Genomic DNA, 64,953 nt, shown 5'->3' on the forward strand with positions numbered 1-64,953 from the left:
ATTATATATATATTAAATAAATGGAAATATGTTTTATTTTATTTTATTTTAAATTTTTTAAATTTAAAATGGAGGGAGTTATTATAACTCTCTCCCCTAAATCTCTAAAACTCTCTCATATGTGTGGAGAGTCGTTTTAGTTTCTCACTTTTTTTCTTCTTCAACATAGAAGGTTTGTGTAAGTGGAACAATTACAAAAGATCTATCATAATTCTTCACAGAAATTTTTTCTCTGAGAAATTTCTCCTTTCAAATTTTTTGAATTCCTCTTCCCAAAATTTTCAGAGCCCACACACTCCTGATATTCTCACCCTACTCTATGGAGAATATAGAGGAAATAATTGTGGTGGTGTCCTCTTTATCATTTGTTTGTTCGAGGGTTTGAGATTGTTTGTGACTGAAGAGAAGGAAATTCGTGAAGGCAGTAAATTCTTCAAGGGTGAGATTTTTTAACCCTAAATTTCTTTTTTCTTCTCTCAGCATGCTGTAAATTTTTGTGTTAATACATAATTTTTTTTTTGTTCTGTAAAATTCTTTATTTTGTGAAATCTAAAAAATTGAGATGATTTCTGCTTCCGCAATGGAACTTCGTCATTCCTTCACTATCAAATAGTTTTGGAATATAATATCTAAATACTCTCTACCTCGTTCAGATCAAAATGTTTTAATTGTTTTATTTAATGCATTTTCAACTTCAACCTTAAATTCTCTAAACTTTTTAAAAGCTTCAGACTCATGTTGCATTAAATAAAATATTCATACCTAGAATAATCATCAATAAAAGTGATGAAATATTCAAACTCTTCTCTTGTCTTAACATATATTAGACCACAAAGGTCTGAATGTACAAAATCTAAGGGTTCTTTGGCCTTGTGATATTTTTCAGTAAAAGATCATTTAGTCATTTTGCCTTCAATGCATGACTCACATACAGGTAAAAAATTCTTTTCTAACTCACTTAGAAGTTTATTCTTGACTAATCTCTCAATTCTATTGAGATTTATGTGTCTAGGTGCCAAAGATTGATATTGTCATTAGGATAAATTTTAAGTTTTTTATTCTAAGTTATCACAGTTTTAAACAATTTGATATTTATGAGGGCTTTAGTTGCTAACGATCTTAACATATAAAGATTATCTTCGAGATTTGTAGAACAAATATATACATCATTTTTGTAAACAATCACTTTATTTACATCAAAGATTCTAATAGACATTTTATAGAAATAAGGTTCATTTTTAAACTTGGAACCATATATACCTTATCTAGTATAATATATGATTTCTGTAAACGAAGTCGAAGACCTCCCATTGTCGTAGCTGAGACGACATGCCCAGTTTCTACACGCATTGTCATCTCCCCAGCCTTCAGTTGCCACTAGGAACTAATTCCCTGAAATGAAAAACAAACATGGTTAGTGACGGCCTGAATCTATTATCCAGGTTGAATCATCATTCTCCACTAAACAAATCTACAAAACAAGTAAATCATACTTACCTTGCTTGACATTCTTCTTTTCTGCCAAGTATTTGGGATAATTTATTTTCCAGTGTCCCTCCTGGTTGCAATGGAAACGAATTCCTTTTGAAGCCTTAGCCTTCTTGCCCTTCTGGGTAGCAGGTGGTGGGTTAGCTTTTCTCTTTTCACCTTTATTCTTCTTCTACTTTTTGGTGCCAAAAGAAGAAGGCACATACTTAGTTCCAGAGGACAATCCCCTATAGAACTTCTTAGAGGGCAAGGCAACATTTATCTCACCCTTATGTTCCTTAGATTTCATTAAGGATTGGAAAATTTGTAGCTCATTGAGTAAGGTAGTCATGTTATAGTCAATCATGTTCATAACAACATTGCTATGGAACTGCAAGAAACTTTCAGTAAAGATTCCAGGATGAAGTTAACCTGATTGACTTCATCAATGACAGACTCATTCATCCCCGCCAACCTGACTGAATTCATCGATGACAGACTCTTTCATCTCTGCCACGTTGAAGTGGACCATCATGTTGAGAACGTGTTTTTTAACAGATGCCCCCTCTTACATACGGGCATTAAAGATGTTTTTCAAGCATCATGTCTGAGTTGTATGAACGGTTGTCCGAACATCCCTCGTAGGGATTCCACGATCTCATGGGCAGTGATCATGGGCGCATGCTTCTTGGCTAAGACTTCAGAAAGGCTTGCCAAGATATACGTTTGGGCCTTTTCATTTACCCATACCCAATGCTCATATGCCTCTCGAACGTTTCAAGTGGTGTTTTGAGTTGGTACAGGAGGACAACATTCCATAGGATAAATCTCACATCATCAATGATTAATATTGTGTTAATTGTGTTTTCCCATGTAGCGTAGTTTTCGCCGGTAAGTTTATCGGTGGTAAGTAAATTTAGTGTTGCGGAAGTCATTATTGAATTTTGCTTAAACATACAATCTATTTATATTAGTATTCAAGCATTATCCATTAGAAAAAACCAATCAAATTTAGCAAAATAATTTAATGTACCCTATGTGACATATATTTTGCAATGATGTTTCAGTGAGGTAGGGTAAAAGCCATCGTGGGATGATCAAATACCTCTTCACTGAAATGAGACAATCTCAACCAATATAAAGAACAACTCCTTGTTATTGTAAATATCAGTCACCATTGTTCGTCTAGAAACTATTAACTAGCTTAACATTTTCTTGTAAGTGTAACACTCATTTTAGATTCTAGAGTTCCACCCTAATGAGCCAATCGTAGAAAAAAAACCAATTAAGGCAAAAACTAAAGTAATCCTATCCATTTATGGAGTTTGAGTAAAAAATCATGCAAATGTTATCCATGGGGGACACAAGCAAAGATGCCTTGAGGTCGAGTATGAAAATTTACTATAAACTAATGAGAAAAACCGTGGGATGTGTTGACACACGTCCCACTCCCACTTACTATAAGCACTCTCTCCATCCACATTGATATTGACCTATACAAACACCACCTATAGGGCAACACAAATAGATGTGCCTCGAGACCGAGTATAGATCTTACGGTGTGAACTTTGAAAAAGAAACGTGAAAAAGAAAAATGAAGTATCATATACCCTATTTTCCTCCCACCAAGTGTTTTACTTGAGGTTGTTTAACTTAAGAAAATATGACTACTTATTTTTACTAAGTGATTGTTTTAAATTTGCCCAAAAGTAACACTTACTTTGGATAGTTAAACAACTTTGATTAATATTTATTAAACACTTTAACAAACTTTAATCAACAATTGCATGCTTGTAACAAATCTATCTAATTCATTTTTCCAGGTTAGTTCCCAGGTAGAGATGTTCCATTTCCATCAACTTAAATATCTAAACCTAGACAGAATTAGTCTTAGGTAAAAGGTTCCTTATAGACATGTTTGCTACAAATTTAATCTTTTAATTAAAATCAATTTAATCCTATTAAATTGATTAAAAAATTGAACTTATTTCTAATCTCATTAGAAATATGATCTTAGGTCTATGTGAATCAAGTTTTAAAACTATTTAAAAAAATGATTTTAACCTAAGTTTGCATGTAATTTTGAATTATTGATTTTAATTTCTAATTTCATTTAATTATAATAATTATAAAACGAAATGAAATAAACTAAAACCAATCATTGCATGTGAAAGCATACTTAGGTAAATTATAACAATTATAAAATAATCTAAGGTAATTTCATGCTTCATGCAATCCCATTTCATTACTAAACATACATAACACTTATATGCTAAAGTAATAAAATAATTAATGGTATATATCCATCCATACATTCAAACTATATATTATAACGCTTATAATATAAATAATGTTTGGCTACGTTATTAATACATGCAAACATCTATTGTAACACTTATATTATATGATGCGAGCATGCTATAAAATTAAATCATGTAACTATATATTATAACATTTATAATATAAATGATGCATGAATAATGCATAACTTATGGTGGGATTTTGCTATATGGCATACATTATGACATATATAAATAAAATTAAACCATACATCAAATGAATTATTTAAATAACAATTATTGGACCGGGATTGGACTTCTAAGCAATTAATTAAATTAAGATAACACTTATATTATTTTAATCAATTAAAAATAACTAACTATTACATAAAAAAAAGAGCCAAATTGATTCAAAACAGGTGAACCGCGCCCTAAACAGCACGAATCGGACTGTCCAACACTCGAATCGCCCATGAACCGCTTGAACCAAGCGAACTGGGTTCGAACCAGATGAATCTCGAACCAAACCGCATATGAGCCGGAAAAAAATTTCCGTCTCAGAGCGTTGTAACGTTACATGAAATTTTTCCGTTCATCGTTCGCAGTGTTGCAACGCTACTGTACAGTAGCCACTGTACAGTTACGAATTTTGTCGATCCTTCTCCGAATTGAGCCTCGTTTTCTTCAGAAAATCACTGGAATGATCACGAATGACTCAAAATTTCAAATTATAGACTCTATCGTAATTTATGCCAAAAAAATAAATGACCCTTACAAACCAATTTGTAAAATAAAGCGATAAATCTAAAAGGTCTAATCCCCCAAATATCCAAAAATTGCCAACCATTCACATTCAATACAAATTCATCAATATGAACAATATTATAGAATGCAATCCACCAAATCTGTAAAAGCAATTCTGAAAAATTAAAAATTGGGACAAAAAACCACCATATGGTACCAATTGAAGGAATAGTAAAGTTCCACTACGGAAATAGGAATTGTTCCTAATTTCAATTTTTTACAGAATCAAGAATTTTATAGAACCAGAATATAATTATGCATTAACACAAAATTTTATAGCATGCATGAAAGAGGAGGAATAAAGGATTAGGAAAGGTTAGAAATTATATAAACCTTGAAGAATAATTTTTTGCATGATTCCTCTTCTCCAAATTGAACACGAACAAGAAATCACAGTAATTGTTAGTGAAAATTGAGTTTTAAAAAGAAAAATGGCTTATGAGAATCCCATATTGGTTAAGTTGAGAAGTGAATTTTCCTTCATATACTCCTATTTTAGACCTTAGGTTTGAGCTCCAGGGGTATCTATATCTTAGAGGAAGTGAGGAGATAGATCAATGTGAGTACGATAGAAATCCCATGTGTTGAGTTTTTCGTTGGTGATGGTGCATTTTCGATCAAGACCTTTTTTTTTTTTGTTGTTTTATCATGGGGACGACATGATAATACCGTTGACCTGCTTGCACATATGGGCAGAGCCACGAAACGTCTTAAAGAGAGTGAGATCCCTGACTCAACCTATAACGAGTTTTCTTTTTGCAGGTTCCGTATTTCTAACGACTGTCGATTCCTGACTGTTTACTGCTATCGAGTTTCATCGTCAGAGGGTAGCCGGTTCCAACAATTACCAAATCAATATTTGGTTGGACACCATCATAAAGGGGATGAGAAATACGTGATGTTTGGGCTATGTGATTTTGGAAGAGATAGAGATTTTGAGAGAAAAAGTTTTCTTTGAGTTTTTGTGGAATCCAGAGAGAGCATAATTCACTTTTGTGAATGTCTGTGAAGAAGATGATGACCACACAAAAACCACCCACCACATGATTAAAAAGTTGAAGAAAATAAGGGGAGAGAGTTATAATTTCTCCCAAATTAATATTTTAAAAAAATGATTTAACAAAACAAAAATAAAAATTTAATACATATTTTATATGATAACTAGCTTATCATATAATATACATTAAACCATATGTTATATCGTATATAACACAACCTATACTTTTAATATTGTATCAAATACAATATAATCTATAATTTTATTTCTCTCAATAATGCATGTTATTTAATATAAATCACATTTATACTAAACTCAATTATATGAATCTCATCCATATAATTAGTATTTGAATCATATTCAAATATTTAATTTCTTTCAAAATAAACTTTATATCATAATTTATCAAATACATTATATTAATTATTATATCACATATAATTAATTTTCTCAATTAATTTGAACAATTCAAATTAATCCAAAATTAATTCTCAATAATCCTAGTTGAGCTACAGAGGGGACCTTATGGATTTGTAGATTGAAGCTTCAATGGTAATTGAATAATTAGTTAAACTCATTTAATTAAATTAAATTAAATTATTCGATATCCATCAACTGCTGGTCACTCCACTGACAGTTGCACTTTCGCATTACAGATATATTTATGTGTTCATTGGATATAACCAGTTAACAATGTGACGACCCTTCACAAATCGTTCGTAAGTACAGTTGGTCCAAAATTACCGTTTTGCCACATTGTTCAAGCCCTAAAATCAACCCTTAATTGAGCAATTTATCTACTTACCTCGACATTATGGAATGAGTGAATTCTGTCTTGTGTAGTTGTGTTCTCAACTCCCCAATCAAATGAATCCTCAAAACAGTAGATTTTTTGAGTCGACGATTTGGTCACTCTCATTCATACAAATCAAATGACCACCTTCATAGGCAGGAATTCATATCTCTTTAGAATTAAGGTCACGTCACCTATGGTCATCTTGGTGAAATGTAAGTCTCTATTATCGACATTGTTATATAATAAGAATAATCATTTCGTGGTCCGGTCTTATACAAACTCTTTTATATAAAACACCACCGCTCATATATCTCTATATGAATGATCAACATCAGATCATTTGTAGCACTTTACAACAATTGTAACATCTACAAAATGGGTTGTGTTTGTAGTATCAAATCACCACAAGCACACCATTGTGGTCGTCCATTGAAGAAGCAACTACCAATTGTTTCTCAGTGAGGACCATATTGACAGGTTTTTAGATTTTGGGAATCGTTTCTAAGATTTTGACAATGCTATTTGTTTTTTAGTTTTTTGTTGAGAATATAATTATTTTTTTTATTATTATTATTTTTTTTTTTTTGCTTTTAGAAGTTTAGATAGAGTGTATTTGCACTTCTGAGTTGTTTTTGAAACATTGTCTATTTGTACTCAATTTGTTAGTCTTTGGGGTAGTTTGGTCATCTATCAATTTTTATTTTCTATTATCTAAATTCATTTTGCTATTTACAATTTTGAAACCTTCTTGTCATTTTTTTTAAAAGAAAATTTAAAATTTTCAACCTCTCTTGTCAACCCTAAAGTTTTTGTCATTATTTAGAATTCAAATCGAATAGATTAGTGGGTTAGGCTGTAACAATCCCTAAGGCAATTGGAAAACAAAACCAAAGTCCAAATAATTACAGTGCTAATCTCAGTTTCTTTTGAAACTTCTGCCATATTCAATCTTGGGTTTACATTTTTTTTTAATCAAAATGTTTACTTTCCCAAAAAGAAAATAAAACAAATAATGAGTAATTTTGCCAAATCTGGATGGAACAAGAGGATTAAAAATCTCACAACTATTTGACAATAATTTCACAACTATTTGTCAATAAAAATAGTAACCCGTGTAAGATCAAGAAAACAACTTTCCTAGCATGTTACCTACCCGCAACTATTTAGATATGTTTAGGTTAAGAAATGTTTATTTGTATTCTATAGACTTAAAAACTTTGTGTTAGTTAAATACGAGATTATCTCAAAATTAATTGACAATTGAGTTTTCAATGTGAGTAATAATTTTCATGAAAAGGTGGAAAAACAAGGAGATAAACTTAAAAATAGAAAAAAAATAGTCTTCAAATTTATTATTTTTTTGCTTTAAAACTCTCTTATTGGGAATGGCTTGAAATCATCTTCCACCTAACTCCATGAATGGGAAAGTTGATAAACTCCCAAAGATGCAGACAAGAACAATAATTCTTAACAAACAGCGAGAAGAAGAGGAAAGGAAAAAAAAAATAGAGAGAGAGAGAGAGAGCTTTGTTTCGAGTGTGATGGAGAATTAGGTCATTGAAAAAGTTTTTTTTTTTAATGAATATAATTTCTTGTTTGAATGATTAAATGGATATCAATTACTTAAGTTGAAATTTAATAAAGATATTTGGGTATATTCTTTAGGCTTAATCAACTTGTCGTCTTCACACAACCACCATTAAATTAGCTTTGTTTTACATAATGATATTAACCAGCAAATCTGGACAAATTAAACAGCTCAGATTTTGTAACAGTAACCTTTAAATTGCTTTCAACTTGGAAAAGTTCAATTAGAATTTCAAAGACCAACAAAACTGATCATTATACCATGTGGTATTGGTCTTATTGGTCTATATTATAATGTAAGTTAATTCTGTGGTATTTATCTACAAGATTATCCGCAACCACCGAGCCCATACAGGTCCAATATATTGGGCCGAATTTGGGTTACAATGACCCATCACAAACGTTATTTGGGTCCACCTCTAAAACCCAAATTTTAAGAGATAATTACAGAGCCTAGTTAAAAATATAGCAAAATTTACGTTAAGTTCTTCGATATTATAAAAAATAGATTATAAGGGTGTGTTTGGTGTGTGATAAAAGTAGAGAGTTGAGTTGAGTTGGTAATTATTATCTAGAGTTAAATTATCTTGGGAGTTAAATTGTCTGTATTTATTTGCAGAGTTGAGTTGAGTAAGTAATTATTTTTTGTGTTTGTTATGTAAAGTTGAGTTGGGAATCTGATACAGTTTTTTTTGTGAATGAGATTAGTTCTATTTTTTTCTGTTTGTTTTTTATTTCATTCTTTTATTTTTTTTAGTTTTATGTTTTGCTATTCTTGATTAATTTTCAAATATACACGTATTTTCTCAAATCATTTATGACATAAATTGGACAATCTCAATTTTTTTCTCAATTTGTAAAACATGATAGATTATTTTTCATATATTCGTTTAAAAACGGTAATAATTCTAATTATCTTCGATCTGTAAAACATACCAACAAAATACATTTCATATTGTTGCTCAATTAATTGGTATATTGTATATTATATGTATATATTGAAGGTAATTATCCCAATTACTAATTGGTATATTGTATGTATATATATTGAACTTGCTAACTTAATATTATTATTTCACATTATGGATAATATATTTGGAATTGAAATTGTACATAGCATAATTACTTTTCATTTGATTATGATGGTGAAAATGTGATGTAGTACAGTAATATTTTTCATAAGATTACAAAAATAATATGAAACGACCGAACATATGGCCGTTTCCAAAAAAAAAATCACAAAACATATGTCCGATACTTATAATATAACACAGTAAGGGCCTCAGATAGAACATAACATAAGATAAGATCGGTCTTTGAAAGAAATCCAACAAAAACAATAAACCAAATCATCATATTAAATTTTTGTAAAGTGGCGTTCCAAATATTTGACGATGAAAAAAAATAAAAATAAAAAATCAGATATGGGGAGAATTCAAATGGCTAAGATGAGGGAAGAGAGAAGAAAATGAAAATATGTTTTTAGGGTTAGTTTTGAGTGGGTTAAAAAGTAGCTTTAATAACCCACAGTTTATGGGCTTAACAAACATAGGTAATAAATACCCACCCAACCCAACAACTTATACTCACTTATCAAACACCCTCTAAGTATATCAACAATATAGTGATAGAATTTACTTTATTTTTAATTTTTTAAAATGTTGTTATACTTTTAATTATTGTCCCTAAAAATGCTACCAATTATAATTGGGATAACTCATATCAACACAAAACCTTTAAACAAAATATACACTTTTTAGGTAAATGTTTACATAGATAAAAATGTCAAACTCTTTACAAAAATAGCTAAAAAAACAGTGATAGACTTCTATCCGAAATTGATAGACGCTAATAGACTTTTATCAACCTCTATTAATGATAGACTTCTATCAACCTCTATTAATGATAGACTTCTATCAGCTTCTATCACCGATAGACACATAATAGACACGGATAGACTTCAATCTCTATCAGTCTCTATAAAAAAAAATTAAAATTTTGTTATTTTAGCTAAACATTTCTCTTATTTCACTATTTTTTTTAAATCCCTCTACTTTTTAAAAATATTACTAAAAGTCATTTAAATATATAGAGAGAAAATATACTGGAAGTTTTTCGAAAATTTACTTTAAAAAATGGAAAATATATTATATTATATCGAAAATATCTTTTTTTAAAACATCTTTTGAAAAAATATATATTTCTTGATTAAAGTTAATGGCTTTCACTCTATATATAAATAAAACGTTAATTTATATGTATGTATGTATGCATGCATGCATGCAGTATTTTATTAGAGGTATTTATTCTGTGAAAAGTTGTTACAGACCTTTAAAAAAATCTATATGTTCATCCACAGTCATTAAAAGCTTTTGAAAATGCATCATTTATAATAATAAAACCTAATTTTCACCAATATTAAGAATATTTAGAGAGATTAAATTAATTTGATTTTGTATTAGTTTAATTTTTTAGCACTCCCTTTGTGTCTATGTGTACCCCGTGGGAGTGTCACCGTCTCGTGATTTTAGCCATGGTGGATTGATACACATAACTCACCTAAAGATGAGTTGTAACTTATAACAATCTGGCATATAAAGATTATTCATTTATGCTATAGGTAACGATAATTCTACCACATCGACTTCATTTAAAATTTTACGTCAAAATGGATAAACATACATCATGCCAATACAAAAAGATTTAATTGTTAATGTATGATAATTAGAATGCATGTCAGATTACGCGACGCCCCTTAAGAATAGGTACATAATACGCACTTTTGTTCTGCTTGAATTATGTAAATAGTAAATTGCATTACTCACAAGGTCAAAATGTAAATGGAATATAGATTAATAGCCTAAAAAAGTTGTATAGATTTTGATGTCTCAATCTGATGACTTGTTTAGTTCAAAACTAGCTACGTATATACTTTTTTATGAGTTTAGGTCTTTAAAGTTAATTTATTGACATATAGGATATATTTACTATCAAGAAATATGTGGTTTGAATTCTCTCACTTTTATCTATACTAGAGTTGTTCAAAAAACCCAATGATCCGAAAAAATCGACCAACCCAACCCAATCCGCGCGGTTTGGGTTGGGTTATCAATTCATTGGATTCAAATAAATAAAATTCTATGGGTTGGGTTAGTTCATAGGTTTACCTAATATAACCAAAACTAACCCAAATTTATTATTAACTTTAAAATATATGTCTTTTGTTACTTATAATACAATTATTTATATATATTGATTTTAATTTTATCTAATTCCAATATTTTTTAAATAATTTATTATTTAACAACTTTTAAAAATAGTTTCTTTGCACCTTAGAAAGAAAATTTTTCACTGTATAAATTGAGTGGTTAATTTTAATTCAATATATAAAAATAATTAAATTTTGAGTTGGGTTGGGTACTCAAATAGTTCATTTTTTAATAAGAGTTATTTGGTTTGAAGAAATTTACAATTCGAACAATTGAGTTAGGTCTAAAAAGTCTACCAAACCCAACCCATGAACACAATGAGGAGAATCTTTAACTCCCCATTTTGCCCTTAATTTTTAGAAATATTTATATTTTACTCTCAACTCTTACTCAAGGGTAATTCTTAAATCAATCGAATTAAAACGCACCTTCTCACCCAAGCATCTCTTAAGAATAACTATCCGTGCATTCGAAATATGCCCTCAACTCCTATTTAAGTAGGCCAACAATCAAATTCACAAATCAATCTCTACATATTTGACAGAGAAAAAAGTAATTCACAAATCAATCTCTACACATTTGATAAACAAAGAAAAAAGTATCATCAAAGAAAACATCTCATGTATTTATATGAGATCTATATTTAAAGGGACGAGAGAATTGAAAGCTAAGAGGAATTCAAGAAGAGTTTCGAGACATACAACAATTAGAAGTTTATTTATAGAGTTGCATGACATGCAACAACGAGAGATTTGTTTATATTTTATATTGCCTTTCAAGTTTTTGTTTTAAAATTAATGCATTTAGACCCAAACAAAAATAGTTAATCAGCTGTGTGAAGAAAAGCAAAGATCGGAGAAAGAAAAGAATTGGCTGTTTTTTTTTTCCCCCTTTTTTTAGAAGTAAATGATGAACGATTCACTTTGATCATGCAAATTGAAAGACAGATTTTTAATCAGATTTTTTTTTCTAATTTAGATATTTTTTTATTATTTTTTTTAGAGAATCTTTAAAAAGATTTCATTATACAGATTATTAAATAAGGTATTTGTTTATTTTTTCTCTCCCTTTCTTTCTTTAATATTTATTTGTATAAAATCAAATTCAGGGAGATTTACTTGAATATGTTTGTTATGTTTTATATCTAAATACTTACATTTTATTTTGGTATACATTTATTTTTAATCCTTAAGTTTTTTTCATGATTGACGGTGACAAATATATTATTAATTATTAAATAAGGTATGTCATTTTTTCTGTCATCTATTTTTTCAGTATTGTTTGTCATCCACGTGTGATTAAATTTGTTTCTTAAGTCATTTTGAAATACCAAATAATAATTTTACAAATTCTTTTTATTTTGATATACATATTTGTTTGTGTTGGAAGTTGGAACACTGTTTTTCTAGGGATATTTTTCTAAGATTTGACAAATCAAATGTTTTATTTTTACTTTTAAATTCAGATTTGAAGAGATTAGTTGAATAGACAATATTCATCTTATTTTTATATACATTTTTTTTAATCATTATGTATTTATTTTCAAGATTTTGTTGTGAAAAAAATCATCACATAAGGTTTATTATTCTTTTCTATCTTTTTCTTTATAGTAAAAAAAATATTTTATTATCCCGTATGTTTACTACTTTTTTATAGTATTTTTCTCTCGAAAAAAACCGAGTATATATATAGATAGATAGACAGACAGACACACAATAGAAGGGGCTAGATGGATGATGGTGGATCTCTTGTCCACGACTATATAGTACTAAAACTAGGGTTAAAAATCTCATGCAGTTGATTCAATAACATGTCTATAGATATAGAAAATTAAGAAAATTTGATTTTGAATGAGTAGTTGGTATGATATGATTTTCATATATAATAAAAAGTGATTTTGAATTATTAATTATTGACATTAGAGAAAAAAATTTAAATGAATCATGAAAATTTGAGGAAAATTTATTTTAAGGTAAATTGATTTTGACAATGACAAAAATGATCCTAGTCTATTTCAAAAAGAACAAAAATACTTGTCAGGCCAAAATTACTCCCAAACATAGATTTAATTCATTGGGTTTGTAACATAGTTGGAGGTTGACACTCTCATCTTAATTCAGCATTTTATATTTCAAAAAGTTTGCTTAATGTCTTACTTCATTTTGCCTATTACATTACCTTCAAATTTCATGTCCAATATTTGTATTTTAAAATCGATGAGTTGAATCATTTACAAGCCATCACATTTCATATTCAATATAATCCAATAAATAATATCATTTTAGTTATTATTTCTTACATTACTTTATATTTTGCTTTTACTATAAAAATTAAATTAAAAATATTTTTATTTTATAGTTTATGTTATAAAAATTTTTAATCACGTGCATCACACGTGTTCTCTAACTAGTTATACTTAAAAGTAAAAATGTTTTGTTAGGTAATAATAAATCTACATCCAGCAAATTCTTTTTGGAAGTTGATCACAGATTTAGCACCTAATTTCAAACTCGGGTAGCTTGAGTTGGGTGATTCTGTAGGACCGATATGACAGCTTAGAGTGGGGTGAATAGAGTTTATTTAACTTAATGAAATTTTTTTACTAATGTTAGCCCAAATTAACAAACTTTTTACTAACAAGTAATTTAAGCCATAAATTCATGCAAATAAATTCAACCCAAAACAATTTAGAAGTTAATAATACTATAAAGCACCCAATTTGATTCTAATAACAAGATTGATAATGGATATAGAAATTCAAGAACAACCGATCAAAATAATCAAATATGAGAATTAATTTCAAGAATAAAAATTATAATTAATTTCAAGCAATAAAATATAATAATGAATTAATTGCAAAATTAAATAGGAAAGAGATAGAGAAATTGACGAGAAGAATTTTATAGTGGTTCGGTACAACTGACCTACATCCACTTCCCAAACTCTTCTTGGGTATGTCAATACGAACTTCTCTTTTCATGGCTTAGAGTTGAATCGTACAACGTTCTTTTTTTAGGCGCAAGAACAAACCTGATCCTTTCCACGATTGATGATCAAACCGTTACAACGACTCTTTTTCCAGGATCAATAGCAACTATTATAATAGTTTGGAGAAATAAATAGCACACTTGGCAAACTCTCTAAAATAGTGGATTTACAAACTTTGAGCTCACAACAAATCAATCTTCACCATACATAAATCTCTCTCGAAAATGAGCTGAAAAATAAGAAAATTGAAGCTCGAAGAGAACGACAGACTTAATGAATTATGGAGGATTGTAAAAAGATGTGAAATTGTTGTTTTAATTTTGGAGAAGATGAAAAGTTTAAAAAGAGATGGGATAGGTGAAAACCAAATTCAATTTGGGCCATTGGATGTTGTAAAAGAAAATTGAATGATTGAGATTTAAATTAAACTAGTCATTAGGCACAAACAAAAAATAATATAATAATATGTATATTTTAAAATCATTTCTTTTAAAACCCAACAAAAAGCAAATGCTCGCCATGGGTTCAAAACTAGCCGTTAAACACAAATATAAAATAATATTAAATTTATTTTTTTAAAACCAATAAAAAAAAAAATCAAAAGCTCATCATATATCCAAATGAGTAAAAAAATAAATAAATTATAAATTTAGTTCATGAACTTTTCTTATAGACTATTAAATCTTAATCATTTCTATTAGGTATTTAAATTTATTAAAAAAACATTTTTTTCATGATATTTTAATTCTATTAAATGGTAATTGATATAATTGTTTGATTCAAACTTGGGCTGATTATGTTAAGGATATTAAGGATGCCAACACATAAAGTCTTGCCTATCTACCAAAAGAATAGGACTTACCAAAGGAATAGGTTGGTTACAACCAAATCTCTAACCATTTGTATTTGTTGAGTTATTTTTGTATTCCCAAATTAGGGATTCCATATTATATAAATATCTCACCTATGTACATTTCAAATACAAGAAATCATAAAGGAAAACTTGGCTTGCCACTGTCGTTTGCTACCTATCGTCTACTTGATTGAGCTATCGCCATATCCTTCAACCTCTCTTTTCTAACTTGGTATCAGAGCATATAATGACCAACGTCAATTAAGGAAACCTGGGAGCCACCCTTGACACAGCCAATTTTAGCGGCCTACCTTTGAACCAACTCCTCAATCAGATAACCTCCATTAAACTTGATCGCAACAATTTCCTCCTATGGAAAAACTTAGCACTTCCAATCCTTCAGAGTTATCGACTCAAGGGACACCTGACTAGACAAAAAAGTTTGTTCCCTAATGTTTCTGCAACCTGCAATCGGTGAGAGCATATCGACTGAATCGACTGGAGCAGGAACTGCTCCACGCAACACAAAAGGAAGTTCCGGCAGTGGTGCTTCCAGCTCGTTGACAACACTTGAGGTAAATCCTCAATATGAAGCGTGGATGGCTGTAGATCAACTTCTCCTCGGCTAGCTGTATAACTCCACAACACCAGAGGTTGTCATTCAAGTGATGGGATGTGAATGTGCAAAGGATCTATGGACCATCATTCAACAACTCTTTGGTGTTCAGTCCAAGGCTGAAGAAGATTGTCTGATACATGTGTTTCAAACAACCAGAAAAATTAATTTGAAAATGGAGGAGTACCTTCGAACTATGAAAATGAATGCTGACAATCTCGAGCAAGTTGGTAGTCCTGTGCCACCAAGAGCTCTTGTTTCACAAGTACTACTAGGACTTGATGAAAAATATAATGCCATCGTGGCCATGATCCAAGGGAGAGCAGACATATCCTGGCTTGATATACAGTCAGAACTTCTCTTGTATGAAAGGAGATTAGAACATTAGTCAAACCAAAAGACGATAGTAGGCTTCAACCAAGTAAGTAATGCATCAGTGAATATGAAAAACACTAGACATGTCAACCAAAACAATAAGTCCAATAGCAGCAATCAGTCTACTGGGGGAGGACAACGAGGTGGTGGTGGCCATGGAAGAGGTCGAGGCAGGGGAAGAAACAACAACAAACATGTGTGTCAAGTCTGTGGGAATGTAGGACACATAGCCACCACCACCTCGTTATCCTCCCCTAGTAGACTGATTGCTGCTATTGGACTTGTTTTTTGGTTGACATGTCTAGTGTTTATCATATTCACTAATGCATTACTGACTTGGTTGAAGCCTACTGTCGTCTTTTGGTTTGACTGATGTTCCAATCTCCTTTCATACAAGAAAACATGACTAATGCAAATTGGTATGTTGATAGTGGTGCCTCAAATCATGTTACTTTAGACTTCAACAATCTTAGCAATTCAACTGAATACTCAAGTACTGAAGCAGTCACTGTAGCTAATGGTAATACTCTAGAAATTTCTCATGTTGGAACTGCATTTCTGTCTAGTGATGCCTACAATTTGAATTGAATGATATGTTGTGTGTACCTGCCATAGCAAAAAATTTGGTCAATATATCTAAGCTAACAAAAGACAATAACGTGTTTATTGAATTTCACACAGATTACTGTCTTATTAAGGACAAGGGTACAGGACAAACAATAATGAAAGGAATGCTTAAAGATGGACTGTATCAGTTAGAGGGTGCAGAAATCAACTCAAAGTCAGTAGGAAACGGAGTACCATCGCAACCAGTGCACAAGAATAAAGATCTGTCTGCTCTTAGCATATCTTCGAAGCATAGGGTGTCTAAGATTACATGGGATAGAAAGCTTGGCCATCCTTCGTAAAAAACACTAGAGTTTATTATCAAAAACTGTAATCTCCCTATGTTATCTAATGAACAACTTAACTTTTGTGATTCTTATAGCTATGGAAAATCGCATTCTTTAGCCTTCCCTAACTCTAACTCAAGAGCATCTACAACCTTTGAACTTATACACACCGATTTATGGGGTCCAACTCCTCTCTTGTCAAAAGATGGGTACAAATATTATGTTATATTTGATGATGATCACAACAGGTACACATGGATCTATCTTCTGAGGTTAAAAAGTGACACACTGGCAACTTTTCAACACTTTTTCACCATGGTACAAACTCAGTTCAATACACTGATAAAGTCCCTACAGTCGGATAATGGCGGAGAATTTATCAAGATACACAAAGTCTGTCATCAGCTTGGCATTGCTTCTAGATACACATGTCCATATACGTCACCACAAAATGGAAGGGCTGAGAGGAAGCATAGACACATAGTTGAGACAGGGCTAACCCTACTAGCATAAGCACATATTCCTTTACATCATTGGTGGGATGCATTCTTATACTAAACTCTATTGATTAATGACCTTCCTACCCCTATCCTAAATGGACAGTCTCCAATGGAAGTAATGTTAAAAAAGAAGCTTAGGTTCGAGAAGCTTTGAATATTTGGGTGTGCATGTTTCCCCTGCTTGAGACCGTACAATTCACATAAGTTGAGCTATCTCACAGAGAAGTGCATCTATCTCGGTCTGGCTGTGAATAAAAATGCTACAAATGCCTCAACCCCAGTGGCAGGCTATTCATCTCTCTGCATGTTGTGTTTGATGAAACAAACTTTCCTTGCCAAATGATCGTTTACCCTCATCGTCTAGTGACCAGCCCACTGATCGTCTACCCACCAGTTGCTTACCTAGCGATCGTTCACCCAATGATCGTTCACCTACCGATAATTTACCCAACGATCGTTTACCTACCACCCACTTACCCACCGATCATGTACCCTCTGATTGTTTACCACCTGACTCACCATCGCCTACTGCCCAACCCACCGATAGTTCACCTTCATCGTCCCTTGCCTAGTCTTCACCCGATACTGTCTCACACCCTGTGCCCATGTTTACTCATCCCATGATTACTCGAGGAAAGGAAGGCATCTTCAAACCCAAAATACTATCCTCTCAAACCCAAAAAGACTGGTCCCTAACTGAACCTACCCAAGTCAGTGATGCGCTCAAAACCACGCAGTGGAACAAAGCAATGAGTGATGAATTTCAAGCACTAGTGAACAATCAGACTTGGACTTTGGTTCCTCCGTCGCGGTCAATGAACGTTGTTGGCAATAAATGGGTATTTAGAATCAAACAGAGTTCTAATGGCTCCATTCTATGCTACAAGGCACGTCTCGTAGCAAAAGGCTTCCATCAAAACCCGGGCATTGATTTCTTTGAGACGTTTAGTCCAGTGGTCAAGGCATCTACCATCCGGATCGTCATTAGCCTTGCGGTATCCAAAGGGTGGTAGCTGAGACAGTTAGATTTCAATAACGCCTTCCTTAATGGCATCCTTGATGAAGAAGTTTACATGCGCCAACCGCAGGTATTTGTTGATCCTCAACTACCAAATCATGTATGTCGCTTACACAAGCCCATATATGGCCTCAAACAAGCACCAAGGGCCTGGAACAACACACTGAAAATAGCACTATGTAGCTGGGGCTTTCATAATACCAAATCTGATACATCTCTCTTCATATATCGGAGCACTTCTGCCTTGATACTCTTACTAGTATATGTTGATGATGTAATTATCACCGACACTGATCAGCAGGCAATCAACAAGCTTGTAACAACCTTGGACTCCAAGTTTGATCTAAAAGATCTTGGCCAACTCTATTACTTCCTTGGAGTCCAACTGCACAATGTCCCCAATGGAGTTCTACTGAATCAGGAAAAGTATGTCGATGACCTACTTCACCGCCTTGACCTTAGAGATCTAAAACCGGCACCCTCTCTAAGTGTTCTAGACAAGCAACTCTCTATCTCCGATGGCACTCCTCTTGACAATCCCTATATCTATCAGAGCACGAATGGCGCCCTACAGTACTTAACCACCATGAGACATGACATTACATATGCGGTTAATCATCTAAGCCAGTACTTGAAGCAACCTACGGACGTTTACTGGCAAGCGGTGAAGAGAGTTATAAGATATGTCAGTAGCACTCGACACTTTGGCCTCTATATTCAACATGGGTACGACCTCTCTGTTTTGATCTTTTCTGATGCCGATTGGGTAGCCAACATAGACGATCGAAAATCAGTTGCTGGTTATTGCATCTTTCTTAGAGGTAATTTTGTCTCCTGGTCCTCCAAAAAACAATCCGTTGTCGCCTGGTCTAGCACAGAGTCTGAATATAGAGTGCTCGCTCATGCCTCTGCAAAAATCATCTGGGTGCAACAATTACTGTCTGAGATTGGTGTCAAATATAAGTCAGCTCCAGTCCTGTGGTGTGACAACCTCAGTGTCGGTGATCTGGTCGTCCATCCGGTGTTTCATGCGCGGACCAAGTACATTGAGATCGACATTCACTTCGTTCGTGATCAAGTTCTCCATGGTCAGCTTGATGTTTGTTACGTACTATCCTCCGACCAAATCGTTGACTGCCTCACCAAGCCATTAACACACTCACAGTTCTTCCACATTCGTTCCAAACTCGGTGTAGTCAAACTACTCTCTCGTTTGAGAGGGGGTATTAAGGATATTAAGGATGCTAACACATAAAGTCTTGCCTATCTACCAAAAGAATAGGACTTACCAAAGGAATAGGTTGGTTACAACCAAATCTCTAACCATTTGTATTTGTTGAGTTATTTTTGCATTCTCAAATTAGGGATTCCATATTGTATAAATACCTCACCTATGTACATTTCAAATACGAGAAATCATAAAGGAAAACTTGGCTTGTCACTGTCGTTTGCTACCTATCGTCTACTTAATTGAGCTATCATTTACCTTGTCTAAGTGCTATCGTCTGTAGCGTGAGTGAAGCCATATCCTTCAACTTCTTTTTTCTAACTGATTAATGGATAAACATATAGCTATTTTGATAATTAAAATGACTTTTTTTACACTAATATAAAAATGAGCTTGAGCTATGCGTATATGATACATTCACCTTTTTTTTGTGTGTGTGTGTGTCTTCTCCTTCTCTCGCAAAGGTCACCCTCCTATTGCAATTTCATTTGGTCTTCACTCATCATCTCCCCCTATCATATAATCGTTTCATCTCAACCTCACTATGCACCTCTCTCTTCTCAAATGCTTGGCCTTTTTTTCTTTGGTCGTATCTAAGTTTATGATACGTCATTCTAACGATTTTATTTAAAAAATTATATGTGTAGTGCTTGGGATATCGTGGTAGTGTACTCCATATAGTTAGACTAACTTAAACTTAACTGAAATCCACTCAAATATTGAATTTACTCATTGATAGAGTCGAGGACAACTCCATCAAAGTTAAACAAAAAATCCTACAAACTCGCAATTCTAGATGTAGAATGATACAAATGTATAAAACACACAAATCTAAACTTACTTGGGGGGAGTAAGTTACTATTATAGGTAGTTTTGACCATAGTTGGAAAAATGAACCGGAAGAATCAAGAAACTCCGTTTTTGGCCGTTAGGAGTAAGATTTGTGGTGTTTTAGATTAATTTTATTTGGTTCTTGAAGACCTATTGAGTTTTACCGTTAAAATTGATTTACCCATACACTTGGATGCTGGATTTAAGTTTTGTTGCTTTTAGATAGTTGTGATAGACGTTATTATCAATGTCAGATGCTGATAGAAGTCTATTAGCATTTATTAGTGATAAAAACTTATACAAGCCTATCACAGATAGACGCTGATATAAGTCTATTAGTGTTTATCAGTAGTAGAAACTGATAGAAGTCTATCATTGATAAAGGCTGATAGAATACTATTAGTGTCATTGAGCGATAGAAACTGATACAAGTCTATCACTGATAGACGTTAATAGAAGTCTACAAGTGTTTATCAATTTTTTTTTTTTTGTTATTTCTACAAATGATTTGACATTATTTTTATCTGTAAAAATTTCTCTTATTTTTATGATTTGAGTTTTTTTTTTCCTCTAAAAATTTAAAAAATGAATAAATAAATTAGGGAAAAAACCAACCATACAATATAAAGTAGAAATGAAATATAAAATGTTAAATCCCTTCCACCTCTGTTACGGGGGCACAGAACCCAACAAATTAGTTGGCTGTAATTGACTAAGGAGGCTTATTAAAGGAGTAATAAAAGATAAACTCGAGAAAAGCCACTTCTTTTTAACTCATTTTTGAAGGTTTATATTAATGAGATTTTTGTTTTTACCCTTTAGCCATCACTGACAACTTGGGAGAACCTCTCATTTCCAATGGTACTTTGTTCTGTGTTTCTTCTTTCATCATCTAGAAAATGTAAAATAGTGATTTCTTTAAATTAATTTTATTAACAAATGAAGAGAATAGTGATCACATTTTAGATTTATGTCAAATCGATCTTTAACTTTTAACTCCGTGTAGCATTTGAATTTTTAAAAGTACCTAATAAAATTTTAAACTTTTGAATCTGTATGTCGGATAAGACCTGAAACTTTTATTTTTGCTCTAATGGATATTTCACCAAATTGATATATTGAAACTAATTGGTACAAAATTGAAAGTATATTGTCCTATTAGAGACTCAAAATTCAAGTTTATGTCTAATAGAGTTTTTAATTTTTAAAAATATAAAGTGTACGTTTGGAAACTAATATTAGACACAAAAGTAAAAGTTTAACAATTTATTTAACTTTTTTTCTTTAAAGGTTAAGAATCTAGTATATTAGATACAAAATTGAAAGCTGAACAAGTTAGATGTTTTCTAAAGTTTAGAGATCAGGTAAAAATAGAAAGTTTATACACTAAATTTATATTTAATTATTTTTTATTTTTTGGAAGAAAGAAAAGTTTCTTTGGCATGTTTGGCACTAATTTATTTTTCTAAGATAGAAAATATAATTATCGAAGTAATCATAGATCAAAGATATTTGAATCAACTATATTTATTCAAATTTAGGTTTTAATTTAATGAAATTTAGTTTTTTAAATTAAGGTTTTAATCTCGAATACTACCTATGTAAAAGAAATGAAAAGTTATTTCTTACTTCCTTTTATAACATGAAATTTTTATTATTATTTTTTTTTTACTGTTTTGTTTTTCATTTTTCAAGTTATTTGAAATAATATTCCAAAAAACCTATTCCTACTTTGATCAAGCTTAATCATGAAATTTTTTCTCTATAATTTTATAAATGTTATAATTTGATAGAATTAAAGGACAATCCCGTTAAAGCTAAACAAAAAAATCATACCAACTCGCAAGGTAAAATGCAGAATGATACAAATGTATAAAACACACAAATCTAAACTTATAAAAATTTAGGGGGAAAATGAGAGTAAATTACCATTATACCCATTTTGGTAGTTTTGTCAATAATGGGAAAAATGAACTGAATAATCTAGAGACTCCAACTTTACTTTTGTAAGATTAGAAAACTTAATTTAATTGTTCCTTTTTCATTTATTAAAGAAGGGCCTAGAAAATCTTTATAATATATATATTATAAATTAAAGAGTGTCAATGGGAAAAAGTTAACCGTCATGGAAAATATAAACCATTGTTTTTTTTTTTTCTTTATCTCAGTTTTAGAATTTTAATTACGACAAGTGGGCAATATCGTAATTCGAAATATGATTGAAACTTCAAAAATTTTAACCATCGATAGACCTGATTTTTTTTAAGATTCGTGACACTTTTAAAAATTTTGGCTCCAAATTTGGTAGATTTATGTAGTTGACCAAATTATTAAGCAACCTAGATAAGCTCTCAGCTAGAGTGATTAATACCCACATAAGGTCAATTATAATTTTTAACAAATTGAGCATATAAAGATTACAAAATTTACCAATATTGTTGGGTAACAATAAATCCAATCATGTTGGATTCATTTCAAATTATCGAAAGTAATGTAGACATTAAAAATGGATAAACATGCACTATATCAATGCAACGTTTTTAGTTGTCAACCTTTACCAATTAAGATATATGTCACAATCATACACACGACTCTCCCTCGACGTAGATACATGGTGCACCTTTTTTGTTTCATTGAAATAATGTAAATAATACATTGTATTAAATGATAAGGTCAACCCATAATTGAAATATGGAATAATATCCTAAAGAAGTTGTATAGATTTTGTTGTCTCAATATGTTGACTCATTTAGTTTAAAACTTCATTTATTTGATTCTAGTAATGATTCACTCGTGATGCACATATTTATGAATTTTATAGTTTATTATGTTATTCTTATGTTTTAAAAGTTTAGCATGAATGTTGAAAATTCATTTACATTTATTAATTGTAAATCATGTTGATGAAGATACTGAAATAACTTCTATTATTTTATACTCATAAATATATATGATAAAATGAAATAACTTTCTATGAAAAATAAATAAAGATGCATAGATTTAAAATGTAACACCAGCTACACTTTAATAGTGATGTTCTATTGACGTAAAATACAGGTCGATGATTGAAGGTCTAGAATTGTGGACACAGGACGGAGGCAAACCTTATTCAACTTTAAAGTTAACTTTCATATATAATAAATCTATCTTGTAAAGTGAAAATATGAAGGACAATCTTTATAGTTATAACATCTCTAAGTGAACAGCTAAACTTGATAAGTCGACTTTTATATGGATCAAGTCCATACGTGAATGAACACATTCATTGGATGTCTGGCCACCTACACAAAAACAATCAACAGACACCTAAACTCGAAGAGTCGTATTTCAAATATTGAAGGATATCAATATACATCTAAACTCGAATAACCACATTTTTATACATGGATCACATTCGTATAGGATTTGATAAATTGGTCCAATATGTATAACCACTTGATCCTAAACAAGTTGTGTCATATAGACACAAGGTTGCACCTCTATTGTTCTAACATCGCTCAACGGACATCAAATAAAAAGTCATACCCTAAAAATGAAAGATCAAAGTAGTCATATAAAGGCAAAAATAGAATGTAAAAATTTGCATACTTCCCTCTCCTTTAATATAGTACAGATCAGTGTGCAAAGGATGCTAAGGTTAATTTAACTGACAAATAATGTATAGTATGTGGTTGCCCAAAAAAAAAAAAAAAAAAACGTGGTTCAAATTCAGGTATGATTTAATTTTTGTTTGAAGACAATAATAAATCCATATGCACGGAATAAAAAAGAAGCAATAAAATAAAATATTATTTTAATAATTATTAAATCATATTTAATAAAATATTAAAGCTCAATAAATAAAGCGTGAAAATAAAATAAACCAACCGAATATCAATTTTTTTAATATTTAGAATTAAATTAGTCAAAATCATGTGACAGATTGAAAAAGTTTTCATCAGCAGCCCAAGATGGCCTTCACAAGCCCAAACGAGTTACCAAAAAAAAAAAAGTAGCTTTTAAGCCCAATATAGCCCAATAGAAAACTTTAATTGGGCCGTCACATAAGAAAAAAGCCCATTAACATAAACCTACGACTCAAATCTTACCACTTCCGGAATTTTCCTGTTTAGGGGCTACCCGCCCATAAACGGGAGAACAAATCAGAGCCATATTTTTACGTAACCGCATAAATTAGAAAAGAATAAAATAGTAATATGTTATTATATCATTAATCAATATTTTCAAATTAAAATCTATAGTAAAGAACAAGATATCAGTAACATTTCCCATTCCCCATAGGTAAAAAAGATTAAATCTCCCTGTCCTAACTGAAATTCTTCTTCCAATTAACTTCAAAAAAAAATAAATAAAAATCAAACAATGTAACCTAACTTTTAGATTTCACCTACGAGACTTCCAAAATCCCCAAACTACAGCCGTCGATTGAAATCTCAAAGACAGAGCCCACCGTTTTTTGCCCTAACTCGACTTAACCCTAAAAGAAATTGATTTTTAGAAATGTGAATCCATTGAGACGGAATTGCCCTTATGTAGAGGTAAAAATACCGAAAATACCCTGGATTTTAATTTTTATACTGAGGCATAGCAGAAATGTAATAGAGCCCTAATTTCAGATGTAATCAACGGTCTGTAGCCGGTAAACCCATGGAGTGTGACCGGTTAAACAAATTATAGTGTCCAACTTTCCTCTTTGTTTCAGGAAGTGTATTGTATTTATATATTTCACATTTTTAAAACTTAATTTTTCCTTCTTTTAAGTTTGTAGTTTTTGATTTTAATTCTCAAATTCTCAAGCATTTTCTTCACCTTTCTGTGTGGCGCTGGGTCTGTTCGGTTTCCGGAGGAGGAAAAAAAAAAGAGGAAAAAAAGAGAAAAACCTAAAATAGGAGAAGAACATAGAAGAAGTTGAATTTTGGTTTTTCATTTGCGTATTCTGTGTGGAAGGTCGTGTAAGAGAAGAAGAGAAGAGAATCACATATTCCTTCTATACTTTCCTCCTTATTCATCTTCATTTTATCCCTTTCCTTTCTTCTTCTTCTTCCTTCTCCGACTTGTTTATGCTTCAGACTTTCTGCTAATTCAGCCACTTCACGATCTTTCACCTCACACCCTTTAATGTGTAATTTCTTTTTCATTCTCTAATCTTCATAGTTTTTTCTGAATCATCTCTGTGTTTGCGTTTGCGATAAGTAACACTGTCTTCTTTTTTATGTCTTTGTGTGTGTTTTTTTCTCAGATTTTGGATATTGGGAGGTGATCTGGGCAGAGGTTTGGATGGAAATTTTTGCTTTTGTTTTTCTATTTTCAAAGTTTTACTAAATTTTTAGTATTTTAGATCTGCTTTTCTATTGTTACTCTTGTTGAATGAGCGACTTCTTGTGTAGGAATTTCGATTCTAATCTGAGTTCGAAGCATGATTTTCTGTTGAAGACGGAGGAGTTTCTTGTTGGAGATGAAGAGGTCCAGAGACGACGTTTATATGGGCTCTCAACTTAAACGACCTGCGATTTCCACTCGTGCAGAAGCGTAAACCTCATCGTCCTTCTGTATTTTCCCTTATTATTGTTATTGTTTTTGTTTAATTCTAGTTAAGTATGTTACCTCCTAGTTCTTAATTACTCAAGTTTCTTTTTTGAACATGGAGATCAAACTTCTGAATCACTTTTTCGTTTGCTAATTTTGTTATGGTTTGGATTTTTTCTTCATGAATTCCGATGAAATATAGTTTTTTATGAAAAGAAAATTTCACGATTTTCTTTGTTTTCAAAATTTTGATGAGTATTTAGGGTTTGCGAGGAGTTTCAAAGGATTTATTTGTTCAACTCGCGAAGGAAAAGATCTCTTGTCTGCTCGTGTTTTTTTTTTCCCTTGGCTTTGTAGTTAATTGTAAAGTTCGATGCTTTTTGTGAATACAAATGGAGTGTCTTAAATGGAACCCAACTTCGGCATATCTATCCGGACGCTCAAATTTTTGCATGATGCGCTGATAATCAGTGCCGTAGAGTTTCTGATTTTGTCACTTCATCATAGAAGCACTTATTTGTATAATATGTGTTGTAAATTGAAGGTCTACACAACCCCAAATGGCGGGAGGAGGTAGTACCCAGAAATTAACCACTAATGACGCCCTAGTATATCTCAAGAGAGTGAAGGACATATTTCAAGACAAGAGACAACAGTATGAAGACTTCCTTGAAGTTATGAAAGATTTCAAGGCCCAAAGGTTCTTTCATAGTCTATGCTTCATTTGGCCCTTTCCCCCTCTCCTCTGGTTTTTGACTTCTTTCCAAGGAGCACAGTTTTCTCCTTGGGGGAAGGGCATCTGTGAGAGGGAGCTATTTGTTGATTTTTATTTTTTATTTGATTGTAGAATTGATACTGCGGGAGTCATTGCAAGAGTAAAAGATTTGTTTAAAGGCCATCGAGATCTCATTTTGGGCTTCAATACTTTCTTGCCCAAAGGATATGAGATCACTCTCCCACTGGAGGATGATCAGCCTACACAAAAGAAACCTGTTGAGTTTGAAGAAGCTATCAATTTTGTGAACAAGATAAAGGTTGAAAAGTTTGCACAACATGTAACATGTTTGCTTTTATGAATGACAACTAATTAGTTGTTTAACTTGATGCATGCAGACACGATTTCAAGGCGATGATCATGTTTATAAATCATTTCTAGACATTTTAAATATGTACAGAAAGGAAAACAAGTCCATCACTGAGGTCTACCAGGAGGTTTGTGTGTTGCTTTTATCATTGGTTGTGGCAATGCTGTTTTGTTTGTGCATTTGGTTCTGCATTGTGCATTTTTCTCAGGAACTTCTTTTGCAAATCAAAATTGTACATTTTTGGTTGTTAATGGTTTCTATTGGTGACTTTTTACAGGTTGCTGCACTTTTCCAAGAACACCCAGACTTGCTTGTTGAGTTTACTCATTTTCTTCCAGATTCTTCAGCCACGGGATCTGTTCACTACAGTTCTGGAAGGGGTTTAATGCTTCGTGATAGGCATTCTGCCATGCCCAGTATGCGGCAAATGCAAGTTGACCGGGTACAAAACTTCGCCCTCTTTATAATATTAAATACATTCTCTCTAAATTAAAATTTGGACGACTGTTGTAGTAACAGTAAATTTGCATGTTATAACTCCAGAAAGACCGAACTATTGTGTCCCATGCCGAACGTGACCTCAGTGTTGACCGTCCGGAACCAGACCATGATAGGGCCCTAATGAAAATGGACAAAGATCAACGTAGGCGTGGTGATAAGGAAAAGGAAAGAAGAGACGATAGAGATAGGAGAGAACATGATCGGGATAGGGTTGACAGAGAATACGAGCATGATGGAAGGAGGGATTTTAACATGCATCGGTTTTCCCACAAGAGGAAATCTGCACGTAGGATTGACGACTCGTCTGTAGAGCAATTGCATCCAGGTGGAGAAGGTGATGAAAATTTTGGCGTACATCCCATCTCTTCTTATGATGATAAAAATTCTGCAAAGAGTGAGTATTGTAATTATGTTGATTACATTAATCATAACTTCACTGATCATTATAGTTCCATTCTCAATAAAATCTCTGACTCTTATTTTAGTTATACACGTTCAATATGCTTAGGACATTCTTTTTTAATAATTTAATGACAATAGAATTTTATTCTGTTCCCTTCCGTTCCATTACCTTTCATTCCACCTATTTTCTTGTTTGTTTGTTAATTTATTCTACTTTGGCAGGTTTATACAGCCAGGAGTTTGCTTTCTGTGAAAGAGTCAAAGAGAAGTTGCGGAATGCTGAAGATTACCAGGAATTTTTGAAATGCCTCCATATCTATAGCAAAGAGATAATTACCAGAGCAGAACTTCAATGTTTGGTATGTATGCCTTGTTTTACATCTCTCCATATAATGTTGTATGGTTTTTGCAATCGCAGATCACCATGCAAACGATATGAAATTGCTTGATGAATAATAAAGAAATTGCTTGACTAGAGTACACTATGTAAGCAATTTAAGTGTGAGACCATGTGTTTTTCCAGTCTCCGGATAGCTCCTGAAAGAACTTAATATTCTCTCTCCACTATTATAATTGAGATTTTCATGCACTCATTTAGATGACCTTTGGCTGCTTCCTGAAAGTGCAACTGTCCAAAAAGTTATAAATGTGTTACATTACATCTTTCTTGACATTTTTATCCTAGACCCATGCTATCCTTAAGTCATGAGGCATGCAAACATCATGAGGAGCCAAACTTGCAGTGGAAGAAAAACGTGCTCCCAGTCTTCCCTATTTTGGTAGTACAGATTGGACCAATTTTGATAAAGGACAAGTTAAGGAATATTCTTTGGATCACTTCTCTTGTTATCATTCCTTTACGAGTTAATAATAACGAAAAGAAAAAAATTTCCCCTTCTTTGGACTTTACTTCTCTTGTGGTCATGCCTTAATGAGTTAATAATGAATAAATAAAAAAAAATCTCACCTTCTTTGGAATCGTGGGGTCTCTATAATGCCTTGGTAAGCTCAACTGTAATTAGTCTTCTAATTCTGCTGGTAGAGACATTTTAGGGTGATTGGGTGAAGTAACCTGTATCACTAAGGATTTATAACCTTTGGTATTTTGTAATGGTCAGGAAAAATCCCTGATTATATTAGTGGTGGTCGGCCATGAATTTGAGTATCTTCCGAGTGAACCCCCCCTGCCCCAATCTTCTATCTTGAACCTTGGATAGTTTTATATTGTTGCTAGGAATTCAAGTGCTCGGAGGTCTATTTTCATGGTTAATACCATATGGTGATCACTTTTTAGATTTCATAATTGTAGGAGCAAAATAATTATTATAAACATGGTTGAGAGGGGGATGTCTAGAAAGAGAGAATTTCATGAAGAGTGTAGCTACCCAGCTCAAGATGGGTCATAACATGTGCTAAAGCATATAAAAAGATTCCCTAACGTAACTTTTTTACTTAGCAGGTGCTTTAAATTTATGACACAATTTCTTTCTTTCACTTGTCAGATGGGTGATTTACTTGGAAGATATTCTGATCTTATGGATGGTTTCAATGAATTTTTGACACGATGCGAGAGGAATGGTAACTGTTTAGAGTTTGTTCTTTTTATGGTGGTTGTTGTACTGTTTAACATTAAATCTGATCAAGTATTGTTTTGCAGATGGATTTCTTGCTGGTGTCATGAGTAGAAGTAAGCATGCCTTTTCTTTCCTCCTTTCCATAATTTAATATTGTGAAGGCTGAATCTTTCACACTTCTTAATGATCGTGATTGTAAATTTGTTCACAAATTTTGTTAAAAACTCATTACAGAGTCATTATGGAATGAAGGAAGTTTGCCTAGAACAGTACAAGTGGAGGATAGGGACAGAGATAGAGACCGTGACCGTGAGAAAGAGGATATTTCTAAAGATAGAGATCGTGAAAATCGAGATAGAGATAGACTTGAAAAGACCACTGCATTTGGAAGTAAAGATATTGCAGGTCACAGGATGTCTGTATTTTCTAGCAAAGACAAGTATTTGGCAAAGCCAATAAATGAACTTGATCTATCCAACTGTGAACGTTGCACTCCCAGTTACCGCCTTCTGCCAAAAAATGTAATCACTTCTCACAAGAGTTCGATAAGCATTTTGTAGGATATTGTGGACTTAATATATATATATATTTTTTCTGACGTCGAACGTTCTTGTTCTGACAGTATCCAATACCTTCAGCCAGCCAAAGAACAGATCTTGGTGATCAAGTGTTGAATGATCACTGGGTATCTGTCACTTCAGGAAGTGAGGATTACTCCTTTAAACATATGCGCAAAAACCAGTATGAAGAGAGCCTTTTTCGATGCGAAGACGACAGGTCAGAGATCACCTATGTTGCAATCTTTTGTTATATTTTTCGTTTGTATTCAATTTTTAAGGTGGCATTCATATCTAGTATGTACTTTTGAGCCTCATGGTATTTAATGTTTTTAACACTCCTATTAAGTCTACATTACTTACCCATGTATTGCTGGAAATGACACTATGATTTAAATATTGCACACATTTATGGTTTATATCCTTGTGTTCTGTACTGATGCTCACAGGTTTGAACTCGACATGTTGCTGGAGTCTGTCAATGTGACTACTAAGCGTGTTGAAGAACTCCTTGAAAAGATCAACAACAATGTGATCAAAACAGACTGTCCAATCACAATTGAGGACCACCTCACTGGTCAGTGGTCACTATCTGTTTAGTTTTTATTTATCTAGACTTTCTGAAGGTTCTTTATCTCATTTTTCTCCCTAGTCCCTTTCCTTCCTGGGCTTTACACTCCTGTCCTTCCTGTAGCTCTAAATCTGAGGTGCATCGAACGGTTATATGGTGACCATGGGCTTGATGTTATGGATGTGTTGAGGAAGAATGCGCCTCTTGCTCTGCCGGTTATTTTGACCCGATTGAAGCAGAAACAGGAAGAATGGGCACGGTGTCGTTACGACTTCAATAAAGTTTGGGCTGAAATATATGCTAAGAACTATCATAAGTCACTTGATCATCGTAGCTTCTACTTCAAGCAGCAAGACACAAAAAGTTTGAGCACTAAAGGTGACTTGTAACATCGATATTGCATCATTTTTTTTTGCTGCTCATTAATCTCTGTGAGTGTTGCACCTAGCTTTTGGGATCATAAATATGCAATTATATTGGCTTTCATATTTTATTCAGATATTTAGATGGCACAACATAGTCGATTGGTTAGGGCATGTCTAACATTTTACTTGCCTTTTGCTTTTTCTGTCCTCCCATGCAATGGGTCATCATTTAATTATCAGATTCACCCTTTTTTGTATAAGCAAAAACTAGATATGCCTCATTTTACTTTTACTTGAATGATTTCTGCCTCTCTATTATTTGGAGATAAAGTCCAGCCAGGTAGATAGCATTTAAAAACTCATTATATTGATTATTTATTGTTATCTGACCATAACAGCACTTTGAAGCTGTCAAATTTTATGGTGCTTTCTCATTGGCATTTTTTTTTATTATTATTTTTACAGCCTTGTTGGCAGAGATCAAAGAGATCAGTGAGAAGAAGCGGAAGGAAGATGATGTGTTGCTTGCTATTGCTGCTGGAAATAGACGACCCATAATTCCAAATTTGGAATTTGAGTATCCTGATCCAGAGCTTCATGAAGATCTATATCAGCTAATCAAATATTCCTGTGGAGAAGTTTGCTCAACAGAACAATTAGATAAGGTTATGAAGGTATGGACAACCTTCCTAGAGCCCATGCTTGGTGTTCCTTCCCGACCTCATGGTGCTGAGGACACTGAAGATGTTATTAAGGCAAAGACTCATCCTACCAAGAGTGCTACTGTGGTGGAGAGCGATGGAAGTCCTGGTGGGGGTGCCACTATGATGCACCCAAAACAATTGAATTCTTCTAGAAATGGAGATGAAAGTATTCCACCTGAACAATCTAGTTCTTGCAGGACTTGGCCTTTGAATGGGGACAATGGAGTCAAAGAAGATAGTTTCCATGATGCAGATCGTATAGCACGGAAAGGAGATCCTTTCTGCAGTATTTCCCAACACGCTAAAATTCAGGATAATGCACCAGTGACTGATGAATTGTCGGGAGTAAGTAAACAAGACAATTCTACCGAATGCTTTGTCAATTCAAATGTATCCCTTGCAACTGCAGCTGAGCAAAGTAATGGGAAAACTAATGTAGAAAACACATCAGGTTGCTAAACTTGTTCTCAAAATTGTATTTTTCACTTTCTCTTTTCTACAGTTTGATCTTTTTCCTTTCCTGCATGATTTTACATTCTGACGGGCACTTTTGTTTGTTTGTCAAGGATTGAGCACTACTCCTTCACGACTTGGAAATGGTGCCGTTGAAAATGGAGTTGAGTTACCTTCTTCAGAGGTATGACTGAGTGGGTCATAAACCTTTCCCATTGGAATCCCTTCGTTGTTGAGATTATAAAATATTCTCAAACAATCAACTGATGGCATTGGATGAAATTCTTGATTATTATTATTATTTATTATTATTATTATTTTTTGGGTGCGTGTGTGTGATATGAAACAGAAAAATTATATTCATATCAACACAACAACTTAAGGGCAAGAGATGGAGAGAACTTCTCCCCAAGCAAAAGAAGAAACTCACAAAAAAGCCTTTCAGTTTTTAATAAACAAGGGACGACTATAACACCATAAATCTTTGTGACTTGAACTCCACCAAGAAACCAAGTGTTGCATACTATAAACAAAAGAACTATCCAAACTTTTTCTACCTTTAAAGCCATCTGGTGCATCAGGTCCACAAAGATGAGTGATGTCCCTTCGAGGACAACCGTTAAAATGTATGATGAGGATGATAATGAAACCATTTGCCTCCCTATTAAAGACTTGGTTTTAGGCTTGGCTGAATTCCATTTTGTTAAAGACTTACCAATGTAGTTCTAGGCATGTTGAGCATTAGTAAAGAAGTTTATGGTGGTTTAAATTCATGGGAGAGAGAAGATGAGAAAAAACAGGGGTTGAATTCATGAGACAGAGAGAGAGAGAACGAGAGTGAAAATGTCAAATAATGAAGTTGAGGGAATCCATAAAGAAAAGACTGGAAGATGCAAAACAGTGGAGGAAGTGTCGTGGCTTAGTTTTTGTGAAGTATTGTGCCTTTTCTGTTGATCTTAATTTTTACCATCTGCGTGGGTATGCAGATTGTAAAATTGTGATCAACGTGATTTTGATTGACAGAGATGTGTAAGTGGTTTTTGGTTGGATTTTTGGCACCTTTTACATCTTGCCATTTTATTATGGAAGCTGATATTGATTTTCAAGAGATCAACAATTAGGCAATAAGAGTAAATGCTCTACCCATTTACAGTTTGGTGACCGGTCATTGCATAATCTTGGTTATATTACTGGATGTAGTTTGTGCATTATGAGTTTGAATTGAATAATGATGATATTGTCTTCTAATGGATCTGAACCTTTTACAGGTTGGTGGTTCTACAAGACAGATTCTAACTGCAAATGGCACAGTGGCAGATGGCACAAAAGGCCATAGATATGCTGAAGAGTCTGTCAGACACTTGAAGATAGAAAGGGAAGAGGGTGAATTATCTCCTAACGGAGATTTCGAAGAAGATAACTTTGCCAATTACGACGGAGAGTTGAAAGCTTTGCCAAAAGTGAAGGAAGGTGTTGCTGGCAGGCAATATCCAAGCACCCGAGGAGAGGAAGAATTATGTTGCAGAGAGGCTGGTGGAGAAAATGATGCTGATGCTGATGATGAAGGGGAGGAAAGTGCTCAAAGGTCATCAGAGGATAGCGAAAATGCCTCTGAGAATGGCGATGTTTCTGCAAGTGATTCCGGTGATGGAGAGGATTGTTCTCGTGAAGATCATGATGATGGAGAACATGATGATAATAAGGCTGAGAGTGAAGGTGAGGCAGAAGGGATGGCCGATGCCCATGATGTAGAAGGAGATGGAACATCTATACCATTCTCTGAACGCTTTCTATTAACTGTAAAGCCTCTTGCCAAGCATGTTCCTCCCTTGTTGCATGAAGATGGAAAGGAGTCTCATGTATTTTATGGAAACGACTCTTTTTATGTGCTTTTTAGGCTCCACCAAGTAAGGTTCATTATAGGAGTATACTTATTAAGATAGGAACATAAAAGAGTTCTTTTCCCCCCTTTTTTATGCACACATTTTTTCAATGAAACTAATATTTTATTTATTTCACGTTCTCAGACACTGTATGAAAGAATACAATCTGCAAAGATTAACTCTTCATCCTCAGAGAGGAAATGGAGGGCCTCAAATGATACAACCCCCACGGATCTTTATGCCAGGTATGTATGCACTTTCTAGGTTCTTGGCCTTCTTCCCTAGTAGCTATATGATGGCAGTGCAATATTAATTAAGATATACCCTTCTTTGTGAGCTAGGTTCATGAATGCACTTTATAGTCTACTGGACGGTTCCTCTGATAACACGAAATTTGAGGATGATTGCCGAGCCACTATTGGAACCCAGTCATATGTTCTATTCACATTGGACAAACTAATTTATAAACTTGTCAAACAGGTAAGATACCTGTGGCTTTCTTTCTCGGCTGATGTTGTACTTTTCTATAAAAATACCTTTGCAGTTTCTTGTTGGATGTACTGATCAATCCAAGTGTATAATGTGTCAGCTTCAAACAGTTTCCTCTGATGAGATGGATAACAAACTTCTCCAACTATATGCTTACGAAAAATCAAGAAAAATGGGAAGATTTGTTGATGCAGTTTATCATGAAAATGCTCGTGTACTTCTTCATGATGAGAATATCTATCGGATAGAACGAGTATGCTTTTTAGTGCATTTGCCTTGTTACTTTCATTATTCTGGTAGCCAAACCTGAACTTGGTATTAAATTCTTGAAACTGATCGTTAAATCTATCTTGCAGTCATCCACTCCTACTCATCTTTCTATTCAGCTTATGGACTATGGCTATGATAAGCCTGAAGTAACTGCTGTTTCCATGGACCCCATTTTCTCGTCTTATCTGCACAATGACTTCTTTTCAGTTCTCCCTGAGAAGAAGGTGAAGTCAGGGATCTTCTTGAAGAGGTATTAAGATTGTTGAAGCATAGCAATTCAATTTTCCTCAGTTAGTTTGCCTTGTCATCAAATCCCATGGTTCTTACAGAAACAAACGTAAATATGCCTGTGGCGATGAGAATTCTGCCGCATGCCATGCTTTGGAAGGACTTAAAATTGTTAATGGTCTGGAGTGTAAAATTGCTTGCAATTCGTCAAAGGTAATTGTTATTTTGAAATTCCTTTTGTTATTTGAAATTCCTTTCTGTCCCTTCTTAAAAAAACTGTATCCATGGAGGACCATACATTTGCTTGCATTGTTCATGAAAACAATATATTAGATACTACTTACTTTGCCTTTGTAACCTGATGTCAACTTTTTGCTGATCAGCTTGCTTTCATTGGTATAGGTTTCGTACGTTTTAGATACGGAGGACTTTTTATTTCGTAGAAATAGCAAAAGGAAACGTTTGCATGGAAATAGCTCATGCCACAATCAGTCAAGGTCTTCTAGTGGCGATTCAAGTAGGAGGGTACAGAAGTTCCACAAGCTACTTGAGAACTCATGATACACCAAACCATCAAGTTGAGTTTGAAGTAAATATGGTGAGCCCAAGTCCTTAGCAGCCGTAACTTTTTAACCATGTCATACCTGTATTCATACCTGCATTCATACCTGCATCTGCATTTATTCAAAAAATCGAAATCTAACCAATGCACGACAATTTGCCAAGTTGTATATGAAACAATGCTTTTGAGAGAGAACTTAACATGAACATGCATATAACGATTATCATTATATGGAAAGGAAGCAGATAATTTGTGTGTATTATGTGTTTGTTTATACAGTAACTTTTAACGGAGGCACTGGAAAACCTGAAAAATGCAAAGTTTGGGGCATAGTGAAGCGGGTATTTTGCATTACCTTTACTGTATTCTTATTTATATCTGAGCCTCACCATGAAAATAAGGCATTGGGAGGAGATATAGCTCGATGGTTATTGCATTTACTGAGTTAGTGGCTCACTGAGCCACGTTTCTGTAAATAGGGTAAATTTTTATGATGTAAAGACTCTACTTTGGGTATACGATCTCTCTTATTTTTCCTGCTTCGCAAATAGGAAAATATCTCTAAAGTTTCAAATCCCTGACCTCTCTTATGTTTTCTGCCCATCCCCTGAAAACCATTCTTTTTTCTTTTATTTATTGTAGTCATTGTAGTTAGTTCTTGTACTTCCTTTTCAATTATAAGAGTACCAAAATAAACCCATATCCTTTGTCTTCTTCCTCCATCTGAGTTTCTCTTCATGTAACCTGCAATTTTAGTTTCCATCCATGGAACCCTACCTCAAAATTCAAATAACAGACGTGCAAGAGGTGAGAAAGTGAAATCAATTATGTAGAATGTAATAGTCTCTGAATTGGTAGACTTCATTAGATACAATTCTAAGTGTTAACAAAACGATTATAATAAATGAAAGAAGTTTGGGAATGAAGATGCACTTTCTCGAACCATATGTAATTTTTTTCTCAAAGAAAAGGAAAAAAAAAAATTTATCTTTGATTTTCTTACCAAATTTGGACTTCCTTCTCCTGATTGTGTCTTCAAAGTAATAACTAATCAATCCAATTTGAATATTATCTCCTGAAAAGTACAAATTGTAATCTTCTGGTTAACTTAATTAAATATGTACTTCAAAAAAAAAAAAAAAAAAGTAATTTAGACACAACTAAGACAATTAAGGAAATACCAACTATTTCTCTTGATTCAACTCATATGGGATCGATTCTTCCATTCTACACATTGTCAAAGAATATATTTTACACATCGTCAAGGAATAAAATAAAAATATAGGGGTTAGATACTTTTTTTTTTCAATTATCTTGTTTGGCTTTTTCATGGCGAAGATGCATTTTTAGTTTCTAAGTTTTGTATATTGTTTTTATTTGGTTTATAAATGTTAAAGTATTATATTTTCAAGTTCTGAGCATTTAATTTTCTAGGATTCATAAAGTTATATTTTTTTTCTTAAATATTAGTTTTAGTTTTCATTTGATTGTTAGATTTCTAGATTTTACACTTTTATCTATGATTAACTAACGTTTGCTTTTGGTTTTTGATGTTAACTTTCAATTAATTAATTTAAAATACTTATGATGTGAATTCTTAAAATTAATTTTAATGAAGACTAAAAGTTAATGAAAAGTAATTTAATTATTCTAAACTAATTGATAAAAAAATTAACAATAAAGAAGTAGATATTACTAAAATCTGAGTGGTAAAAATATAAAATCATGAAGCATATGTATCAAATGAAAATTAAGTTAGAAAGTCATAGATAAAAATATAATATTTAAAATTTAGGAATAAAATCTTTAAGTGTTAAAAGTGTTATATTTTAAACTCTAAAAATCAAATAGAAATTGTATACAAATTTCAAGGACCAAAAAGGTATTTTACCTTTAGGAGGGAGAGGGATTTTAACTTTCACTACAAAAATTAATCTACACTTTTTTCTTTTTTCTTTTTCTCAAAAAGAAATTCATTAATGCTCAACTCAAGGAGGCGACTAACTCGGAGTCGAACTACACCTATCTTCCAAACTTAAAAATATTAAAAAAACCAAAATAATTAACAAAATAAGCAATATTGGACTTAACCTCAGTAATCTAAGAAGCAGTCATTGACCTCCTCAACATTATATTCAACTACTTTGACAAAATCAAAAGAAGAGAAGAAAATTAAATCGTAGATGACAGATTGAGGTTCCAATAACTTGATACTTTATGATCTTTCCAAATTATTCGATCGTGTTGTTGATTCTAAAATTGTAAAATAAAATAAATTAAGAAAAGGCCAAATTAACGTTATAGGGACACATCCCGCCGACTCATCACTTCTTGAACAGCCGCTTCTTTCTTCTTCTTTCTTTTCTTTTTTTTTTTTTCCAATTTTATATTATCTTTCTCCTTCACATATTTTTAATATTCCCACCTCCCGCCGGTCACCACCATCACAGTACAGTTACCGTACTACCACCGTCGCCATGTCTCTTTCTCGTATTCCTTCTTCCTCCTTTCTCAAACCTTTCTCTTCTTCCTTTCGTCTCCTCTCATCTGCCGCCGATGTCTCTGCCGACCTCACAATCCAAACTTCTGTCCCTTTCACCGCTCACAAATGCGAGCCACCGTCGCGTTCCGTCGACACCAGTCCCAAGGAGTTACTTACTTTCTTTCGCGAAATGGCGCTTATGCGACGCATGGAGATTGCCGCCGACTCACTTTATAAAGCCAAATTGATTCGAGGATTTTGCCATCTCTACGATGGTCAGGAAGCCGTGGCTGTTGGAATGGAGGCTGCAATCACCAAGAAGGACGCCATTATCACCGCATATAGGGATCACTGCACCTTCCTCGGCCGTGGGGGAACGCTTCTGGAGGCATTCGCTGAGCTCATGGGCCGCCAAGCTGGGTGCTCCAAAGGAAAAGGGGGTTCGATGCATTTCTATAAAAAGGACGCTGGATTCTATGGCGGCCACGGAATTGTGGGAGCTCAGGTACCTTTGGGATGTGGCTTGGCTTTTGCTCAGAAGTACTCGAAGGAGGGCACCGTGACCTTTGCTCTTTACGGCGACGGTGCGGCAAATCAGGGCCAATTGTTCGAGGCGCTCAATATGTCCGCGCTTTGGGATTTGCCTGTAATTTTGGTCTGTGAGAATAATCATTGTAAGTAATTGTGAGTTTTTGTCAATATAATCAGTACCTGTGCTTCTATAATCTGCTATAAACAACTGATAATGTTTAAATGTTTGTTAGCATGACAATATGCAGTATGAATAACGAGATTAAGATAATTTATAACTATAGCTTAATGAACAGACATATTGATCAGTGAGCTAATATTGATTGTTTTTTGTTGATACAGATGGTATGGGAACTGCAGAGTGGAGAGCAGCCAAGAGTCCAGCCTATTACAAGCGTGGTGACTATGTTCCTGGACTGAAGGTAGCATTTTCATTTTAATTAGATGAGAATTGGGAGTTGTAGTTCCTAATGTTATAGCTTTTCTACTATATTTATTCTCTTTCCCTTTTCCCCTTGTTGAATTATTCAACATTAATTGAATTAGTTGATTTGCTATCGTTCTTACATCTGTTTTGTACTGTTTTTCAAGCTTAGCTTGTTTGATATCTAGATCACTTCTTTTCCCCTTCTTTAAACAGGCAACTATTTCTTACTTTTTCTATAGGTAGATGGCATGGATGCTCTAGCAGTTAAGCAAGCTTGCAAGTTTGCAAAGGATCATGCCTTAAAGAATGGACCCATTGTGAGTTTATCTTTCTTAGTTTTTAATATGATACCAGAGATGTGCATTGCATTTGTTTGAAACACATTTCTGTCTAGGAATGTGTGGTCTTTGATTCAAACGAATAAAACACGGCATTGCCTGATAGTTCCCTGTACTTGTTACTTTTTAATTCATTTTCCAATGTTAAGAGATGAATAATTGGCTTCTGCATCTTCCCTGTCCACTCTGTCAATCGTTTCAAACATTTGAGAACAGATAGATATTGGGCCAATTTTGGGAAAGTGAGGCAATAGATTAAGATTGTGTTGAACATCGTGACATGAACTTCAGGCTACTCAAAATACTAATTTGCTAGTCATTAAGATGTTAAAACCTGGTTAATTATGTAATAATTCTCTTGTACTGTGTGTTAAACTATGGCCGCCCATGAGGTAGTGCTGTGAACTTCTGAACCTGCAGTACTTCAGCGCCATGCCCAAATGGGAGAGGCTTTGTTTCACTTTATTTTAGAAACAGTTTCTTCCTGTATTGAAAGCTCACACTAGAAATAAAACATCATTACAAGTGCGAGTGTTTTGAAGTAAGCACTATCACTTTCTGTGGTGATGATGTACAAGGCTTAGTCTGTTGGACACTGCTTGCTTTGTTATCCTTCGACTTAGTTGATCTCTCTTGACATTCGATTTCAGATTCTCGAGATGGACACTTACAGGTACCACGGTCATTCCATGTCTGATCCTGGAAGTACCTACCGCACACGTGATGAGATTAGTGGTGTGAGACAGGTCTATTTTCACCTTCGCATTCATCTTCCGTAATGAATTTGTCCCGGCTTCATAACTTATTTATTCTGATTTTTGAATAAATTTTCTGATGACCTATCAGGAGCGTGATCCAATTGAAAGGATTAGAAAACTGTTATTATCTCATGAGATAGCCACTGAAAAGGATCTGAAGGTATCTTTAACTTTCAGTGATGCGTTGATTGTTTTAGATTTAGTTCCAAAGAGAAAAGAAAAGGATAGACTAAGGAAAAAGGAAAAATTGTTTTGGATCGTCAGGATATTGAGAAGGAAATGAGAAAAGAAGTAGATGAAGCCATTGCTCAAGCCAAGGTGAGATGGTGCAATTTTTATTTAGCAAGCTTTGGAATTTAGAACTATGGTTTATATCCTTGACCCATAGTGATCCTACTTTGTTCATCACTATCTCGTTTGTGTTTCCAGGGAAGTCCAATGCCAGATCCTTCGGAACTTTTCTCGAATGTGTACGTGAAAGGATTTGGAGCTGAGGTAATGTATTCCATCTCTTATCAATGAAGATAATGAAAAGGAAATCCAAATCATTAGAATGGAATTTAGATACCCAGATGGCTTTATCCTTTGTCTTTACAGTCGTTCGGAGCAGACCGAAAAGAAATCAGGGGTGTTCTTCCATAAGCAAGCAGACAAGAGTTGGCATTGTATAGACAACCTTTTCACACGAAGGCAGTATACCTATGAAACCGAAACCTTATGGGAAAAAAACCAGAATAACAAACATGTTTTCTTTTTTGACTTTGACAGAAGCAGCTCTCTTTTCCATGTTCATGGAAACCAGTCTCTGGTTGTATATGCTTGGATAATTTGAAATACAAGTTTGGTAATTTTAAGGTTTCTGAATATATGATGAAAGGAAATGTTACAATACTTGGATATAATCATAATATAGTTCTTCATGGGAGAATTGCCCATTCATTATGCATTAGAATGGTTTTAATTTGATTTCCAAAGTTTTGGTTTGGATTAGTCTTATATTCAAAACGTTGTTTGGATTTTGAAAACAATTTTAGGAAATTTTAATGTGTACAATATACATTGAATAACTCTGTTTTATAGAATAACTCTATGTTTTCGTTATATCATAGAAAAATTGATTAAATATAAAAAAATACTATTCGTGTGATTCTTGTATTGACAACACTTATTTAAAAGGGTTAAAATCTTTATTTGTTAATCAAATAGATAAATATTTGAATGTACATTGGCATTCAAGACTGATATCTACCAACTCTTTATGACTACCAATGTATTAAATATCAAATCAACCGTTATAAGTATTGATTCAATATTAATTTTATGTAATTAAATATCTCAGTTAGCAATTATGTCTAATTAATTAAAGTTGGACTTTTCAGATTATCGATACAATTAAATTAACATTCTTTGATCTTTCTCTCTCCATAACCTATCTTTATTATAAATTAAATTGCAACTATAATTTTTTTTAAAACACGGTATTGTAACTAAATTCCCTAGGCGTCGAGGTAGATCCTCAATTATATATGCTAACCAGTAATAGGATTCACTTTCTTTCTTTTTCTTTTTCTTTTTAAATATTTAGTCAAACTAGATGATGTAAGTCAAAATTTATCCAAAAACTCGTGGATTATGTTGGCGATCAAGATAAAAGAGTTCACAATCTTTATAAGATATATAAGTCGTTATTCCTCACGTGGTGGATAGCCCAATCAGAATGCAGAGATTTAATTCAGAAAAACAGGAGATGGAATCAAAGGATCATGGATACACCTTTAAATCAAAATCTGGACTCCTGTGCAAAGGCTCTTAACGAATGGGGAAAGAACTTCAATATGAAAGTCAGGAACAACATTTCCAATGGCAAAAGAATCCTTCAAGAAGAGTATAACAATTTCCCTCGAGATGGAAGAATTTTATTGGAAACAAAGGTCTAGAGAGGATGGCTTAGTTGGGGGATCAAAATACAAAATAGTTCCACAAGAAAGCCACTACGAGGAAATAAAAAAACGAAATCAAAGGAATATTAGCAAACAATGGTCAAAGAGACTGAGGATCCTGATACCATAGAGGATACCTTTATTTCCTACTTCCAAACTCTTTTCACTACATCTTCCTTCAAATAAGAAAATATTGTCAAAGTTATTAGGACTATTAAACCAAAAGTGGCCAACGAAATGAACAATATTCTTCTAGCCCCCTTCACTCATAAGGACATTGAGGATGCGATTTTACAAATGTCTCCTTCTAAAGCACCCAACCCTAACGGTTTCCCGGCCCTATTCTTCCAACGTTATTGGGACATTGTTGGCCAAACTACAATTAGAGATTGCCTGAACATCCTAAACAACAAGGCTAGTTCACTTGAATGGAATAAAACAAACATTGTTCTAATTCCTAAAATAAAAAAACCCTACAATAGTTGGTGACTACAGACTGATAAGTTTGTGCAAATGTTAAATATAAAATAGTGACTAAAGCCATTTCGTATAGACTTAAGGTTATACTTGACAAGATTATCTCAAAATAGTAGTCAACTTTCATCCCGGGACGAGGAATCACAAATAACATAATCATAGGTCACGAGTGTCTACACTTCATAAAGAGTAGAAGATCAGGAAGAACTGGATTGCAGTAGTCAAACTAGATATAAGCAAAACATATGACAGAGTTAAATGGTCATTCCTAAAAGAAATAATGAAACACTTGGGTTTCAGTCTCCAATGGATAGACCTTATTATGTATTGCATTACTTTGGTTAATTTTTTCGTTTTGATAAATGGAGAATCTAAAGGATCTATTGCCCTAAGCAGAGGCTTGAGACAAGGAGATCCTTTACCTCCTTACTTATTTTTAATAAGAATTGAAGGTCTTTCTTTTCTTTTGCAAGAAGCAAATGACATCGGGGAACTGTCTGGCCCCGACTTTAATCATTCAAATATTCGCATTTCACATCTTTTATTCGCTTATGGTAGCTTAATATTCTGTAAGGCCGATGAGAGAAATTGTGTCAATCTAAAACAGATCCTAAAGCTTTATGAAGTAGCTTCTGGGGAAAGCATCAATTTTACTAAGTCATCCATCACTTTCTCGCCAAATGTAAGAGAAGACGGGGGCAATTTCTTGAGTAATATTCTTTGAGTAAACAAAACAGAAGATCTTGGATCTTATCTGGGTCTGCCCTCGACATTTTCAAGAAACAAATCCAAGGATTTACAGTATATTACCGAGAAGGTTTGAAATGATTCAAGGTTGGACAAAATCTTTTTTCTTTGTAGTTGGCAAGGACATACTCATTAAAAGTGTAGCTCAAGCATTACCTACATATGAAATGAGTCTCTTTCACCTTCCAAAAAAAACTGTGATGAATTCACTAGGAGCTTTGCTAGATTCTGGTGGGGTTCTACAAATGATAAGAGGAAAATACATTGGATGAAATATGTGTCTTCCAACAACATTGGGTGGACTAAATTTCAGAGACCTAACAGGTTTCAATCAAATCATTAATAGCCAAGTGATAACGGGTAAAAATGCACGATATTATAGGCCTTTTATTTAGAATTATGAAGGCTGATAAGTAGAATATGCAGTGATTATACTAAGAATTCATGAGAAAAGTGAGCTTGCGTCGATCAACATCGAAAATCTCGGCTTACCCACTATTATGCGTTATTTTGCATCCAAATGTCTATTTTTGTAGCTAACGCAGGAATTGATCGCATGCGGTGAATCTCACCATCGCAGAGGCGATCACATACATTCGATGCATGGATGTTGCGGCCATTAACTGCATGCGTCCATCACATAGAGGTTGCGACTACAGAGTAATAACAATAATAGAGGGATGAACGCAACGGTGGTGGAATGCGATGATACTTCAGAAACAAGGCATGAATGCGTACCTCAGGAGTATCAAAAGATGATGTTGATATTTCACCTACCACGCCGCTAGTAGCAGAAAGTCAGAGCAGGTCCATCACGCCGTTAGCAACAGAAATTCAGAGAAGGACCATTAATGCTGTCGGCGATCGAGCTCTATAAATAGAAGATTTAGCGCCCAACTTGAAAGCATCTGAGCTTCTGCCTTAGGACAGATCCTTGTGATCCAGACGAAAGCGTGAGAAGACATTCTCTGAGAGTTCTTCATTCCTCCAACCATTCCGAGTGACGATCGGAGCTTCGCCATAGATAGATCTCGAGAGAGACTACTCCAACGCCAATCCATGGCACCACCGGCAGCCTTGACACACATCTGATGTAAGCAATGTCTTGCTTCCATCAATGCATTTCTCTATTTCCTTCGATTCCATCTCCATTTACCTATACTTTATCATCCTTTACTTTCATTGTAACGACTAAGTAAGATTGCTAGAGTATCACATACTTAATCATGCGACATAGACATATGAAGCATGTAGCAAACCACCGGGAGGTGTGCGTTACGCGAGTATTGTGAGAAAATACTCTTTGCTTAGTGTGAGGCTATAGCAACGCTTGTCTATGAGCGGTCGCAATGCTTGTCTATGAGCAGAATCAATAGTGACTAATTGCCCGAGAGGGTAAGTAGTTGAACTCACTAAGCAAAGTAAGCAGTGTTCCTAGGGATAGGAATAATCTTATGTCAACCATGCTTTATGTGATTACCTTGTCTTATGAGTGCATCATTCATCATTTGGGCATACTTGAGAGAGTATTCTTAAAATCAAATCTAGGCTTGGGAGAGTCAGATTGGATCGCATAAGTAAGAATAGAGGCTTAGGAATAAGGTCTGTTTGCTATTACACAGTGCATGCACCCTATAGATAGGATAAGATAGTATGCGGTCACATCACATGCGTCCAGAAGTAGGATACGATGGTATGCGGTCACCTTGTTTATGTGTGGGAGCGCGTGAGCAAGAATAGAGACTTAGACATAAGTCCTATCAACACTATCGCATATGCATTGCATGCGTCTTAGTCAATTTTGTATAGCATAATCATATAACTTGTGTTGGCTGGGGTTACCCTTGTGATCAAGCTTATTGATGCGGTGAAGTCATCCATTCCACCATTTTATCTATTTTTCAATACATTTTATTACGCGTTAACAGTTGTCGTGTCTCTAACTCTCATAGTTACACTTTCATTGTTTAATTTGTTTAGTTAGGAGTAGGAGTAGCGCATAGCCCTTAAACTTCAATATTCTTTTATTCTTCGTCGCAACATATTACTTCATAACATTTAGGTACAAGTCCCTGAGTTTGACCTCGGATCACCCCGAGAAACTTGTGATCTTGTTATACTTGGCGACAAAGCAAGAAAACTTGTGGCAAGAACTTATGGTCATCGCATAGATTCTTAGACGCATATTGCATATCCGTTAGTCCAACGCATGACCAGCGACGCATGGAGAATGAACGCATATCATGAGATGAACACATATTTATTCACTCCATTTTCCATACATCACCAAGCAAAGTTTGAAGGATACTGACCAATCCCAACTCTCTAGTGACAAGTATTCTTAAATGTATTTACTTCCCGAATAACTCAATTCTAGAAGCAAACTTGAGGCAAAACCCTTCTTTTTTGTGGAAAAGTTTATTATGGGGAAGAGAGTTAATATTTATGGGTTTAAGATACTGTGTAGGTAATGGTAAATCGATAAGAGTTTTCAAAGATCCATGGATACCCAGATGTTCCTCTTTTAAACCAATCACCAGAAATGCACTTAATGATGACTCTCTTGTTTCTAATTTCATAAATGAGAGAGGTTAATGGCAAGAGGAAAAGCTAAACCAGATATTTGAAGCTGAGGATGTTGAAATTGTTAGAAGAATCCCAACTAACAAATATTTACAAGATAAGTGGACATGGCATTTTGAAAAAAGAGGTAATTATATGGTTCGAAGCGGATATAAAGCTTTCATTAATGCTAAAATTAAAGAATCCTCATCAACCTACATCATGGAAGACCTATGGAGAACTCTTTGGAATTGCACAGTACCAAGAAATATTAAGTTCTTTTGTTTGAAAGTCATTCATGACATAATTCCAACAAATCTAAATCTCCATAAAAGAGGGATTAACATTATATTGATTTGCCCTGGATGCAATATGAATATTGAATTGACAGAATATGCTCTTATGTCTTGCTCGCGAGTGAAGCCCATTTGGAAGCTAATTTTTCCCTCTCTTATTATCCATGATGACTACAACAATAACTTTAAAGATATATGGTTTGCCCTCAATTTAAATTCCAACAATAACTATCTAAACTTAGTTGCAATTACATGTTAGGCTATATGGAGTGATAGGAACAATATGAGATTACAAAAACCAATTTCGAATCATATCGCCGAAAGAGATTGGATCCATAAATATTATGAGAAATTCTTGAAATTGTTCACAAAGAATTGAAAAATTAACATGGTGAACTAAAAAAGTATAAACTCCTAAACTTGTTTTACTAGTTAATTATGTTTAAGTCCTCTGAATTATGTGTTAAAGCCTTTGTAAGCATGTATTTATGACGTTTGTATTAGTTGAAGTAATATGGAAGCATAATGAGTATGTTTGTAAATGTTAAGAAGAGGGAAAAATTTCTAAGTGTTGAAGAAGAGTGCTCTCAGGTAGTTAAAAAGCAACCAACACTTAGTAGAATTTGAGAAATGAAGGCAAAGGAGAGTAGATGTGAAACCAAGCCAAAGGAAAGCAGAATTTTTTTCTTAGCATTGAAGTGTGACACTCTCAGGTACTTAGAGGGCATAAAAATATTTTAAGTATGGGATGTTAATCTCTCGGGCGAGATTGAGCAGAATTAACACTTGGAAGAAAAATAAAGAGTTCTATGCGATGAAGTCTTCCTAAACTATGCGGTCGGGTACTCAAGAAGGGAAATTATGGTTAAGTACAACCCATGAAGCATGCAGAAGGCTATAAGGGAGGCTAGGTTAGCTATCGAGTGAGATGAGGTGTTGGCTTAGAGGCTTAGAGGTTGGCAAGCTAGATTGCCTTGGACTGATGCGATGGAATATGTTATGAAAGTTGATGAAAGAAAGGTTAGTCGGGCAAGGCGATGTGATCATGACTGGCGAACGATGACCAGGGAAGGCTTAAGTGTTTGCAAGCCATGCGATGAAGATAAGTGAAGAGTTTAGCTTAATCACTTAGTAAGTGGGACATGTGGTAGTGTTAGAAGCACTAACTAAATATAAATATGTTTTACAAAGAAGTAATCTGTTTGGCCAAATTTTCACACGTCTAAGGGGAGGTAGTGCTGCCAGTTGAAGTTCAGTTTATTGAAGAATTTTCGGGCAAGCTCGAGAGATTAGAGGATTTCCAGCCTAATTAGAGGGATTTGATGCTCGAATTCTAAGGTAAGGAAGATAAAATGTTTATGAGCAAGTTCTTAGAAGAGATTTTAGTTAAGTAATGGCTAGATTTTAAGCTATTTAATCTGGAAGTGAATCTAGAAGTAATATTGTGAATGACTTAGTAGGCAGCTACATCTGAAGGATAAGAAAGTAGCAGACCGAATAAGGTATGCAATGACACACATAAACGAGATGTAAGCGCGAAGTGGAGCTTGAGGCTACACGGAGGAGAGTGTCAACAGGCGAAGCACACTAAGTGTGATGCACGATGAATGTTCAAGTCATAGGCACGAAAGGGTGTCTTAGAACACTCGAGAGTGAGGGTTGTTATTTTTCAGTCAAGAGTAAGGTAAATTACCTAAGTGTAAGCGGTGTGATGAGATTGATCAAGATGCGATAAAATAAAATTAGGCGATTAATGAGTTATGAGGGAAATAATTAAGTTTGATGTTAAGTTGAATCTTTATGATAAGCTCAAAGGGGAACTAATGGTATTAACCAAGGAATGTTCTTGTTACAAGACAAACGTAAATAGGAGAGGCATACTGACCATTGAGGAAGTAACCTAAGACAGTGAGTGACTAGTTTTATGAATGTTTTCCAGACAATTTATCATGGTTCTCAATGCATAGTCATTTTAACATACTATTTTTATAACATAATTTCCTTAATGCATTCCTAATACAAAGGAAGTTGTGTTGATCACATGATCCGTAAAATTTTCAAAAGCTCATATTTTATATGTGAAATCGCACGTGGTTTCAATGAATTTTATGCTCATATTTTGGAATGCGATTAATCTCCACATAGAACTTTATAAGCATGTCAAAATGTTATATAATGCTATGTGATGACATGCAGATCATGATGTTTAGATAAAGTGCCATAAATATGCGATTTACTAAACATGATTTCTGAAATGTTGAAATGTTTTATGCTTGAACAAACCTACTTCGAGATGTATGGTACCAAAGGTATGGTAAGGTAGCCAACTATATTAAGTATCCCTGATGCCGAAGGTATGGTAAGATAAATAGAATCCCTTTCCAGTATCTACATGCACGTAAGATTTACATTATTAACATTGATGAGTTCGAGCAAAAGGGCTCTCTCAACTAAGGCAATGAGGTGATTGAGCAAAAAGGCCCTCCCTCTCATTCAGGCATAGGAGTATGAGTATTTTACTATGAAATTATAATGGAATATGTTTTTAAGGTTTTCATATTATGAATTTTTGTATAATCGATTTATGTTTTCTAACCCAGAACCATGAGAATGTAAAATGTTTGTGAAAGCATGCTTATTTAAATGATAGTCACTCACTGGGCATTTTAAGCTCACTTTTTCAAATGTTTTTCTCCCTAGGTAGAGGCCAAAACCCTGGAGCCTAGCCATTATGCCAGTTTCACTATACTGTTAGGGTTGATGCCCTAAAATCACGTGGGTCATGTAGTTTGTAATTGTAATGTACAAAAAAAATTATTTATTTGATAAAATATGAGATATTTTATTTGACATTTAGTAGCATTAACCCACAAAACCAATAAACTAACATTCGAGGTTATCTTTTGTAGCTTAAACATATATGTAGAGACATACAGGTGGATCATACTTAAGTGATAACCTAAATGGTCTATAGTAGATGGATATGGACTGGGTATCTTATCCTAGTAATACTATAAATACGACCCACTTTGCAGATGTTACAATTATTGTAAAGTGCTACAAATGATCTGATCTTGATCATTCATAAGGAGACATGTGAGTAGGGGTATTCTATACAAAGGGGTTTATATAAGACCAGACCATGAAATGACTAATCTTATTATATAACACCGTTAATAATAGAGACTTACATTTCACTAGGATGACCATAGGTGACATGACCTAAATCCTGAGTGAGTTGTGAACTCCTGTCTATGAAGATGGTTCTTTGATTTCTAGTGGAGAGTATATGGACTTTCAATTACAAAATTATATGACAGAACATGAGATTGTGTCCCAACTCTCGACCCCTGGTATTCCTCAGCAGAATGGTGTATTAGAAAAGAGAAACAGAACCTTGTTAGACATGGTTCGTGAAGGATTGAATCAACATCAGCGAAAGCACAAAGATCATCTAAGCACTCAAATTCACTAATTTTGGCAAAATATAAAGCATGCTTTTGCTGAAACAAGTGGGTTTCAAGATATACCTCTTGTAGAACTTCTTCAAACCTTCTTCACCAGCTGCTATCTTATCCAAATCTTGTTGCAGATCACCTCAAGATCTTTTCCATTATTTTATTGGTGCTCTAGATTGAGTTGTGGGACTCAAAACAAGCTTGAATCAAGGGATGAAGGAGAAAAACTCACTGCAGCAACCTTGTTGAAGAACCCTTTATTCAACTCGAATTTTCTCTAAAATTCTCTATAGACTGCATGCCCGATTTTCACTCCAATCTCTTCATTATATTGCAAATCAACATGCAAAGAGAAGAGTTGCATAAGTTGCAGCTCATGCTTGGAGAAGACAAGGCCAAGATATTGCTTCATGTGTGAACTACTTAGGTGATGGATAATGGAAAAACCCTTTTCTCCATTTTGTGTGTTTTTGTTTTTTAATTTTTAAATTTTATCTAAAAACAAATTGTGATTTTATAAAATCTATTTTGATTTTTAAAAAATGAAAATATTAATTAATTTCATAAATTAATTATTAAATAAAACTTAATAAATTTAATATCAAATATTAAATTAATTTTAACACACTTCCATCTTCATATATTTAAATCATATTTAAATATATAAATTCTCTTATTCCGTTTAATTCTAAAATTAAACATATAATTACTAATTTTCTTAATTCTAATTTGAACGTTCCAAATTAACTTATCACACTATTCTAGAGCTAGTCTATTACAAGCTAGTAGAGGGACCTCGTGGATCTACAGATCATGGGCTCCAACGATCTCAGATTAATTGGTTAAACTCATTAGACCAAATTAATCCCCATTCGTTAACTAATGGGTCACTCCACTAAAGCCCATAGTTGGACTCCTCTCACTGTAGATATATTATGTTCACATTATTTAACCATAATCACCAAGTCGACCCTTCACAGGTTGTTTGTAATAACAACTGGGTCAAATATCTGTTTTACCCCCGAGATTACGTCTTATTTTTCAAGTCCTTACTGATCCTCTAATGAACAACTGGTTTGTGATTCAATCACTAAACCAAACTCTCTCAGCCCATTGAGAGAGTGAGGCCCCTTGTTCAAGACCTAGATTCAGTACTTGAGAGAACAACCTTTCTCCTATCCCTAAATTGGGTAAGTGTGAACTCCGTCTTGCACTCTATGTCCCCAGCTATCTATCTGATCTTACCCCTAAAATGAGAGTCGTATTAAGTCGGCACTGTTGAGCCAACCTTCAACTATGAAAATCTAAGGGCAATATCGGATAAATAGGAGATCATAGTTAGCTCAGGATTAAGATCGAGTTATCTAGGTCATCTAGATGAAATAGTCAGTCTTAAATAGTAAACAGCGTTATAAAGTAAGAGTGACTTATTTCTTGGTCCTGATCTTATGCAAACTCATTACATAGGATACCCCCACAACTCATGTCATAACATGTACGAATTAGGATCACATCGTATGTAGCACTTTACAACTCTTTGTAACAACTACAGAGTAGGCCACATCCAATGGTGTTACCAGAATAAGGTACCCAACCTCATTCATGTACCATAGATCATTTTGACTATTTACTTGAACCTGATCCACTCTTATGTTTCCACATAAAGTTCAAGTACTCATACAATAGTCATGTGTCTTAGTTTATTGGATTTAGACTTTCAAACAATTTATGAGATCAATAACAAGTATATTGATAATAGAAAATGTTTATTATTTTACAATCTGCGAGTTTTTAGGACATAAAACCCAACAATAATTCCACTTGGACTAAAATTCCAGTGGATCAATATATAAAAATATATACAATGTTGAGTTTACATATAGAGAATAATGTACAAATACAATAAACTAAGGCATCACAATACCCATCAATTCTCCCACTTGCCCAAGTGATACAAAACTCGTAGACCTAGTCCTACTAGGTGACCCTCGAACATTTTAGCCAAGAGGGCCTTCATAAATGGATCAACTATGTTTCTTTTACTGATTCGCTTGCAGCTACATACTCAGCTTCTATTGTGGAGTCCGCAATACAACTCTGCTTCATGCTTCTCCATACAATTGCTCCTCCGTTAAGAATCAGTATATCCAGTAAGGATAAGATCCTTAAGACCATACACGAGCATATAATCTCTCGTTCTCTGAAGATACTTGAGAATGTTTTTTAGAGTAGTCCAATGGTCATGATCAGGATTGAACTGAAATCTGCTGACAATTCCTATGGCATAACATATATTAGGATGAGTACACAATATTGCATACATCAAACTCCAACCTACAGATGCATATGGAATTCGATTCATCTCTTCAACCTCTTGAGGTGTCTTAGGACTCTGTTTCTTAGACAGGTGTATTCCATGCCTGAAAGGTAAAGATCCGTTCTTGGAATTTTGCATTTTATACCTAGACAACATTTTTTTCTATATAAGCTACTAGAGATAATGATAATATTTTGTTTTTGCGATTTCGAACTATTTGGATTCCAAGAACATATTGTGCTTCTCCCAAATCTTTCATTTGGAATTGTGAAGCCAACCATCTCTTAACGTCAGCTAGATATTCTACCTCATTCTCAATGAGTAGAATATCATCAACATACAACACCAGAAAAGCAACAGTTTTGTTGACAATCTTCTTGTATACACAGGGTTTGTCAACATTCTGTTCAAAGCCATAAGATTTGATCATGACGTCAAATCTCATATTCCAGGATCTAGAAGCTTGTTTAGTCCATAAATGGATTGATTAAGCTTGCAAACTTTTTGCTCTTGACCCTACTGTATAAACCCTTTTGGTTAAGACATATAGATACTCTCTTCAAGATAGCCATTCAGAAAAGCTGTCTTGACATCCATTTACCATATTTCATAATCATAAAATGTGGCTATGAATAAGAGTATTCTAATAGACTTTATCATGGAAACTGGAGAGAAGGTTTCTTTAAAATCTAACCCATCTCTTTGGGTAAACCCTTTTGCCACTACTCTAGCTTTGTAAGTCTGTACCTTACCAGCTTGGTCTTGTTTTCTCTTGTAGATCCATTTGCAACTGATGGGTTTCACCCTTTCTGGTTAATCTACAAGATCCCAGACAGAATTGAAAAACATAGATTCCATTTTAAGGTCCATGGCTTTAATCCATTGGTCTTTATACACATCGTTCATTGCTTGATTAAAAGACAATGGATCCTATAAACCATCATCTGGTATGATGACTTAAGTTTCAGTTAAACCCATGTACCGATCAGGCTGTTACACAATCGTCCCACTACGACGAGGCATTCTTAACTCTTGAGAAGGATGTGAAGTATCAGTTTCATCAATAACTCTTGTTGACGGACCTGCTCTATCAACAACTCTAGTTGAAGGACCTGCTCGATCAACAACTCTTATTGATGCATTTGTCATTTCTCTGGACATTTCTTCTATCATTAGCTTACTGTAAGGTTGATGGTTCTTTATATAATCTTCCTTTAGGAAGGTTGCATTTGTCGATACAAACACTTTATCTTTCTAAGGATCATAAAAGAAACCACCTTTTGTTTCTTTTGGGTAGCCTACAAATAGACATACTTTTGAACGATGTTCTACCTTCTCAGGATTTTGCACCAACACATGTGCTGGACAACCTCAAATCCTGAAGTGACGTAAATTTCGTTTACGTCCCATCCAGAGCTCGTAAGGCGTTTCAGAAATGCTTTTCTAAGGAACTATGTTCAAAATATACACCGCAATCCCAACTGCATGTCCCCAAAAAGAATTTGGTAACTGAGCGTAACTCATCATGTAATGAACCATGTTCAACAAGGTTCTATTTCTCCTTTCTTCCACACCGTTCTGCTGAGGTGTGCCAGGTGCTATGAGTTGAGACTAAATTCCATGTTCTATCAAATAGTTCTGAAATTCTATGTCCATATACTCACCACCTCGATCCGATCGAAGCATGGAATTGAAGTCTATGTACTTCAATAACATCTGGGAGCTTGTTGATCCGCCTAATAGGGTAAGACCTATTGGGTGTAAGTGGATCTATAAGCGAAAGAGAATGAAAGGTGCAAACCTTTAAGGCTCGACTCGTGGTAAAGGGTTATACCGAGGTTGAAGGAGTTGACTATGAGGAAACTTTCTCACCTGTTGACTTTGAGGTAAGGCCTATCCTTACAGGATACACAAACTCTGATTTTCACACTGATAGAGATTCTCGCAGGATACACAAACTCTGTTCACTCTGAATGGAGGGGTTGTAGTGTGGCGAACCATCAAGCAAGGATGAATCGCGAACTCCACTATGGAAGCCGAATACGTAGCCACTTGTGAAGCAACTAAGGAGGCTGTTTGGCTGAGGAAATTCCTTTGAGATTTGGAAGTTGTTCCAAATATGGATTTGCCTATCACACTTTATTGTGATAATAGCGGGGCTATGAAAAATTCAAAGGAGTCTCGGAATCATCGTCGGGGTAAGCATATAGAGCGGAAATACCACTTGATCAGGGAGATTGTACATCGCGGTGATGTGATAGTCACAAAGTTTGCGTCGGAGCACAACATTGCTGATCCCTTTACAAAGACTCTCACGATTAAGGTATTCGAGGGTCACTTGGAGAGTCTGGGTCTGCGGGACATGCGATATCTTGTCTAGGGCAAGTGGGAGATGATAATGGGATATGCCCTAGTTTATTGTATATTGTACATGTTTCATATTGTATTGTACATTAGTCTCCCGAGAAATTAGGACAAGTGGAAGATTGTTGGGATTGGTGTCCTAATTCTTCCGGAGTCTCGTTGTTTGTAATCATATACATTGTTTTATGAATAAAATAACTATTATTCCATTCTAGCATTTACTCATATCCAATAAGCAAAGCTCCATGGTTATCTTATATAAACTTAAGCATGTATATATGATATATAAGTGGATCATGCCTTAATTGATAACCTAAATAGATCTGTAGTATAATGATTAAGGTGGGATACCTGATCTTGGTGACACTACGGATACGACCCGCTTTGTAGAGGTTTGCAAGTGTTGTAAATTACTACAGATGGTCGATCCTAACCATTCATGTGGAGACATGCGAGTGGGAGTGTCCTATACAAAGAGTTTGTAGAAGACTGGACCACGAGATGACTAGACTTTGTATATAATGCTATTGATACTGGAGACTTAAATCTCACCTAAACGACCATAGGTGACACGACCTTAATCCTGAGTGGTTTGTGAACTCCTGCCTTTGAGGTCGGTCCTTTGATTAGTATTGGAGAGAGTGGCCAGATTGCCAACTTAACATGCCTACCTTTTTAGGGACTTATCTGATTTGGGAGCTGGAAACTTAATACACAAAATGGAATTCACTCCTTCCCCGAAACAGGGGTAAGTAGAGAGATTGCTCCCTTAAGGGTTGGTTTCGGGGCTTGAACATAGTGGCCACAACTTCTCTTTGGAAGAGAGGACTCAATCATAGTAGGACTATGACTTATGTTAATTAGAGGATTCAGTGGTACTTAAGGAGTTAGATGTAACTACAGGGGCATAATGGTTATTGGCCGAGTTGTACTTACAATCGATCTGTGAAGGGTTGTTTATTGGTTAATATGGACACATAAAATATTTGTGGTAAGGAGAGTTTAGCTGTCGGTATTTTGTAGAGTGTCTGGAAGTTAATGGATGATGGATTCCGTGACTAAAGAGTTCAGTCAATTATTCACGTACCGTTGGAGCTTCGAGCTACAGGTCCATAAGGTTCCCTTAATAGCTTAATGGATTCAAGTTGAGGATCAATTCTTGGTGTTAATTTGAAATGTTCAAATTGACAAGAGGTAATTCGATTGTATGTGATATGATTGGTATGATGTATGAGATACATCTAGTGGAGGATTGATGTAAAAGAGTTTTACATTAAGAACCATGGAATAGAAAAAGTGCTATGGTTTATATGTTTCATGAGATGAAATATTACAACTATAGGTTATAAATATAAATGATAACCAATTGAATGGGAGGTTATTGGTGGTTTCATGGTAACCGTGAGATAAAAGGAAAAATGTTTTCCTGATTTTAGTAAGATTTATAAAAATGTTGATTTGTTGATTTGAGATTTCCAATCTCGAAAAAAATTCTCACGAGAAGTTTTCAAGTAAATTAGATTTGCTAAGAGGCAGCTTGGAGTTAGCCAAACGATTGTGGAGTGTTCTCAGATGATAGACACCCAGCTAAGCGATGAGCTAAACGATCGCATAGCTTTTGCTAGACGATCGCTTAGCTTTTCATAAACGATTAGGCATCGACCTATACGATAGGTTCCTCCATCTCCCACTTGCTCAATCACTTACACGATTGTGTTTCCTCCTGCTTTCTGTCTCAAACCAAGTCCACACAGAGCCTACCCTCTGGATTCTCACACCAAGAATACCAAGGTAGCCTTCTTGGTGGTGTCATACTCAACTCGACACTGTCAAGGTTCTATGGAGGCCGTTCGTGGTGTTCGGGGTGTTTATGACCTTGGCGATCACTTAGTTCGAGTGTGCAGTGTTCGTGCAGTGTAGTGATCGTGTTAGACGAGCATTCGTGTGTTGCTGTGATCAAGCGTTTCTGATCAAGGAGATTGAAGATGAGTCTACAAAAGTGTGTTGCTCTTGTCCTTGATCCTTTGTATAGCATGCTGTAATTTATGTATTTCGCATAACCGTTTATTTCCGTTTGTGATTGTAATTGTAATGTTCATACTATTGTAATTTGGAATGATCCTTCCGTTGCCCATGGAAATCCTTGTGTTTGATATCCTTCAATTGATATCAGAGCTCGGTTGTTCTGATATTTCAAATTTCAATTCGGTTTTGAACTTTTTTTACAGACCTTGTGGGTTTTCTGTATTTGTGGTTAATTGTTAAATGCATTTGTGGATGGAGTTGATGAATATTTACGGGTTCAATTGCCTTTGTTCAAAGCTTCTTTAATTACAGAGTGTTAATTTGCAAGGACCCCTGTGTTTTTAGGTGTAATTAACATGCAATCGAGTCTGTAATTCAAAGAGTTTGAGTTAGTCAAGTCGTTCGTGATGAAGTTTTGAAGCATAGAGATGTGGTTCTCAACAAGAAAGAAGACCAAGAATTGGTCGTTGGGATTTATTTAAGCGACCATGTAGATTTTTCTATACGATCGTATAGTATTTACTAAACGATCATTTAGCTAAGGCTAAAGATGGGGTAAGTCATTTACTCTTTCGCGTCGTTGTTGCCTAATCCCGTAGGAGTTGGAGGTAGACGATCGTAGTGGGAGCATTTGATGCTCATCGTTTAGTAAAAGGCATGCGCTAAACGATCATGTAGTTAGCTTGCTTTAGGAATCAAATTGGCAGCTTCCCATTCATACTCAAAGCTGATTGATGAATCAGATTGTCTACAGGCTATCACCCTAATCTCTGATAAAAACGTCTAGTCGAGCTCAGAGATTTCTAGATAGAGGATATCAACCACCTTGCATAAGTTTTTTAGTCAATTTCTTTCAAATTTTGTCATCGTGCTTGTAATGAAAGTGCAGATAGAATAGCTAAAATTGGCAATGCATGTAAGTGAAATATTGGGTCGGATCATAATATCCCGTTATGGGTTGTTAACCAAGTCCATAAGGATACTTGTTCAAGTTTACCCCAATGGCTTTTTTTTTATTAAGAGTAAGTTTATTTTAAAAAAATCGTTATTCCTCTAATTGTTAATTGTTTCTATTTTTTTTAAAATATAGTATAAGAGTTCATGAAATCCAACAAGTATTAGGTTAAAGAAAAGTTGGGACCTAACCCAATAATTGTGAAGCTAAAGGAGATGACTATCTTGAGGAGCATATCGAGGATCTCACATTGAAAAAAAAAAAAAAAAAAAAGAAAAGAAGGAGAACTCACCCATCTATTACACAAGTTACTTCTTTCATTGTCAATTAATTTTAAGAAGTAAAAAAGTTGTAGGTCCTAGAAATCGGTAAAGGCTTTAAGGTAATTGATGGGAAAAAATTAAATAAAAGTCGACTATTGTAAACATAGAAATTACAGTATTCATTGCACTCTTAACATCTAACTTAATAGTCAATTTAAGTATGGATTAATGGACCCAATTGATGGTTTAATCTCCACCTATTTTTTTCCCTTTAGAAATGATTTTAATAAAAAAAAAAATTGATAACTATTTTTTAAAATTTTATTCTAGGAAAATTAAGTTTCTAAAACACTACTTTCTTATATATATATATATATGGCTAATTTTTTGAAAACTAAATCATATATATGTGTGTATTTATATATACCAATAAGGTTTTATTTTTGTACTTTAAATTAATTCTTAACCGATGTAATAAAGTTAAAAGAAAAACGTTGAAGAAACCCAGGTAATTTTATAAAGGGTAAATATCAATTTACATCCCTAAACCTGGTAATTGTATCAATTTAAACTCTAAACTAATAATTACATCAATTTAAGTCCCGAGCTTTCATAGTGTATCGATTTAAACCCCAAATAATAATTGTATCAATTTAAACTTTGAACTTTCATAAGTGTATCAATTTAAACTTTGAAGTTTCACAAGTGTATCAATCTAAACCCTCCATTATCTTTTATTTGAACACACTTATAAAAGCTTAGGGTTTAAATTGATATACTTATGAAAGTTTAGGGATTTCATTAATATAATTATGAAAGTTTAGGGTTCAAATTGACATAAGTGTTAGTTTGGGGTTGTTAAGTTAATTTTTTATTAAGTTGTTTTTATTGCGTTGGAATAAAATCCCTTTGGATTAGCAACATAGTTATTTAGATTTCTTTTTTTGGTTTGCACCATTTCTTTTAGTGGGTTAGTATTTTTTTGTTAAATTGATTCCTTTGTATTGGCTATATAAGCTTCATTTTACTCTTCAATAAAATACAGAACATTCATCCAATTTGCTCATAATTCTACATTTATATTTTGCACAAGTTGGTACCAGAGCCTCTATTACGGTCTAAGAATAAAAAGTGTAGCTTTTTTTTAGTGATTTCTAGTGTGGATGAGTGAGGATAAGCATTTTATGCAACCAGCTATTCCAGTTTTTTATGGTCACTATGACCATTGGAGCATGCTTATGGAAAACCTACTGAAATCCAAAGGGTATTGGCACCTAATTGAAATTGGTTACAAACAACTAGAAAAAGGAGAGACGTTGTTTGAGGTGCAACAAAAGGAATATGAAGATTTGATGTTGAAGGATCTCAAAGCTAAGAATTATCTTTTTCAAGCTATATATAGAACCACTCTTGAGCAAATTTTGGAGAAACAAACAGCAAAACAAATATGGGATTCCATGAGGAAAAGTATGAAGGAAATGCCAAGGTTAAATGCTCAATTCTCCAAGCATTGAAACATGTTTTTGAGATTCTAAAAATGAAATCAAGTGAAACTATCACAGAATATTTTGCTCGTGTTATGTTTGTTGCAAACAAAATGAGGACCAATGGAGAACATGTAAATGACATCATGGTTGTTGCAAAAATTTTTAGAACTTTAATTGAGAAATTCAACTATGTGGAAGCTCTCAAAGTGACCATTGATTATCAAAATAGAAATGAAGGTCGAGGTCGAGAACGAGAAGGCTATAGAGGCAAGGTAGAGGTCGAGGACGATAACCTTTCAATAAGGCAACCATTGGATGTTACAAATGTCATAAGCTTGGTCATTTTCAGTATGAATGCCCAATACTAGAAGATACCAACTATGTTGAATTGAATGAAGAGAAAGAAATGTTGTTGATATGGTATGTAGATGTGAATCATGCTTCATAGGAGGACATGGTTTTTTTATTCAGGTTGCTCAAGTCATATGAGTTGTAATGAAGTTGCATTCTCTGAGTTAGATGAAGCTTACTAAGATTCAGAAAAATTGGGAAATAATACCAAAATGAGTGTACTTAGAAAAGGAAAGGTGAGGTTATATATGAATAATAATTATCATGTAGTCACTGATGTTTTTTATGTTCCAGAGCTAAAGAACAATCTTTTAAGCATTGGACAACTCCAACAACGAAGTCTTTCTGTTCTAATTCAAGTAGGAAAATGCAGTATTTATCACCCAGAAAAATGGTTAATTATTGAATTGAAAATGATGACCAATAGAATGTTCGTTGTAAAGGTGCAATTGCAACTCAACAAAGAGAAGTGTGCTTGCTTCCACACTGCCTCAACAAATCTAACTCATCTTTAGCATTGTCGATATGGGCACTTAAGCCACAAAGGATTGAGAACACTTTATGCTAAAGATATGGTTCGTGGACTTCCACATCTAAGTGTTGAAACTATTGTGTGTAGTGATTTTATGGTTGGAAAGCAACATAAAGACTCAATACCAAAAAGAAGCACATGGAGGACAACTAAAAAATTACAGCTGATACATGCAGATATTTGTGGTCCAATCTCTCTAATGTAAAATAGTAAGAAAAGGTATTGCTTATGCTTCATAGATGACTTTACAATAAAACTTGGGTATATTTTTTAAGCAAAAAGTCGAAAGCATTCAACATATTTAAATACTTTAAGAAAATTGTTGAAAAAAATTGGCTTACTCATTGTGATAGAGTAAAGATGCATAAAACGGAAGCCAACAGAATCATTAAGTACTCTAATTACACTTAATTTGAGTCAAAACCATGCTTAAACAAGTTTTAATAGAAAGAGGGTTTCATTATGTATATATATCTTTGTAGATTTCCTCTTGCTCCTTGCTTAATCCACGAAATTTGATCTCGAAATCACCAGTAGACCACCAAGAGGATTTTCTCTCCTATTCTCAGCCTTTGATTAAGTGGTGGAAAATATTACACGATTGTTTACTTGAGGCTATACGACACGACCAACTCTTGGTCTTCTTCCTCGCTAAGAACCGCATCTACATGCTTAGAAACTTCATCACGTACGACTTGATTAACTCAAACACTTTGAATTACAGACTCGATTGCATGTTAATTATGCTTAAAAACATAGAAGCCCTTACAAATTAACACTTTGTAATTTAAAGAAAGCTTTAAACAGAGACAATTAAACCCGTAAACATTCATCAACGCCATCCACAAACGCATTTAACAATTAAACGCAAATGCAAAAAACCCACCACGACTGTAAAAGAAGTTCAAAACAGAAGTGAAATTTGGAATATCAGAACAACCTGGCTCTAATACTAATTGAAGGAAATTGGACATGAGGATATCCATGAGCAACAGAATGATTGTTCCAAATTTCATTCGTATATGAACATACACAATTACAATCAGGAAATAGAAGCAAACAGGCTATGCACAATACGAAATTACAACATTTTTTAAGAAGATCAAGGGAATAATTCGCATACCTTTGAAAACTCATCTTCAATACCCTCGATCATGAATGCTCGAACAATCAACAAGACTGCAAACCCCAACGCACGAACATTACGACCGCAACACAGCACAATCATAGCAATCACAAACACAACGAATCCAAGACCACGAACATAACGAACGACCTTTAAAAACCTCGACTATGTCGAATTGAGTACGACACCAACGCAATGGCTACCTTGGTATTCTCGATGTGAGAATCCAAAAGTGTGGCCTCTGTGTGGATTTGGTTAGAGGAAGAGACTAGAGGAACAATCATGTAAACGATTGAGCAAGTGAGAGATGGAAAAGGTCTATTATATAGACGATGCTCAATCGTTTAGAAGAAGCTCGGTGATCATTCAGCAAAAGCTCCATGATCGTTTAGCTAATCGGCCAGCTGAGTGACTATCGTGTAATGTTCATCCACGATCTTCTAGTCTCTCATCAGCTGACGTTTAGTAAATCATATTCACTTGACAGCCAACCATGAGTAATTTTCGAGAATGGAAAATCTCAATCTTCAACTATTAAATTTAGGAAAAAAATTTTCCTTTTATCTCACAGTTACCATGAAAACCACCAATAACCTCCCACTCAAATGGTTATTAAAGGAAAAAAGAAAATTATTCAATAATTAATATTATTATAAACATATATGATAACCAACTTACCATAGTATATTTGTAACCTATAGTTTTAATATTTCATCTCATGAAACATATAAACCATAGCTCTTTCTTTATTTTATGGCCTTTAATGTAAATCTCATTTATATTAATCATCCACTTGATGTATCTCATACATCACACCAATCATATCATATATAATCGAATTACCTCTTGTCAATCTGAACATTTCAAATTAACACCGAGAACTGATTCTCAACTTGAATCCATTTAGCTACCAAGGGGACTTTATGGACCTATAGCTCGAAGCTCCAACGATACGCGAATAACTTACTAAACTCTTTAGTCACAGGATCCACCATCTGTTAATTGCCAGACACTCCACTAAAGATCGACAGCTGAACTCTCCTTACCACAAATATATTATACGTCCATATCAACCAATCAACAGTGTGATAACCCTTCACAGATCGCTCGTAAGTACAGTTGGACCAATAATCGTTATACCCCTGTAGTTACATTTAACTTTTGAAGTACCACTGTTCCCTCTAATGAACATAAGTTATAGTCCTACTATGACTGAGTCATCTCTTCCAAAGATAAGTTGTGGTCACTATGTTTAAGACCCAGAATCAGTTCTTAAGGGAGCAATTTATCTACTTACCCTTGCTTCGCGGAAGAAGTGAATTCCATCTTTTGTAACTTAATTCCCAGCTCTCAAATCAGAAAAATCCCTAAAAAGGTAGGTCATGTTGAGTTGACAATCTAACCACTCTCATCTATACTAATCAAAGGACCGCCCTCAAAGGCAAGAGTTTCTAAAACATTCAGGATTGAGGTCATGTCACCTATGGTCGTTTAGGTGAGATGTAAGTCTCTATTATCAACGATGTTATATATAAGACTACTCATCTTTTGGTCCGGTCTTATATAAACTCTTTGTATAGGATACCCCCGCTCGCATGTCTCCACATGAATGGTCAGGGTCTACCATATGTAGTAGTTCACAACACTTGCAAACCTCTACAAAGCGGGTCATATCCGTAGTGTCACAAGGATCAGGTATGGCCTTAATCCTTATACTACATACCTATTTAGGTTATCACTTAAAGCGTGATCCACTTGTATATCTCATATACATGCTTAAGTTTACATATAATAACCTTGGAGCTTTGTTTATTAAATATGAGTAAATGCCAAATAAAATAGCTCTTATTTTATTCATAACAATGTGTATAGATTATAAACTACGAGACTCCGGGAGAATTAGGACACCAATCCTAACAATGATATCATTAAGGCTCAAATGACAGATGGTAATCTCAGTAAATTGATTGAAGAAGTTAAACAACAAAAGAGATAAGATTTTATTCTGAGACCAAATGCAGCTTTGATGAAATATAACAGGTTATGTGTTTTTAACAATGAGTTGTTGAAAAGCGTTGTGCTAGAAAAAGCTCATGATTCAGCCTATACTATGCATCCAGGTAGCACCAAGATGTACAGGACATTAAAGAAGTCTTATTGATGGCCATGAATGAAGAAAGACATAGCCAGTTATGTAGATTGATGTCTAATCCGTCAGCAGGTTAAACCAGTACGTCGGAGACCTACAGGTTTGTTAAACCACTTCCATTACCAGAATTGAAATGGGAGCACGTAACCATGGATTTTGTGTCTGGATTACCTAGAATACTAGTGGTTATGACGGTATTTGGGTAATAGTAGATAGGATGACTAAGATGACGAAGTTTTTGCTCATTAAAACTATGTCTACCCTTGATCGTCTGGCTAAACTCTATGTTGATCGAATTGTGAGCAGTTTGGAGCTCCAGTATCTATTATATCAGATAGAGATTCAAGATTCACTTCAAAGTTCTGGTCTAGTTTGCAAAAGGTGCTTGGTATTTCAATACAACCTTTCATCCACAGAATGAACAGTTAAACGAATGACTTAGACTCTGGAAGATATGTTAAGAGCCCGTGTATTGCAGTTTAAAGGTAGCTGGGATACATATTTGTCACTAGCAGAATTTGCTTATAATAATAGTTATCATTCCAATATCGGTATGGCACCGTAGGAGGCTTTATATGGAAGACCTTATAGAACTCCAGTTTACTGGACTGAGGTTGGAGAAAGACAGCTGATAAAACCATAGTTAGTCCAGGCAACATCATGTTAAGGTAATCAGAGAAAATTTGAAGATAACTCGAGATAGACAAAAGAGCTATGCAGTAAGAGAAGAAAAGAGTTAGAATTTGGAAAGGGAGATCGGGTATTTCTAAAGTTATCACCATGGAAAGGAATACTCATATTTGGCAGGAAAGGTAAGCTAAGTCGTAGATATATAGGATCCTACAAGATAATTGCACGTGTAAGACCAATGGCTTACAGGCTAACTTTATCTACTGGGTTATATAAGATACATCACGTTTTCCATGTCCCATGTTACGGAAATATGTACTAGACCCTATTCACATTCTCTTAAAACAACCAGTCAATTGAAAGAGAATTTATCTTATGAAGAGGAACCAGTTCAAATTTTAGACTGAAAAGAGCAGGTGTTAAGAAACAACACTATTCCACTAGTAGAAGTCTTATAGAGAAACCATGAAATCGATAATGCTACATGGGAAGCTAAAGATCAAATAAAAAACAGATATCCATACCTGTTAACATGAGGACATCCAGAAAATTTTCGAGGATGAAATTTCATTAAGGGGAAGGTAAATTGTAAACCCTTGAACTTGTTTTAGTAGTTAATCAAGTTTAAAACCTCTTAATCACGAGTTAAGATGTGAATCAATAGTAATAGAATAAGTAAGCTAAGTAAGTATGGTGAATGGTGCGTCTGAAATGTAAGGGAAGGAAAATTTTCTAAATGTTATTATCGTATGCGTTTAGATTGTAGCTTGGTCAATGCATAGAGAGGGGAGAGTAACAATGGTGATGGAATACACAAGCATGCAACGGAACCAAACAGAAGCAATAAGCACTCTAATTAGCATGCAAAACACAATTCCAGAAATGGGTTTCAAGATAAACACCTTTTGATGAATTCTTCAAATTCTAAGTTGTTTTTGTTAAGGTTGATGCCCTAAAGTCTCGTGTCTTATAGTTTGTAAACAGTATATACGAACATCTGTGATTGTTATTATATGATATTTGCTTCACATCTTGTTATTTTGCTCAGTTATTTGTTTTATTTACTTTACCTCAAACCAATAGACATAAAATCCCTGGTTATCTATATGTGACTCAAGCATGTATGT

At 34.2% G+C, this 64,953-nt stretch overlaps 2 protein-coding genes across 3 annotated transcripts; both read left to right on the forward strand.

Annotated features, from left to right (window-relative positions):
• The first annotated feature begins 25,183 nt into the window (after positions 1-25,183).
• Positions 25,184-36,329, forward strand: LOC120081162 (paired amphipathic helix protein Sin3-like 4). 2 transcript variants are annotated; one of them, XM_039035844.1, is made up of 25 exons: positions 25,184-25,563; positions 25,681-25,712; positions 25,829-25,970; positions 26,512-26,667; positions 26,815-27,001; positions 27,081-27,179; positions 27,330-27,494; positions 27,596-27,947; positions 28,178-28,314; positions 29,458-29,533; positions 29,613-29,642; positions 29,764-30,050; positions 30,152-30,306; positions 30,536-30,663; positions 30,781-31,035; positions 31,488-32,177; positions 32,293-32,363; positions 33,448-34,086; positions 34,207-34,307; positions 34,404-34,542; positions 34,652-34,804; positions 34,908-35,071; positions 35,151-35,262; positions 35,452-35,647; positions 35,891-36,329. In XM_039035844.1, the coding sequence occupies exons 3-24, from the start codon at positions 25,897-25,899 to the stop codon at positions 35,608-35,610; spliced, it is 4,329 nt and encodes a 1,442-aa protein (XP_038891772.1). In that variant the 5' UTR covers positions 25,184-25,563; positions 25,681-25,712; positions 25,829-25,896; the 3' UTR covers positions 35,611-35,647; positions 35,891-36,329. The 2 variants fall into 2 exon arrangements, with proteins under 2 accessions (XP_038891772.1, XP_038891773.1); XM_039035845.1 differs by lacking the exons at positions 25,184-25,563; positions 25,681-25,712 and having other exon boundaries at positions 25,854-25,990.
• Positions 36,330-37,912: 1,583 nt separating this feature from the next.
• On the forward strand, positions 37,913-41,086 carry LOC120080781 (pyruvate dehydrogenase E1 component subunit alpha, mitochondrial). The gene is made up of 8 exons (XM_039035408.1): positions 37,913-38,767; positions 38,967-39,046; positions 39,291-39,368; positions 40,040-40,135; positions 40,236-40,307; positions 40,412-40,465; positions 40,577-40,642; positions 40,745-41,086. Exons 1-8 carry the CDS (start codon positions 38,089-38,091, stop codon positions 40,787-40,789), a joined length of 1,170 nt encoding a protein of 389 aa, XP_038891336.1. The 5' UTR covers positions 37,913-38,088; the 3' UTR covers positions 40,790-41,086.
• The last annotated feature ends 23,867 nt before the right edge of the window (positions 41,087-64,953 follow it).

The sequence above is a fragment of the Benincasa hispida genome, chromosome 7 (assembly GCF_009727055.1).
Source record: "Benincasa hispida cultivar B227 chromosome 7, ASM972705v1, whole genome shotgun sequence".
NCBI classification, from domain to species: Eukaryota; Viridiplantae; Streptophyta; class Magnoliopsida; order Cucurbitales; family Cucurbitaceae; genus Benincasa; species Benincasa hispida.

Bases quoted from the DNA above. Each gene is read 5' to 3' on its own strand.
- LOC120081162 (XM_039035844.1), top strand. From the start codon at position 25,897: ATGAAGAGGTCCAGAGACGACGTTTATATGGGCTCTCAACTTAAACGA. The intron at 25,971-26,511 runs GTAAACCTCATC...TGTAAATTGAAG, and splicing joins ATTTCCACTCGTGCAGAAGC to GTCTACACAACCCCAAATGG. The intron at 27,948-28,177 runs GTGAGTATTGTA...CTACTTTGGCAG, and splicing joins TGATAAAAATTCTGCAAAGA to GTTTATACAGCCAGGAGTTT.
- LOC120080781 (XM_039035408.1), top strand. From the start codon at position 38,089: ATGTCTCTTTCTCGTATTCCTTCTTCCTCCTTTCTCAAACCTTTCTCT. The intron at 40,136-40,235 runs GTCTATTTTCAC...ATGACCTATCAG, and splicing joins AGATTAGTGGTGTGAGACAG to GAGCGTGATCCAATTGAAAG. The intron at 40,643-40,744 runs GTAATGTATTCC...TTGTCTTTACAG, and splicing joins TGAAAGGATTTGGAGCTGAG to TCGTTCGGAGCAGACCGAAA.